This window comes from Orcinus orca, chromosome 14 (assembly GCF_937001465.1).
Source record: "Orcinus orca chromosome 14, mOrcOrc1.1, whole genome shotgun sequence".
In the NCBI taxonomy this organism is placed as follows: Eukaryota; Metazoa; Chordata; class Mammalia; order Artiodactyla; family Delphinidae; genus Orcinus; species Orcinus orca.
Window position 1 is genome coordinate 27720176 of NC_064572.1, and position 57531 is coordinate 27777706.

The 57531-nt window shown below is 44.2% G+C and overlaps 1 protein-coding gene and 1 long non-coding RNA gene across 8 annotated transcripts; one reads left to right on the forward strand and one right to left on the reverse strand.

The window, feature by feature from the left end:
* Positions 1 to 976: 976 nt before the first annotated feature.
* HKDC1 (hexokinase domain containing 1) lies at positions 977 to 54529 on the forward strand. 7 transcript variants are annotated; one of them, XR_007471419.1, is made up of 20 exons: positions 2072 to 12011; positions 16638 to 16800; positions 23177 to 23325; positions 23428 to 23547; positions 27187 to 27282; positions 28398 to 28500; positions 30701 to 30884; positions 33569 to 33724; positions 35048 to 35281; positions 36350 to 36654; positions 38262 to 38407; positions 38501 to 38620; positions 44885 to 44980; positions 45157 to 45256; positions 46647 to 46830; positions 48778 to 48933; positions 49442 to 49675; positions 52126 to 52879; positions 54024 to 54089; positions 54386 to 54529. XR_007471419.1 is itself a non-coding variant. In XM_049697281.1 (19 exons), exons 2-19 carry the CDS (start codon positions 11949 to 11951, stop codon positions 52271 to 52273), a joined length of 2757 nt encoding a protein of 918 aa, XP_049553238.1. In that variant the 5' UTR covers positions 977 to 2034; positions 10819 to 11948; the 3' UTR covers positions 52274 to 53058. The 7 variants fall into 7 exon arrangements, 6 of the variants coding, with proteins under 6 accessions (XP_049553238.1, XP_049553237.1, XP_033263479.1 ...); XM_049697281.1 differs by lacking the exons at positions 54024 to 54089; positions 54386 to 54529 and adding an exon at positions 977 to 2034 and having other exon boundaries at positions 10819 to 12011; positions 52126 to 53058; XM_049697280.1 differs by lacking the exons at positions 54024 to 54089; positions 54386 to 54529 and having other exon boundaries at positions 2072 to 10995; positions 11831 to 12011; positions 52126 to 53058.
* LOC125961114 (uncharacterized) lies at positions 45411 to 47952 on the reverse strand. Its single transcript, XR_007471437.1, has 3 exons — positions 47903 to 47952; positions 46022 to 46099; positions 45411 to 45694 (listed from the first exon to the last, which is right to left on the reverse strand). It is a non-coding gene; the product is annotated as an uncharacterized LOC125961114 (long non-coding RNA).
* Positions 54530 to 57531: the final 3002 nt, after the last annotated feature.

Here is a 57531-nt window from a genome sequence, read left to right on the forward strand (position 1 = left end):
TTAGATGCCGACCTCAGTTCCATCAGTACAGATCTGGGTAATTTAGTAAAATGTGGTTAGTACGTAAGTGGTTAACAATAATAACCAATGACTTGTAATGCTTTGTACATTGTTTATGGACGAGTGTGAGTATACAAAATGGAATTGGGTCTTTTGAAAAATGACTTATTGTGAATCACAAACAAAACTGTCATCACAAATCACCAAAAATTCTTACACCTCAGACCTGGGAGTCTGTAATTATGATGCAGTCATTCTTTGTGTGTCCTATTGAAAACAAAGCTCTGAGGATATAATGAAAAGTTGTGGTTTGATAAGAGAAGCAAATGGATAAATGAATTAGGCTGTTACCCTACTCTATTTTCAAAGGTTGTAAAATACATAAACTTGAACAGAGATAACAATGTTTTTAAACATGCTTCGGAGCACTATTATCTAAAAGTCTGTCACTCAACATAGTAGGACAATTCCAACAGAGACGATAAACAGTAGTTGTCTTAATAGGCAGAAAGATGCCGGAGAAGGGGAAAAAAGCTTTTGAAGTAGGATCGGGTCTTGAAGACTGAATTTAAGAAGGTACTTTTGGCAAATTTGGGTTGAGGAGGCGTTTTGAAGTCCTTTAAAGCTACGCTCTTAGAATCTGCCCAGAGATTCAATATCATGTGCTCCTTAACGAGTCCCGGCCTTTGAAAAGCCCTTGGTGCTTATAGAGGCTTGGGAAAGGCTTGTAACCTCAGTGACTACTTTGTTGTTGTTGTTGTTTTAACATCTTTATTGGCATATAATTGCTTTACAGTGGTGTGTTTCTGCTTTATAACAAAGTGAATCGTTATACATATATCCCCATATCTCTTCCCTCTTGCGTCTCCCTCCCTCCCACCCACCCTCCCTATCCCACCCCTCTAGGTGGTCACAAAGCACCGAGCTGATCTCCCTGTGCTATGCTATGCGGCTGCTTCCCTTTAGCTAGCTATTTTACATTTGGTAGTGTATATATGTATATATGTACATGCCACTCTCTCACTTCGTCCCAGCTTACCCTTCCCCCTCCCCGTGTCAAGTCCATTCTCTGGTAGGTCTGTGTCTCTATTCGCCTCAGTGACTACTTTGAACTGCTATTTGAGACACCTGTAAAGTGCAGTGAAATTGATAATTCCCTGCTGGGAGATCGTTTTTTTTTCAAGTGCTTGTAATTAGGTCGAGATCATATATATTTTTAAAAGTTCCTTAAGTAATTTGTAATGTTCACAAATTGACTTATTCTTTCCTCTTAACAGCTGCATTTTCATTTTCTTAGCATGTTTATCACTCATTGTTATTCTTTAAAAACTGATAAATAGATGTTGATCACATGTAATTAAAAGTAGTATATAATATAAATTCAAAACAAAGCTCACTTGGAAATAAGAACTTTCCCCTAAGCACATTAACTTACCTCTAACTCTATATACATAAGCCAAGTAAGCTTAAGCCGTGTTTTAAAAATTAATTTTTGTCAAAGGAATATATACATAGCTTTAAAAACCAGAAACAAGCGTTTTCAACTCTATTATCTATTTCTTCTAATATTTACCTCATTGACTCTGCATAATATACATCTCCTGCTGTCTCCTGAGTCATCATTTTAAAGCATTAGCTGCTGATTTCCTGTTATAGTAGGTGAGGGTTTAGCTTTTTTAAATCACTCCTTAAATCATTCCTTTTCTCCATTTCTCTTTTGATATAGCTATTATTCCTTTTTGTGGTTGTTAAATCAGTAGTTTAAAATTATACTCATGACTTTTCTGCTACTTTCTAGGCAATTTCTCCAACTTTATCTTCTAACCTACTGAAAATTTAATTTTCTCTATGTTAGTTTTCATTTCTTAGAGCTCATTATTTGATAGTTCCTTTTTTCATTTTGAAAATAAGAGGAGTAACAATAAACAGTGTAATGTCTACATCTGAGAAGAGATTCAGATACACATTTGAAAAGAAAGAGAGTTAGAGAATTCAGAAGAATAAAGGGGAGTGTGGCAATATGCGAGAAAGAAGGTAAGACTTGTTGCTTATTATGAGAATGTTGGCATTCTCTCATTTTTTTTTAATTGAAGTATAGTTGATTTACAATGTTTTGTTAGTTTCAGGTGTACAGCAGAGTGATTCAGTTATGTATATATATGTGTGTGTGCCTGTGTATATTCTTTTTCAGATTCATTTCCCTTATAGGTTATTATAAAATATCGAGTATATATAGTTCCTTATGCTATACAGTAGGTCCTTGTTGGTTATCTATTTTGTATATAGTAGTGTGTATATGTTAATCCCAAACTCCTAATTTATCCCTCCCCCCCTCCTTTCCCCTTTGGTAACCATAAGTTTGTTTTCTATGTCTATGGGTCTATTTCTGTTTCGTACTTAAGTGCATCTGTAACATTTTTTTTTTAGATTCTACATATAAGCGATATCATATGATTTGTCTTTCTCTGGCTTACTTCACTTAGTATGATAATCTCTAGGTCCATCCATGTTGCTGCAAATGGCATTCTTCTTTTTTATGGCTGAGTAATATTCCATTGTATGTATTTACCATATCTTCTTCATCCATTCATCTGTCAGTGGACACTTAGGTTGCTTCCATGTCTTGACTATTGTAAACAGTGCTGCAATGAACATTGGGGTGCATGTATCTTTTCAAATTATAGTTTTCTCCAGATATATGCCCCGGAGTGGGGTCCCTGGATCATATGGTAATTCTGTTTATAGTTTTTTAAGGAACCTCCATACTGTTCTCCATAGTGGCTGTACCAATTTACATTCCTACCAACAGTGTAGGAGGGTTCCTTTGAGAATATTGACATTCTAACAGCTGGCAGTCCTGAGTTCTAAGAAAGTAGATGCTTTCAGCTCTGGCCTTTTCTTGGGGGCTTTCAGCCACTAGAAGAGTCTATCTTGAGATGATAGAAGAAAAACCGCCCATGATTTAGTCTCCTAAGTTCTGCACAGTGATTTAATTTCGTCACCATCTGGTCCATATACTGTGACTTTTTGCTCAATTATATGTGCAAATTCACATAAATGATTTCCAGCTGAATTATCAATTCTGACTCCTGTTACTTAATTTTTAGTAATATTAGAACTCATATATTTTCACATATTCTTTTAACTATAAATCTTGCCTTGATCTTAAAACTTTTTAGCTTCTCTTATTTTCCTCAGCTAATGCTCTTCTTCCCTTACCAACTTAATACATCATATTGTATTGTTACAGCAAAGTTTGCAACGTATGCATGTGTGTATTATCCTTATTCATTTACAGACAATCCTAGTACAACTGTATGTATTTCTCAGAGGCCATTATCTTATTAGTGGAATTTAAACCACTCAAAGCTAATTAAGAGTGCTGTAAAATGTAACCAGAGAATATGAATGTTTAATACAATCAAAAAATATTGGAAAATGCCTTAGAGAATACACCTTTAAATTATTCCCAGAAGTTTTATTAGGACGTTCCCTATAGATTCATATAAGTTTTTTTATCAGTTATGGCTCAAAGTTAAATTTCTCTTTTTGAGCTTAAAACTCTTGCTAGGAAAAAAGTACTGAATTTTTTTTTTAAGTGTCATATAGTTCCTCTCCCTCCCCCCTGCTCCCACCCTTGTTTGTAGTTATCCTCTTGTTCTTGTTTCATGGATACAATCAATATCTTATTTCCCTAAAGATATTATAGTTTTTGTTTTAAGTTCTTTTCTGTTTCCTACTTTTTTTTTTTTCTTGCTTGGTTTTTGCTTTTACCATTGGAAACTTTTCTTTAGTGTCTAGTAGTCTTTGGCTATGTTCATATTTAAAAGTGAGGAATTATGGGACTTCCCTGGTGATCCAGTGGTTAAGACTCCATGCTTCCACTGCAGGGGGCACAGGTTCAATCCTTGGTTGGGGAACTAAGATCCCACATGCCTTGCAGTGTGGTCAAAAAAAAAAAAAAGGGAGGAATTAAGCTAATAGGAAGCTCTGTTTACAAGGGTAAGGCTTTTGGGTTTTGATGTAGGTTGATTGGATCGTAAGCTGGCTTTTTTTTTAATTGAGAAATAATTGACATATAACACTGTAATTTTAAGGTATGCAGTGTGTTTATATATTGTAATATGATTACTTCAGGAGCATTAGCTAATACCTTTATCATGTCACATATTTATCATTTCTTTTTATGTTAATAGTAGGTAAGATTTAGTCTCTTAGTAACTTTAAAGTTTATAGTACAGTATTATTGACTATAATCACTATATTGTACCTTAGTTCTCCAGAACTTATTTATTTACTAGTTACAAGTTTGTACCTTTAGTATCGCCCCAATTCCCCCATCCCCAGCCCTTGGTAACCGTGTTCCAAGTTTTTACAAGTTCAGTTTTCCAAGTTTTTACAAGTTCAGTTTTCTTAGATTCCACATATAAGTGAGATCATACAGTATTTGTCCTTCTCTGATTTACCTCACTTAGCATAATGCCTTTAAAGTCCATCTATGTTGTTCCAAATGGCAGGATTTCCTTCTTTCTCATGGCTAAATAATATTCCGTTGTATATATATATACACCACATCTTCTTTATCCATTCAGCTGTTGACAGACACTTAGGTTGTTTCCATATCTTGACTATTGTGAATAAAGATGCAATGAACATGGGTATGCAGATACTGCTTTGAGATACTGATTTCAGTTCCTTTGGATGTATACCCAGGAGTGGGATTGTTGGATCATATGGTACTTCAATTTTTAATTTTTTGAGGAACTGCCATACTGTTTTCCGTAAAGGTCAACTCAATTTACAATCCCACCAACTGTGCACAAGGGTCTCCTTTTCTCCATATCCTCACCAATGTTGTTATCTCTTGTCTTCTTGATAAAAGCCATCCTAACAGGTGTGAAGTGAAATCTCACTGTGGTTTTGATTTGCATATCCCTGATGATTAGTGATGTTGACCATCTTTTCATGTATTTTTTGGCCATTTGTATGTCTTCTTTGGAAAAATATCTATTCAGGTCCTTTGCCCATTTTTAATTGGATTATTTTCTTTTTTTTGCTGTTGAGTTGTATGAGTATATATTTTGGATATTAGACCTTTATCGGATATATGGTTTACGAATTCTCCCATTCTGTAGATTGTCTATTCAATTTATTGATGGTTTCCTTTGCTATGCAGAAGCTCTTTAGTTTAATGTAGTCCCAGTTATTTATTTTAGTTTTTGTTTCCTGTGTTTTGGTGACTTATCTAGGAAATCACTGCCTGGACCAATGTCAAGGATCTTTTCCCCTATGTTTTCTTCTGGGAGTTTTATGGCTCAGGTCTTACATTTGAATCTTTGATTGATTTTGAGTTAATTTTTGTGAATGCTGTAGGGTAAGTTTCATTCTTTTGCATGTGGATATCTAGTTTTCCTAGCACCATTTATTGAAGAAACTGTCCTTTCCCTATTGTGTATTCTTGGCACCCTTGTCAAAAATTAGCTGACTATATATATGGTACTATATATATGCCAGTACCATACTGTTGTTTTTTTTAAATAAATTTATTTTATTTATTTATTTTTGGCTGCAACAGGTCTTCGTTGCTGTGCGTGGGCTTTCTCTAGTTGTGGTGAGTGGGGGCTACTTTTCCTCGAGGTGCGCGGACTTCTCGTTGCGGTGGCTTCTCTTGTCGCGGAGCACGGGCTCTAGCACGCAGGCTCAGTAGTTGTGGCTTGAGGTCTGTAGAGCACAGGCTCAGTAGTTGTGGCGCACAGGCTTAGTTGCTCCTCAGCATGTGGGATCTTCCCAGACCGGTGCATGAACCCGTGTCCCCTGCATCAGCAGGCGGACTCTCAACCACTGCGCCACCAGGGAAGCCCCGCTTTCCTTGCTTTTGATGGCTTTGACAACTTTGAGGAGGACTAGTCACGTATTCTACAGAATGTCCCTCAGTTGGGATTTGTCTGATGTTTTTCTTAGGATTAGACTGGAGTTATGGGTTTTGAGAGGAAGACCACAGAGGTAAAGTGCTGTTCTTATCACACCGTGTCAAAGGTACATACTATCAACATGACCTCCCTGTTGATGTTAACCTTGATCATCTGGCTGACTAGTGTTTATCAGGTTTCTCCACTGTAAAGTACTCTCCCCGACCCCTCCCCACCGCCTTTCCATGTCGTATGCTTTGGAAAGCAGTCACTATGCACAGCCCACACTTCAGGAGTGAGGGGTGTATGCTCCACCTCCTTGGAGGTGGGGGGGTATCTACATAAATTATTTGGAGTTATTCTGCGTGGGAAATTTGTCTTTTCTCCCATATTTATTTATTCATTCAATTTATTTGTATTAGTATGGCTTGATGGGTATTTATTTATTTATTTATTGGGTATTTATTTTATACTTTGGGTTATAATAAAGTAATACTTCATCTTGTTGCTCAAATTGTTCTAGCTTTGGTTACTGCAAACTCTTTCAGTTGGCCTTGTGTCCCTTTGATATATCCTCATCATTTGTTTTTGTTGTTGTTACTGTGTTTCATTTTTTTAGCATTCTTACTTTTTTTGGCACTACAAGATGCTCAAGACTCATCTCGTATATACTCTGCCTAGTTCTAGAATCAGACATTTCTCCAAGGAGCCCTGGTTCTTTTTTTTTTTTTGCTGTGGGGGTGTGGAGAATGATACTAGAAACCAAGATCTGAGTGCTAGGTATTCTTGTTGCTGCTGGGTATCATTGCTTCCAGGGTCTCTCAGCTTGCAGAGCAAGGAAATATATATGAGTATACCAACTTATGTACATATACATATCTACAAGTATTTATGTATATATATATAGTGTGTGTGTGTGTATATATACAATATATCTAACCATCTGTATTTATATTAAGCTAATCGTGAGTTTATACTAATGGCCTCAACTCTAATCCAGAACCTGGATCATTCTAGCCTTCTCTACTCGCTTGTCTGTGGCCTCCCACTCTCGCAGAGAGAAAACAACCTCCTGCCATCCACTCTTCATTTACTTAATTGTCTAATTCCAGTATACATTCGGCCCTCTGTATCTGCAGACTTGAAAGCTGAAAGCTTTTCATATACACTTTTAGCCAATCTTTTTTTTTTTTCAGCCTCTTGCTTTTCTGAAGTATCAAGGCCTTCAATTCCTGAGCATTTCTAGAGTTATAGATGTCATTGCTCGTTTCTTGGTGCAGTCACTCTCTGCAGGCACTGAGGTGTCAGTGTTTCCTCTGCTAAGCTGTTACTTCTCTGTCAGCTTTCTGTCTTCCAAAATTATGTTAAGCTCTCTTGTCCTTGTGGGTTTATGCCACACTTATGTATTTTGCAAATACAGCTCTTAATGTACAGTTGTGATAAAAAATAATTGTGTGCAGTTGATGTCTTTCTTTTCCCCCCCTTTTTAAAAAATCAAATTTATTTAGGTATTATTTACATACAGAATAATATGCACCCATTTTTTAAATTATTAAAGATTAATTAATTGATTTTTATTGAACTGTAGTTAACATACATGCTCATTTCTTCATGAGCATTCCCTGACTGCTCTTGGGTCAGGAATAAACCTATAAAAAACTATCAGTAGTATTCTTTTGAAACTTGCTGAAGTTAACATTTCTGCTTCATTTGTGGTTGCTCCCATGGCAACACCATAGTAACTGTAACTGCTGGCAGGGTTTGAAAGTTTCTACTTTGACTTTCTTTTATGGCAGTTTGCTCTTTCACACACACTCTTTCTTATTCTTTTGCAGCATGTGGAATACCAGCAGGGCAGACTGTTTTATATTATGGACAACTAACTTTGGACATATCATTAAAAAAATAGGGGACAGAATTCAAATCTGTTTTCTTTAGTAACAGGAATAAAATATTTATAAAATTCCTAATTGTTTCTATAATTCCAATAAATGGAACTGGTACCTTCTAATGGTTTACAGTTATGGTTTTTTAAAAAGTTCATTCAAGTTTATTTATTTGCTTATTATTGAGGTATAGTTGATGCACAATATTATATAAATTTCAGGTGTACAACCTAGTGATTCACAATTTTTAAAGGTTATATTCCACTTGTAGTTTTTATAAAATATTGGCTACATTCCCTGTGTTGTACAGTATATCCTTGTAGCTCATTTATTTCATACATAGTAGTCTGTACCTTTTACTCCCCCACCCCTCTCTTGCCCCTCCTCCCTTCCCTCTCCCCACTGGTAACCACTAGTTTATTCTCTATATCTGCGAGTCTGTTTCTTTTTTGTTATATTCACTAATTTATTTTTCAGATTCCATATATAAGTAATATATATTTTATGTTTTACTGAATGTACTGAAAGGGCTGCATGCGTTTTTTTTATCCTAAGGGATTAAATGGGATGAGATAAAATAGCAATTTTAAGAAGGGGTACTGAACTAGGTGAAGGCTTAGATTAAAGAGATGCTTTTAGTGTGCCCACTATGGGATGCATGACTTCTCTTATGTGATCTCATTTACTTTTATTCTGCAAATGACCACAATGGAGCTATGAACCCTTTACAGATATGAACTTGGAGCCTTTGTCTTCAGTCAGGGCAGAGCCAAAGTGGGAAGTCAGGGCCTGTGCACTTTCCACTGGGCTTAGGTCCTGTATTTCTCTAGCTTAGCTTTCCCTAGCTTAGGTCCTGTATTTCCCCTGTGCTTTGCTTCCAGGTTAATGAGAGCCAGTGTAGCACAGTGGGTAAGCATGGACTCTGAAGCCACACTGCCTGCATTCAAATATCTATACTACCATGTACCACTTGGGATCTTTGCCTCAGTTTCTCTATCTGTAAAATGGAGAGAATGATAGTTGTGGTGGGAATTAATATTGTAAAACACCTAGTAAACATTATATCAATACAAGTGTTTACTAAATAATAGGTAAATTGTGTTGCACTTCTTGTCCTCCTACTGTGCTCAATACCAAAAGGAAAGCAGATATTGTCTTTAGGTCTTCCCATAAGGGCCAGCTCTGTGGAAACAGAAATGTGTATAGATGTGAGAGAGTTCCTTCTTACATGGACGGTTTGGGCCAGGCAGGTAATACGTTTTAACTAAAATGTCACTTAGCAGCGCTAACCCTCAAATGATGTTCTTAAGCAAAATCTAAGTGCTTATAAGACTTGTATATCGTTGAATAGCTACATAGAGCTTTAATAAGGGTGAAAAATTCCAGTGGTTGAACTGAAATAATCAGATGAGGAATGGTAAAATAATCTAATTATTTTGTCTTTCTAAAGTGAGGGGGCTGAGCTAGATGACTTCAAATACATGTGATTTTTATAATCATTAAGCTTCTTGGTTTAGTCAGCTAGCTCAGACCTGGAATGTAGATGCTAATGTGCTTAGATTAAAAAATGGAATGATGTAATAGCTGAAAATCCTCTGGTGTCATTTGCCTAATTAAAATCCCCAAAGCTGCCTATCTGGCACATAAAAGCAACCACTAGATTGCAGAGATCTTTGGTTATAACTTTGTGTCCTTTTGTCCATGAGCCATTGTAACCCCTTATCCCTATGTTGAATAAGTCAATGACCTTGGTGCTGTACTGCACCTGAGGTTACTTTTTAAATGAAGGAATTAAGACAATATTGTTATCACCTGTAGGCGGGTGACCTGCCCAGGATGTTATCCAGTGCAGACTCTGGGACGGCACGTCTGTTTCAGAATACCAGTTCCACATGGGGAATTGAATAGTGTCAACAACTAAAGATTAGCCTTTGCTTGTTTGTAGAAACGACAAAGTAAAGGAGCTAGAAGAGTTCATAGTCTGAGGGGTAAACACACTGAAAAGGATAGTGTTTCTCATTCTGGGAGACGGTTTTATATCAGTCTGAGAAAAGCATCTGAGTAGTTTTAATCAAACACCCTGGGCTTAGGCTAGACTTCCAGTGGCTCATCCACATGATGGATGGATAAAGAGCACTGATTGGAGAATCAGTGGCTCCTGAAGAGGCAGCTGTTGAAGGTTCTCGCCAGGCAATTGTCTGGCAATTGTCTTGATAAATGAGACTATGCAGTTGCAAAGCAAACAAAGCCGAGGCCGCTAAGTTGACCAGGAAAAGTCATTTTTTTTCCCGTTTGTATTGTAGCGCAGGTGCCTATAGGAGCAGAGAGACACTGGGGTGCCCAGCTGACCTTCATTAACATCAGATCAGTTGCTAATTTTAGTAAGCATTTGATTAGTATTTGGGATGTTATGGTCAGGAATTTCTTCATTTTCCCCCACTGGGAAGATCCTATTGAAGTGATATCTGTGTGTTTAGTTTTCCAAGTACTATTGACCCTTGAACAACTCAGAGGTTAGGGACGCTGGACCTTCCACACAGTCAAAAATTTACTTATAATTAATAGCCGGCCCTCTGTACAAGTGGTTCCCCCATATCTGTGATTCCACATCTACAGGCAGATTCAACCAACCCTGGATCATGTAGTACTGTATTATTTACTACTGAAAAGAATCCTTATTTAAGTGGACCCATGCAGTTCAAACCTGTGTCGTTCAAGGGTTAACTGTGGTTGGAATTCTTGACAATAACCCCACAGAATGCTGCTGCTAGTAGTAGCTATTAACTGAGTATCTATTGCATGGAAAAGGAAGAAAGGCAATACTATGTATTGTTTAAGAGCTGGGCACTGAAATGAAACTCCTGGGTTTCATTCCTCACTGTACTATTTACAGGCTTTGTGATTTTGAGCAAATTAACCTTTCTGGGCCTCAATTTTCTCATTTGTAAAATGGAAATAGTAAGTGCTCCATCCACGTTAGCAGCTGTTGTTAACAGCATCGTTGTTGTTGTTGATTTCTTCAGCTGACCAATGACTGCGGGAAGAGTGCAAAGTCTGTTGTACCCATACATTGACCCCTTTCTGGGTCCTTCTCACATCAAGTATGATGGAGGGAGATAAGTGAGTGAACCAAATATCCTGGTGGTCTGAGACATTTCCCGTCTGTGACTTCAGTTTTTCTCTCCAGCAGCAGCTTCCCAGTGAGTACGGGTGAATTCATTCTTTCTCATGGATAATTTTTTTCTGGTTCATTAGCTGGGATATCAAGGTTTTCTGGCTTACCACTGTGAATAGATAAACCTTTATTGATTTTTTTTCCATTACCAATGGCTGTAAGCTAAGACATTTGATTGGTCACAAATTAAGGAGTTTGCCCCAACATTCTTTTTTTGGGGGGGGCGGTATGCGGGCCTCTCACTGTTGTGGCCTCTCCCGTTGCGGAGCACAGGCTCCGGACGCGCAGGTTCAGCGGCCATGGCTCACGGGCCCAGCCGCTCCGCGGCATGTGGGATCTTCCCGGACCGGGGCACGAACCCATGTCCCCTGCATCGGCAGGCGGACTCTCAACCACTGCGCCACCAGGGAAGCCCTGCCCCAACATTCTTGAAACCTCTCTGACCAGGGCAATACTTAGTCTTAATTAAGATAGTGCCCTTGAGGAGCAGAGAGTTAGGAGTTATATTCCTGTGCTGAGAAGAAAAGGACTAAAGAGAAAAGCCTGAGACTAGACGTTTACAGAGCAGCTCAGCTGGTTGAGAGTTGGCTTTGTTTAACGCCCAACTTCTCAGAAGATTTTCCTCGGCTGAGTGGGCTTGGTGGGACATTAGCTTGAGAGTGTTGCTTAGCAACGAGATTTTGTGGGACCCAATTCTCAAAAGAGTCAAGCAACCCGTCCCCTGCCTACCCTCCACCAACCCTCAGCTACCATCCTGAGCCTCCTATTAGACAATCAAGTGTGTGCTGGAGGGAGGGACCAGAGACAGGGGGCAAAGTTTAATCTTTGAACTAAGCAGCCTGGAAGTATTTAATCTGTAGCACCTAGTTCCCCCGAGGGATCCAGCCTGGACTGGAAGTGGGCAGCGCTCCAGAGACGTGGGAGTGAACGCTGCACGGAAATACCTGCTCACCTTAGGAGAAACCAAACTTGGGGAGAATGTTTGCGGTACACTTGATGGCATTTTACTTCACCAAGCTGAAGGAGGACCAGATCAAGAAGGTAAGGACTCACAGAGCTGAGAGATATCTGGTCCAGTCTTCCCTGACAGAGTTAATTGATCCCGTGCCTACATGTGAAGAGATTTAAGAGAGCTTATTAGAAAAGGTACAGGGTGCAGAGAGGCAGTAAAAACTCACAGAAGGGGAAGAGGAAGTAAATCTCCCATGGGCTGCACATTGCATACTGTCCTGAGCCTTCAGTTTCACTCGGACTTCAGATACCAGACGGGAAGCGGATGAGGAGAAAGTCTTTAGAAAGCTTGAAGACAATTGTGTTTGATGTGAGGAATGTTTGGGGGAAAGGCTACAAAGAAGAGTCATTTTTAAAGAAAATTTGAGAACTCATTAAAGTAATTCACATGATTCTTCACATGCTTGGAAGGATATAAATACGGATACCAAGAGGGGTGTGAGTTTTTACGTACAATATTCAAAATATATATTGTTGGCACGTGCTGTTGGCCAGTGGTGTGCTCTTAATTATGTGCATTATTTTGCCGCTTTGCACAAGAAACCTGTCTACAAAATTGATTCCAAGGTCGGCTGGTTAAAAGTTGCCAAGGCTCAAATGGGGGCCAGCCACCAGCATTCTCTCCTGGCAGCCTAGAATGAGCCCAGCCTGCCCCTCTACCCACACCAGCTGCCAGTGGCAGGGCTCTGGGCACGAGCATCTCTCAATTTATAGATAACAGAAGTCCTCCCAGCAGGTGGATTTAGCCAAGATTACCCAGGTATTTAAAGTGGAGTGAGGATTAAACCCAAACCTCTGAATCCTCCTTCAGCATTCTTTCCATTGTGTCATGATGCCTCCTGGCTTTTCAAACTGAAAGAAAGAAAGCATGGCACCTGACAGCCCTCCTGTGCTGGGTGGGATAACCTCCCACTACATTCTGTTCATTAGGGAGTTGGGTTGCAGGTTATAGCAAATCTTAAAATATTGTAAATCAATCAGTTATCTTAATTTTCATTTATTGATTAGATTCAGAGAGCTCTCTACTAGCTTCTTAAGGAGGTGGAAAAGTCCTACAGTACTGCTTAAGAATTCATTTTCTGTTACAAGCTCTTAGTAAAGATGTAACCTGCATGGTGTCTCTCCAGCCCTGAAGGGGAGTCTTTGGACCTTTATACCTCTAGTTCTAACAAATTAGTTTCGTTTCCTTGGGCCCCTTTGTGGTGGTTAACCTTTAGTTACACCCAAGAATCAGGCTAGACATGTTTGTCCACCAGCCCAGGTGCAGGCCCAGGAGGTGGGATTGCAGCCTCCACTGATCTGTTCCAGGTCCTTCTGGGAGGAGGGTCAGCGTTTGTCAAGGCCTGGGGTTGACCCCTTTCTCTCTCCCAGGGGAAGGCAAGATAGCTAAGCGTGAGCTGAGCAGGGATAGTCAGGAGCACTTTCCAGCCACCTTGATGAGCGAGCCAGCAGGTGTCTGGGGTAGCAAGGGTGGCCAGTTTATGAGTTGCTGCGTTGAGTCATAGGTTCTGAGAACACCAACTCATTCACTTCTCCTCGTGGTGACAACACACCTGGTCAAAAGGCACGGGCTCTTTCTCTGTCCCGGTCAGGTAGCCAGTCCCCTCCGTAGTTTCTGTGCTTCCTGCTTCTAGAGTTGTCAAGATCCTGGGTGCTACTTGCCTCCGAGGCTTACTATTCAGACCCTGGAACAATTTTTTAAAATTTCCTTATACGAACATTAAAACTAAACCAAAACAAAACAGGAAGGAAGGGGAAGGAAGAAGGAAGGAAGGAAAGAAGGAAGAGAAAGAGAAAGGAAGGAAAGAAGGAAGACAGAGAAAGAAAAAGAAAGGAAGGGGGGAGGGGAAGGAAAGGGGGGAGGGGAGAGGAGAGGAGATCTTTTCCAATTCGATGTAGTGACATTATTTGACCTATTGATAACATTGGACTGGGTCTGGTCACTGACCTGCAGATTGTTCATTCATAAGAGAAGAACTGGTTAGGTTTTTCCCTGTGTACTTTTTACAGTTTAGTAAGTCAACATTACGAAAAGTGGAAATGTTACCTTTAATCCCACCCTTCTCACAGACACTGTCACGTTTGCCACGTGGAAGCCCTTGTTGTCTTTTTTCACAGTGGATGTTTTTACAGTTATATTGTGTTTACCACTGTGGATCTGTATAGTTCACTTACTGTTAAAACGTAGCCACTCAAGTACATTTCTCCATAATTATCTTCCTAAAATTCAGTCAAGTTGGATATGCCATAATTTAACCTTTTCCCTCTTGTTGGACATTCAGCCACTTTCATAAACATTTTTTTAACAAATAAAATATTGCTATGATAAACATTGGTGTGTATTTAATGTTCTCCATATTTGGGATTGTTTCCGAAGGATAGATTTCCAGAAGTGACATCACTGGGTTCAAGAGTTGAACCATTTTATGACTCTGGATTCATAATACAGGATCTTTGGACTAAGTGATCTGTAAAGTCCCTTTGGGCTCCCACATCCTGTAATTCAGCAGCTCTGAGCCTGCAGTTTTGAATTTGCTCTTCATATGTTAAATGTGATGCTTGTTGGCTCTTTTGTTTAGAAGATATCTGGTGTCACATGGTTTGTGAGTCACTCCAAGAGTGGGCTTGGCTTTCTGAACTCAAGTACCCTCCCTTGGTGCCTGCAACGTGTGGCCCTGCTTATACAGGCCTCAAATCACCTGTTTGGATTTAAAATACAGCCTTTTTGTCCCAGCATATGTTTCATTCTTCCCTTCTAACTACTGTACCAGGTGCTGTGGAAGATACAAAGAATAAACAAGAAACTGACGCTAAGTTGACATTTGTCTGTCGTAACTTTAACTTACTGAAAGAGCAGGAGTAGTAACCCAAAGTCCTGAATGACTGTTAAACTTCAGCTGGCAAACTACCCCAAAGGGCCTCAAAACCACTACTTACATACAAAGGATGATGCTATAGGGTTACCTGGAGGAGGTCTTTATACTCTGGGGCTGAGCAGAAATGAGCAGTCCGTTCAGGGGCACTGTCTGAAGGGCCTTGGGGTGATAAAGAAGCAAGTTTAGGTTCCGTGTAGTACATCTCACCCTTCCCCAAACCCCAATTACTTGGGTCATGTCCCTTCTGTCGGTTTTCTCCTTGTGTGTTGCTGTGCCAACCAATTAGTCATAAACAGACTCGGGGTGAACAGAAAGCCCTTAATGAAGCATGACCTGATTCCATCCTATCTTCTCACATATGCTGAAAGCCCAATTGTCCTCTTGTTAGTGGCTCTCTGATGGTTTTCTGGCCTCTCGCTGGGCCCCCAAGCCCCTGGAGTCATGGACCACTTCACTGGCTTAGGACTCCATACTGGCCCTGGACTGAACTGGGATGCCTGCCCTCTAGGGCTGGCTGATGACTGCATACCTGTCTTATGATAAAGGTCATGTGACCCCTGGACTTTGGTATAACTTGTCTGTGGGGCTTGTGGGTCCTGCACAAAGCTGTGAAGCAAAACCAGGCCATGGAGCTAGGAATATGGAGACTGCATTAGAGTCCCAGGGCTGCCACTTACCTGTGGCTCTCCTAATGCTGCTTAATGGCTCTGAGCCTTGGAGTCTCCCCATCTCTCAATTAGGAGCAATAATTTGGCCTTACCTGACTGCCTCCAATGGATGTCTTGGAGGTTAGATGAGGTGACATACATGAAAGCACTTTGTATACTGCAACAAATGTTCTTAGCCTTAGATAAAAGTGTGGGAGAGAAGTTCCTGCAGGAATGTGCCAAGATGAAGCCTCCTTGTGACCTGGATGAATAGAGAGGCTGTTCAGTAGATAAAGCAGGGTGGCAATACAGGGCACCTGTGCCGCTGTCCCTCCTCCTGGTACTCCATCCCAGCGAGCCCTGGGAATCTAGGCTGCCACCACCAAGTGATTAGCGTTAGCACGGGGAGGAAGGTAATATGATGTGACTTACTGCCCTCAGATGGACTGTGCACAGCAATAGTAATTTTTATATCTTCCCTCCACGGGGGTAGTGGTCCTTTGTCCCAGTTTTCTGGTTACTTGAGTGACATGCTCTCGTTTCCAATAGCAATCTGATCTGGCTTTAAAAATTAAACTTCATCTTAGTTAAAACAACCTCAGTTAAAAACAAAATGGAAGTTTAAAGCACTGGACTTTAGAGGTTGCACTTGGAAACTGAATTTAGCTCTGCTCTTCCTAGCGGCCCATAAACAAGGGGAAACGTGTGAATGTATATTGTTACCATTGCACAAAAGAAAGGTTCCATGTTTAGGAATTTGAGGTTCAAGCTATAGCTAGTCTTTTCCAGAAGAGAGGCAGTAGGACAACGGTGAGGGCCTTGAACCGGGAATTAGAAATTGAATCCTTCTTCATTTTTGCCCCTCCATTGTCCCATCAGAGAAATGGGGGAATCATTTTTTCCTCAGAGCTTGTTTTTCAGAGGAATAAGTCCCCACCTCCCTGGCTTTCCATTCCATTCTGTTCTAACTCCCCAGCTTGATGAGTGGTCAGGCAAGGGGCCTTAGGGAATCCACATCGAGAAGCTGTCCCGAGTCAGGAAGGCAGCTTCATGCCTGGAGTGGGAATTTACAGCCTGAATGGTGGACAGGTGTCCCCAGCAGCCAACCCTGATCACTATGCTCTCTGTTCCAGGTGGACAGGTTCCTGTATCACATGCGGCTCTCCGATGAGACCCTTTTGGACATCATGGCTCGGTTCCAGGCTGAAATGCAGAAGGGCCTGGGGAAGGACACCAACCCCACAGCGTCGGTGAAGATGCTGCCCACCTTTGTCAGGGCCATTCCAGATGGCTCAGGTGAGTGGAGCTGGGGGCTGCCAGGTACCCTGATCCCCCTGGTTCCCTCTTGGCTGATGGGTAACTGAAGTTTGCTTCTGTTCCCTGGCTTACCTGTCCCGCCCTCTCTCCACATCCCCCCACCCCACTGACTCTCTATGCTTCAGTCATGCTCAGTACCAAAAGTTTTTTTTTTTTTTTATAATAGTGTTTATTTATTTTTACTTGTGGACAGTTTGCTTTATTTATTTATTTATGGCTGTGTTGGGTCTTCATTTCCGTGCGAGGGCTTTTTCTAGTTGTGGCAAGCGGGGGCCACTCTTCATCGCGGTGCGCGGGCTTCTCACTATCGTGGCCTCTCTTGTTGCGGAGCATAGGCTCCAGACGCGCAGGCTCAGTAATTGTGGCTCACGGGCCCATTTGCTCCATGGCATGTGGGATCTTCCCAGACCAGGGCTCGAACCCGTGTCCCCTGCATTGGCAGGCAGATTCTCAACGACTGCGCCACCAGGGAAGCCCAGTACCAAAAGTTTTGAGCCAAAGTTCAAATGCACCTTGTTTCTTCCCTGCCTGCCTTAGCCCTACACACTCTGTTCCCTCTCCTGTTGGAGAATCCCAACACTCTTCCCCTTACGGACACCAGTTTGGCTTTTCCATCTCAGTGTAGAGGTTACTGCCTCCATCTGGGAAGCATCCCCATGCTGGATTAGGTTCTTGTCAGAGCGCCTGTCAGCCTGCTGTGTATGAGAGTCTCCCCACGGGACCATCACTCCCTGAGGGCAGGGTCTGTGTCTTTTTCACCACAGCGCTCTGAGCGCTGCGTAGTGCTTGATGCATACTAGGCCTGAAATATTTGTAGAATGCATAGTAAATGGCATTTCACTCCTAGGTATCTAGATTCTAGGCTATAGAGAGGAAGTGGTGGAAGATAGTATGACGTAGTGGCAAAAATATTAAATAATAATTGAAGAAACCTAGGTTCTAGGCCCAGCTCTGTCATATCTCAGTGACCTTTGGCAAAATGTTTAGCCTCAATTTTTCTATCTGTAACATGTGCTTTCTACTGCTGCTGTAATAAGTTAGCACAAACTTAGCAGCTTTAAACAACGCAAATTAACTTTCTTACAGCTCTGGAGGTCAGAAGTTTGCAGTGGGTCTCCCTGGGCTACAATCTAGGTGTTGGCAGAGCTGCATTCCTTCTGGAGGCTCTGGGGAAGAAGCTGTCTGCTTGCCTTTTCCAGCTTCTAGAGGCCACCTGCGTTCCTTGACTCGTGCCCCTTTCCATCTTCAAGCCCCACTATAGCATTTTCAAATCTCTGACTCTGACCCTTCGGCCTCCCTCTTCCACATTTAAAAACCCTGTGATTATATTAGGCCCAGTCAGATAATCCAGCATAATCTCCCAACCTCAAGGTCAACTCATGAGCAATTCTGATTCTATCTGCAACCTTAATTCCCCCTTGTTACATAACCTAACATAGCCATAGGATCTGGGGATTACAGTGTAAACATCTTGGGGGAGCCATTATTTTGCTTACCAGAGCCTAGAGACCTCTAGAGGGAATCTGTGAGGCCCCATCAAACTCCTTCACTCTCAGCCTCTGGGTAAAGCCATAGGAGGGAAAGGAACTGGTATCTACCAGGCACCTATTATGGTCATGCAGTGCTAGGGTCTCACTGTCTCGTACAATCCCTGTAAGAACCCCATGGTGTAACTCTTATCCTCAGGTCAGATGAGCGCAGTGAGGACCATGGGGCTTCCTCAGTGTCAGGGCCCCAGTTCTGCAACCAAGCTCCAGCAGGGGCTTTGGGGCTCTTGAAGGAGCAGGGACCGTTGATTGGATTAGCGGGCTTTGGGCCCCTCTGGGCGAATGCCTGGCCCCAAGTAGCTTGGCTCTGCCGTTTGAGAACTGGGAACTGTGATGGGAAAGACCCGTTCCCTTGCTGGTGGCGGTTGTATGGTGGGCAGTGTACCACCATGGAGGAACACAGGCTGTGGAGAGAGACAGTCCTGCTTTGAAATCTCTGCTGAGTTCTGACACTGCTCTTTGAGAATGCTGCGGGGACTCTGTCCTTGATAGATCATCTGGGGCATTCCGAGGAAGTACCTGAATCATGAGGTGTGTGAGGGAGGGAGCCCCAGGTCAGAGTCCTCCTGGCTTTTGGTGATTTGGTTCCTCTTGTAGAGGTGTGTCCCCAGAAGCAAGGGAAAGTGGCCTTTGATGGTGTGAGGCTACTGGCCAGGTGTGCCTTCCCGACCCTGGCTGCTTCAGGAAGGTTTGGAAGTGAAACTGACCAAGTTTTAGAAATTGCGTCCTCCTCAGGCCAGGAGACACCACCTCCTTTCTTCGCTGTCTCCTTAGAGCCTCTCATCACACAATAAATCTCACCAGTGATCCTGCTGCAGTGAGGTCCCTGGGCCCAGAGTCCCTGTGGAGCCAGGCGACCTTGTTAAGTCCCAGAACCACTGTACTCCTGTCCTCATTAGTAAAAGGGACGTGGCCAGTTTGTCCCACCAACTTGTACGGTCGTTAGGATCAGATGAGGTCATGTGGAAGGAATGCTCTCAACTATTCAAAATGTCCCAAGTCCTACAGAGCTCCTGGGAGCTGGTGGTATGATTTCATAATTACATCCTAATCTCTTGGGGCCTCCATTTCAGAAATGTATTCAATTTCCAGAGAAATCCTTTTGAGTTTGCCTACTCTCTAGTTTCCCCTCTTTCATCTGAACCTCCCTGAGAGGGGGTAACCTGATTGAGCCTTAGTTACCTCGCAGCCTGTCAGTCAGGGAGCAGTAGTTGACTGTTCTTACGAGTGCCTTAAAAGCATGGTTATTGTTTGTGCCTTCTCTTCTACCAGTCACAAGGGAAGGGGGACAGGAAGTGCCCATCTTGTGATTTGAAGGTGACAGTGGTTCTTCAGGCCCCACCCCAGCTGCCTCTCTTCTTGGCCTGTGTCTCCAGGCAGCCTCCTAGGCCTCCTGGAGGGTGAGCCTTGCAAGTTGAGCCCAGGAGCCCCAGTGTTGTCAGCTGATGGGCCCCGGGGTCTGCATTAGGACAGGGGTCCCGCACTTGCCTGAGCATAAGACTCACCTGGGACGATTCCTAAACATATGGCTTCTCGGGCTTCTCCCCCTGGAGATGGTGAATCTCCAGGAATATACACGTTCAGTCCTCCTGCGCCTTTGGGAGATGCTGCACTAGGGAGTGGGGAAGGAACACAAGCCCTGGCAATGGCATAGGAGAAGGAAACCCCTGGTGTCCACGGCTGCCTGGAGCCACTGAAAGATCACTGGAGGATCATCTACAGCTGGTGGATTCTCAAGGAAACCTCACCTTCTTGAAAGATCATTTCTTTTTTTTTAAATTAGTGTTCTTTTTATTTTTTAAAATTGCGACATAATTGACATATAACATTAGTTTCAGGTGTACAACATACTGATCAATATTTGTATATATTAGGAAAAGATCGCAACAGAAAGTCGAGTTACATCCATCAACACACACGGTTACAAATTTTTTTTTCCTGTGATGAGAACTTTTAAGATCTCTCTTAGCAACTTTCCAATATGCAATACAGTATTATTAACTATGGTCACCAAGCTGTGCATTACAGCCCCATGATGAGAAGTCATAATGATCTTAATACTCACCGTAAAGATCCTGATGGCCCCCGTGCTGCTGTTGCCCTCTTCTTCTAGGCAGGTCCTCCTTTCCCTGGGGTCCAATGAGTCCTTTCTCTGTGTCAGAGTTACAGAAGGGATCACACCATGTGGTTTTTATTAAAATCCTCCAATCTGGGCTTCCCTGGTGGCGCAGTGGTTGAGAATCTGCCTGCTAAGGCAGGGGACACGCGTTCGAGCCCTGGTCTGGGAGGATCCCACATGCCGCGGAGCAACTAGGCCCGTGAGCCACAACTACTGAGCCTGTGCGTCTGGAGCCTGGGCTCCGCAACAAGAGAGGCCGCGATAGTGAGGCGCCCGCGCACCGCGATGAAGAGCGGCCCCCGCTCACCGCAACTAGAGAAAGCCCTCGCACAGAAACGAAGACCCAACACAGCAAAAATAAAATAAATAAATTAATCAACTCCTACCCCCAACATCTTCAAAAAAAAAAAAATAATAATTATGTTTTTTTTTTTAAAAAAGCCTCCAATCTACCCTGGTTGGTGTCAGAGGCGTTTTCCCCAAATCTCAATCAGGTCTTGGTTAAAATCTTTCTTAAGGTCTTTCTGTGGCTCCCTCTCACCTGGTTAAATCCCAGATTTCTTGGAGGTGGGGTGGCTTTTCCAAATCCTTCCTAATTTAACCCGAGACTGCCCGCCAGTCTCATTTCTGTCACACGTCCCTCCTGCTCAGAAGCGCAGACCTTTCCCACCCCAGGCAATCTCATTCCTTTGCTCCTGGCCTCCTCTCCCTGGACCCCTGCTCTCCTCTGTCTGGCTGGCTGACTCGCTCTCTTTCTTCATCACTCAGCTCTGTATCACCTCCTCTGGGGTGGTGACTCCTGCTCTGATATAGTAGACACTGCTCCCTGTGCTTCCCACAATCAGAGCACGTGCCCTACTGTGTGGAAGTGGTTTATTTACTTGCCTGTATTTCTGATGGGCTTCCCAGGGGGCCCACAGTCTTTCGTCTTTGCATCCCTAGCACCTGGCATGTCACTTGTCACAAAGTCAGTGCTCAGTAAATGTTCATACGTACATGGATCATGTGATCGACCCTCTTTCCTGTGCAACACTTGTGATAACACCTGTGAAAGCAACTCTTGCTTGGTACATGATGAGTGCTAATAAAGTTGCACAGGATTAGGTCCTTGGAGTCCCTGCCTGAATAAATGGCTCCATCAGGTTCCTTTCAGGGCTGATCTAGGGAGATAAGAGTCTTGCTTTCCAGGAATCTCCACAAAAGCAAAATATCCAGCTGGCTGGGTCTATAAATGAGGCCCCTAAACCTTGTTCCACGGACCTGCAGCAGCAGCTTGTTCAGAAATGTAAAATCTCAGGCCTCACCTCCACTGAATCATAGTCTGCATGTTAACAAAATTCTTGGGCGACTTACATGCACATTAAAGTTTGAAGAACGGTGCTCCACGCCATTGGGAGGGCTTGCCGCTACTTCCTTGATTGCTAGGAACAGAGAAACCCAGTCAAGGCAGGTCAGGAAAGGAGGCTTGTAGTACAAGGACACATAAACCCAAAAGGGAGACACACAGGACCTTGTGGGAATCTGAGGGCAGGAACCGTGGTGCACTCAGGCTTTAAGGGAACTGGAACTTAGGCGTTTTCCTCCACGGTTTCAGCCTACATACATGTGGCCACCTTGGCTACCCAGCCTACCTCTGATGTTTGGGATGCTTCCACTTCAGTTTTTACCACCTACTAGCAATTTCCCTCTATGTTTTATTTCACATTTCACGAGGAGTGAATCTGAATGGCCAGCTGGTTCCTTAGATTCATGCAGCTGTGTTTAGGGTCACATGGTACCAAAGAAAGGCCACTTGGGTGACCAGATTTGTGGTCATGGAGTTTCACTTACACGTGCCTTGGCCATATGTCATGAAGCATGCCAGGTACATGCAGCCACTTTTCCAGCACAGATAATTCTATACAAAGACTTGTTGGTTCAAGGGTTTGCACACATGGGTTCCCATCCCGTATCTGTGGCTGATGCGGAAGATACTGGCAGGGTCCTAGGCAGGAACTCTGGCTGGAATCTGAGTTGAAGTCATCAGGGTGGGCTGCCTCACCCCAACACATGTGTCATTTCCACCTTTTTATTAATAGCATCTGTCTTATACTGGACTCAGTCAGGTTACATTTTCTCCTTTTGGAGTGGCTCTGGCCCAAAATATTAAGCATCCTTGCTCCTTAAGGACCAGCATTTGGTTCTTGTCTCCTTTCCCTCCTGGAGTGTCTCCTCTCTGCCCATAAGACTGAGGCTCGTGTGGGGCTACTTTCTCTTCCCTGCACTCCCCCTGCCTTTTCTGCCATATGCCCATTTACCGGAGTATCAGCTCTCTCCTCCCTGTTGCCGGGGTTGTGGCGGGCTAGAATAAGCTCCACCGTCAAGGCCCATTTCTAACACCACCTGCGTGAAGGGAGTTCACATTTGCCCTCTCCAGATGAATGCGTTTATTCCCTACTGGATGGCCCGGTGGACAGGGCTGAGGCTTCAGAGGCAGGCAGACTTGGGTCACACCCCAGCTTTGCCCCTTGGAGGGCACAAATCAGCGGCCACACTTCTGGAGTCTTGGCGCGTGGGCATAATGATACCTGGCTCGTGGGGTGGTTGTGAGACTTCGTGACATTTATTACAGTTCCAGCTTCGAACACAGAGCTTGCTATTTAGCAGACCCTCAATAAATGATAACTTTTTCGGCTTTGTTTCTTAATAGAAAACGGGGAGTTTCTTTCCCTGGATCTTGGAGGATCTAAGTTTCGAGTCTTGAAGGTGCAAGTCTCCGAAGAGGGGAAACGAAATGTCCAGATGGAGAGTCAGTTCTACCCAACACCCAATGAAATTATCCGAGGGAATGGCACAGAGGTAGCAGGGCAGGGGCTCTGTGAAGGTGGGGGAAGGCCTTGGCATCAAGTTCCTGGGTGACCGTGCCTTAGCCCCGTGTCCTGTGCTTTCTCTTCTCTGCAGCTGTTTGAATACGTAGCTGACTGTCTGGCAGATTTCATGAAAACCAAAGAGCTGATGCAGAAGAAATTACCTCTTGGCCTAACCTTTTCTTTTCCCTGCAAACAGACTAAATTAGAAGAGGTAAGGCTGGTGCAAGGGAGGGAAGGAGCTGGATAGGATTTGGGTTTGGGGCTGGAGAATGGCACGTGCAGGGATCAGGCTGGGAACAGGAGAGATCAGCAGGAGTTTTCTTGTTTGTTTTTTCTTTTTTCTTAAACAGTGAGGTGGAATTGTGAGGCAGGGAATATGCTAACATGGCCGCCTTGATTTTACACTTCCTAGGGGCGCAGCACAGGGACCAAGATGGTTTTCACCACCAAGCTCAGTGGTTCTCAGACCTTGGTTGCGTCGGAATCCCTGGAGGGTTTGTTAAACACACATCGCTGGGCCCCATGCAGGAGTTTCTTAATCAGTGGGGCCTTAGATTTGTATTTCTAATAGGTTACCGGGTGATACGAATGCTGCTGGTCTGGCGACCACTCTCAGAAGCATTGGCACAGCTAACTAGAATAAGAGGGGGAAGACTTGGGGAGTCTCCCTCTGTAGTGAGCGCTTAGGAGGAGGACTGAGGTGGGGTCACTGGAGTGACAGTGTTACTGGACAGACCCAGCACCTGGGATGTATAGTCTCAGCTGTGCCACTAGCCAGCTGGAGTCTCCGGTAATCCATCTCTGTGTGCCTCAGATTTTCAATTTGTAAACAGGGAGAAGGCAAAGCTGATCTTATGTGAATCTGTGACAATAAACAAGGGGCCATATAAAAGGACAATGAGCTTTCTGGGGCCAGAAGGTTATTGTCACAAGTCAGGTCTCCGCAGGCTACTCCTGCCTGGGGTGGTGGTCTGTGAGCTCCTGCTGCACAGACTGGTCATGACACCCAGCTCATAGTCAATTCATGGACCACCTTGACTTGGGATGTGTTTGATATTGTTGGCTTGAGCTGCTTATTGATAGTGGGATAGTGGAAAGGGAATGGGTTTTCACGTTCCACAGACCTGGCTTTGAATCCTGGCTCAGAACAAGTTGCGTCCCCTGGGCAAGTTACTTAACTTCTTGGGTCCCTTGTTTTCTTATCTGTAAAACAAGGATAATATCTACTTGCTGGGCTGAGGTGAAGCTTAGACAAAGCATCTGTAATGCGCTGAGCACTGTGCCTGGTGGATCAATGGTAGCTGCAAGGTTTTGACAATTGTCCCTATACAACTTGTCTCTTCATTCTTTTGTACCTTGTCCTCCAATTCCACAGATGTTTCTGGAGGGCAGGCACTATTTTATATTGTTCTTCCTCTCCATCCCCAGGGTCTCTAGCACAATGTCTTATATTTAATAGCTATTTGATAACTATCTGACAATTAAAAGGTGCAACCAATCATTTATTAGATTCCGTTGAATGGGAATTTGCCATCATCTGTCTATATGGGAGGTGGGCTGAGGTTTACTTTTTAATTATTTTCTTGAGAAAGAATTAGAAAAAAATAGTGTGAAGAAGGTTTCAGGGAATGTTAGAAGAGGCCAGGTGGAGCTTCGCTTGTGTTTGCAGACTGGAAGAGCAGAGTTCCCCCGAGTCAGTAGGGGAAGTGGGAGGAGTCAGGAATCAGGCCTCAATTCACCAAAGTTAAACACCTCTTATTTGAGCTTAGGAACAGAGACCTCAGGAAGGAGGAAGATGATGATGATGATGGTGATAATGATAGACTGTATCTTAGATTTTGACACTGTGTCTTGCACTCTGATGAACGCTTTATGTGTATAACCTCATTTAAATCCCAAAGCAATCGTATGAGGGAGATATAATTATTTCCACTTTATATTTGAGAAAATGCAGTTCAGAGAGATTAAGAGACTTACCCAAGGCCACACAGCCAAGAATGGCTCAGCCTAAGCTCACAAACTCCCTGACCACACTGACTTTCCAAAAAGACACAGGTCTAGAATGTTGTTTAAAATGCCAGCAGGTGCCTGAAAGCATTTTGACCCATTTTGTGTTGTATCCCAATGAGGGTTTTCAGAGGACATTTAAACGAGGCAAGGGTGGCTTGATTATATCAAGGAAGGGAAAAACTTTTTCTCTTCAAAGTCTAGTTGAATTACCTGCATTTTATAAAATTTCCTCCCAAGCTGCCTTTCAGTGAAGTCTAAAGTAGAAAAGCTTCAGCCACAAGGAAATGCGTTAGTAATAATAACCGAGAGCGGGCATAGCTGTTACCGTGATTCTGCTGCAGATGTAGATTTGTGACATGAAAATAAGGGCTTTGGAGAAGGTGGAGTCTGATCAGCCATGTAAGTGCAGAAGGAGGTGGGAAGGGGAAGACTTCTTATGAGGAGGTATGGCTAAGGGGGATTCTTTGTAAAACTAAAAAGTGGTTAAAGATCAGGGCATTGGAATTAAAGCAGGATGTGAGTTTGTTGTTGCTGTTGTTTTGTTTGTTTAAGTGAGGGAACGGAAAAGTCTTAGCCAAAGAGAAATTTCTTTGTGTGTGTGTGTGTGTGTGTTTCTGATGATAAAATGGTAATACGTTTTCAAGGTAGGAAAAAGAAGAGAGAGGAAAGAGGGTAGGAATTGAAAAGTTTAAAGAAGAAAATAGAAATCTCCTTTAATCTCAACCTTCAGAGATACGCCCTACTAGAATTGTTGGGTTTTCCTTCCAGTCATCTATATTAAATACTGGTGTTATACTGTATGTGTAATTTAAAAATATGTAGCTGTATGTATAGCTCTTTTTTCACTTAACAATATATAACATGCATTTATTCCCCACTCCCCCATATATACTCCCCCCAACAGGTCCCACATTGTCCCTAGCATCCTTTTTGGGGGGACACCACCCTACAATCTCTCACTCCTCTGTCTGGTGGGGCAGGGATGTTACCATAGCCCATGAGGGCAGAATTTAGAGCTACCACTAGGTAGCGCTGTGGTGCAGGGAAAAACCTGGTCACTGGGGGGGTGCGTCAGAGACCTATGTTCCAGTTGGTCTCTGTCCTTCACTCGCTGTGACACCTGGAACAGCTTCCTTCCTCTCTAAAGCTTGGCTGCTTTATCCATAAACTGAGGGGGTGGGGATGGTCAGGGAGTCAGTAAGTTTGGGCTCAGCTCCTCTTGACTATGTGACCTTGGGCAAGTCTCTTAATCTCCAAGTTCTCTTCCAGTCTGAAAAATTCTGTGATTATTTGCTATGTTAGACATGAAACTCTCGAGAAACACCAGTTGTAAGCAGAAAATTGATAATGCAAATTGAGAACTATTTTTCTAAGTTGAAATGAAGTCCCTGAGGGAGTCTTACAAGGTAACACGTCAGTTCTGCTTTGTGGACCTGGCAAACCAGGCATCCTGCACACATCATGCGTCTACCGTATGCCGGTACTTCTATTAGAGCAGTCGTGTGACAGAGGCAGGGAAGTGATGTTTCCATTTTACAGATGAGTAAACTGAGGCTCAGAGAGGTTAAATGACTTGGACAATGTCTTATGAATCTAAGTGTTCTGACTCTGCTGCCGTTGTTCTTTCTGCCCCTATGTATTATGTTTTAAACTGCTCAGATGAGAGTAATAAACATGTCAAAATTATTAGAAAAGGCCTCTGGAGAAATGTTGAAAGGATTGGTGTGATTCAGCTAAAAGAAGAGAAGGCCACAGGGGGATATACTTTAAGCATGAAATTTCTGCAGTTTCAGAACTGAGTGCCTTCCTTATTTTGTCTGGATCTGAAATCTTCCCCCAGGGTGTCCTGCTTTCATGGACAAAGAAGTTTAAGGCGCGGGGAGTTCAGGGCACAGACGTAGTGAGCTCTCTGACCAATGCTATGAGAAAACACAAGGTAAGGAATCCACCTCCGCGTGGGGAGGTCTCCCAGTTCTAGCCCCTTTCTCTTGCGGGGGTGAGGGGAAGATGTGGGGGAGGGTTATCTCCTACATGCCTGCCCTCGAAGGAGAATCAGAGACGGATTTGATCTTAGGGAAGGTCTCACTGTAGCACAGACGCTGCCGATTTGGATGAACCCACCTGTGAGCCTTGGCATGTGGAGAGTGTTCCGATCACTGTTGAAGGGTGACCCGCACTTCCCTGGGGCCTCCCCAGCTGCCACAGCCCCTCGGGGGTCTTGGTTAGACCTGATGCTGTGTGTTATGTTCCAACCGCCACCTTTCCTCTATGAGGCTTGAAAGGTCACTTTCTCTCCTGTCTGGCTCTTGATCCCACTTTCCACTCTCTACTCATTGCGTATTTCTGTTTGTTGAATACATTTGATGATAATTTAAAGAACTATAAAAGTATAAAAGCAAGACGTGCTCCTTGCAGAGCTGAGAAGTACACAAATAAACCCAAATGACTTGCTACCCTGACAGCATGAGGAATATATTGATGTATACCCTTCCAGTCTTTTTTCTCTTTAAAGTTGCTCTCATGTTCTTTTGTACCCTTTGTTTTTCTCTTATTGTTTCCATTTTACTTTAAAATGCTCCCCCAGACCTTGTGGAACCATGGTGTAATAACCCGCGGTGACTTGGTAGAACGGGAAACCCATGGTGGTGCCCACGGAGTGGACTTGCCTGAGGCTGGTTCAAATGTCCCCATGGGCAAGGACTTCGGTGTTTTCTCCTGGAAGCACTATTGCTCCTAGGATAAACACACTTTTCTCAGGGTCCCTCAAACATGGGCTGGAGTCCTGGTGATCGGTCCCTCGTATTTTCATTGCTCAGAGGCTTTCACCCGCAGAGCAGGAGCATGAGTTCCACTCTTCAGCTCCCAGCTGCTCTTTCTCTCCCCCGAACCTTGACAAAGGCCTTATTCCTTACAGGCAGACCCAGAAGGCAGGATCTAGAGATTGTCTCAACCAGGCACCTTCACTGCTTTTGCTTCCTCTGTGGGGAAACATAAACGGATAACACCTCCCTCCCTCCCACCCACTGATGCCCTCTGGGACTTGTGTTCCAGCAGGACTTAGATGTGGACATCCTGGCTTTGGTCAATGACACCGTGGGGACCATGATGACGTGCGCCTATGATGATCCCTACTGTGAAGTTGGTGTCATCATTGGTAACTCAATTTGACTTCCTTTGTGGAGGAGGGTGAAAGGGGTTGGTTTGGGGCTTATTTTCGGGGAACTCTGAGTAAATGCTGTGGGAAGGTTATTGGCACTTTCTACTCAGAAGAAGCAACATAGGGAGATGGAAAATTAATATACGCATTCATTCAGCTAGTGTTTACTGAGTGCCCGTTGTGTGCCGGGCTTCGTGCTCTGCATCAGATTCTCAGTGGTGAGAGTCCCAAAGGTTCCTGTGCTCATGAAGCTTTCAGCGCGGAGGTGGGTGAGAGACCGAAAAGGCCTAAACAAGTAACATAATTTCAGGTGGTGGTTAGTACGATAAGGAATATAAAGCAGGGTGATGTGACTGAGAGTGACTGTGGTGCGGTGGTCAGGCCGGGCCTTGCTGAGAGGTGACATTCGAGCAGGGACCTCAGTGATAAGGAAGAGGGAGCGAAGCAGAGCTGGTGAGGAAGAGAGTCCCTGTGGCCTCTGAGGTGGGAATGAGTCCGGGGTGCTCGAGAAACCCTAAAAGGCTGAATCAAAGCGAGTGAGGCTGAGGGTAGAAGGCCTTTCACGTGAGAGAGTGGACAGGATTGGGCAGGTGGCCTAGGACACGGAGCACAGTCACTGGAAGGTCTTTGGCTTTTACCCCAGGGGAGACAGGGCACGGGAGGACTTTGGGTGGCGGATGGATAAGTGGGGTGTGCATTTTTATTTATTTTTTAATTATAAATTTATTTATGTTTTGGCTGCGTTGGGCCTTCGTTGCTGCGTGTGGGCCTGGACCAGGGAGGCCGCAGTGCAGCGGGGGTGTCTGGTGGGTGGTCCCAACACCTGAGCTGGGAGGGGCTCTCCTGGAGGGGTCCATGAGAAGGCTGTGCAGGGGACAGTAAGGCCAAATGGACCGGGTTTATAGGCTGTTCTCAAACATCCCTGCAGCTTCCCTTTTCCTTTACCACTATTGGGGGAATTTTTCTGAATTGCTTTTCCTTAATTTCCAACTCACTCTCCTCAGCCTGACTTTCCCAAAGGGCAGGATCTCTACAGCGGAGGGGCTTGATCTGACTTCCTGTTTCTGGAGCCCCACACCTCTGAGTGGGCCTGGTGCTTGTCTGTCATGGCATCTGCTACTGCCCACTGTGTGCGTCTTAGCGACTGTGTCTGGTAACCTGCCAATTGGGTGCCATGCCTAAACAGTGTCTGTGCCTTTCTGAGAAAAGCGTTTTCCAAATATTCTATTACACTCTGATTCTCTACATCTCTTATTTCTCATGTTGGCTTTAAAATTCTGACACCAGGGTATCAGCCAGGGGAAGATACTTTAAAAAAAAATATTTTTTTAAAACAACTTTATTGGGGAATTCCCTGGCAGTCAGTGGTTAAGACTCCGTGTTCCCACTGCTGGGGACCTGGGTTTGATCCCTGGTCGGGGAACTAAGATCCCGTAAGCCACGCGATGTGGCCAAAAACAAAAACAAAAGCTTTACTGAGGCATAAAATCCTCTCATTTAGTTGTATAATTCAGTGATTTTTAGTGAACTTATAGAGTTTTGTAACCATCACCACAATCCGATTAGCACATTTCTATTATCCCAATAGGTCCCAAACCTACTGGCTGCAGATTGTGTCCATCTGCAGCCACTCACCACTACTCAAGTGTCTGAGGTATTTCCTTGCAGTGAGTTTGTGTTTGAATAATGGCATGTTGCTTTCTTATGTGATAGCTCATCACTGTCAAAGATAAGGATGTAGCTTATGCTAGGAACAATTTGTGGCAGGCTATGAGTAAGGAATATTTTTAGTATCAAATAGAGAAGAAGCTAAGTAGCATAGGGAAAGGATTAAAAATATGACTGTGGGTTGGTGATTTTTTTTTTTAATATATTTACGAAGTTTGGTTAACTCATCCTCCTCTTAGTAAATATACTGTCAGCTTTCATACATATTCATCAGGGACTTCTTCACAATTGACTCCATTGATAACAGCAAACCATTAACACCCTGACAAGTGTAGTCTTGGCATGTCAGCTTTATTCCTCATGAACTCCCCAGCTGGCCAAAAGCTGCTTCCCTCAGCGAGAACCAGCCCCCGGAGTGGATCAAAAGCACTTTGTGATGCGTTCAGAGGACTCGGGCAGTTGAGAGTCCCCTCTGTCTTTGTCCAGCTGGGAGCCCTCACGTCTGTTTTCTCCCTGATCCCTCGTCCAGGCACCGGCACCAACGCGTGCTACATGGAGGACATGCGCAACATCGAGCTGGTGGAAGGCGACGAAGGGAGGATGTGCATCAACACCGAGTGGGGGGCCTTCGGGGACGACGGGGCCCTGGAGGACATCCGCACCGAGTTCGACCAGGAGCTGGACCTCGGCTCTCTGAACCCCGGGAAGCAGCTGTGAGTACCCTGCGCTGTAATCTGGGCATCGGCACCAGTAAATGTCCACTTACTCAGGTCTGCTGTATCCCTGGGAGGCTTCTTAGCTGGGACTCGTTATCCATCACAGGGAGTTTATGAATCAAGGCTTGTATTTCAGTTTCACTGGACAGATGAGGACAGTGAAAGCCAAGGAAATTGAGTGATTCGAATTCAGTCCAGAGGGAGGGGAGATACGGCTGTGAACTAGGTGTCCTGCCTTCTTGGCGCATTTGGGTGAGTGGCCACAGAACAAACCAGTGCAGCCTGAGGAAGCACACACTCCTCATCTGTGTTCCCCTTCCGCCCCGCCCCCTCCTTCTCCGAGGCCTAATCATGCAGCACCTGGTGTGAGTCCCTCTCAGTCTCAGGTCTTGCCGAGCCTTTCTCTGCTCTCATCCCACACTCACCTGTGGTATAAGTGTTCAGGGTCTGCCTCAGCTCTGCCTGTGTGCTGAGCTCCCTGAAGGCGGCTACACCTGTGATTTTCCTTTCGTTTCTACACATAGGGTCTTACACATTATTGCAGTTCATTAAGTGTTTGTTTAAAAAGAAAGTGTTGAATGAAAAAACGCTTAAAATTTTAAAAAATAATTTCAGACTTACAAAAAAGTAGTGAAAATAGTATAAAATTCCCTTTCACTCAAATTCCCTAATAGTAACATTCTCTCTCTATGTATATGTATATACACAGACACATAAAATACACATATACATAAAATACACATATGTCTATATAAAATTATTTTTCTGAACATTTGAGACTAAAATCGCAAACATCCCTTCACCCCTAAATACTTCAGAGTGTATTATCTGAAAAGAATTACATTCTCTTATATAATTAAAGTATAATTGTCAAAATTAGGAAATTAACACTTAATCAGTTCTAATCTCTCATTTACAGATCTTACTCAAAACTCACCTGCTGCCCCACTAATGTCCTTTATAAAAAAAAAAATTGTCCTGGTCCAGGTCCAGGATCACACATTACATGTTGCTGCCGTGTCTCTTTAGCCTCCTTTAATCTTCTGTAATATCTGTTTGGTTTTCATGATCTTCAAGCATGCAAGCCATTTATTTCACAGAATGTCCCTCAACTTGGATTTGTCTGACGTTTCCTCATGATTAGATTCAGGGGATGTATTTTTGGCAGGACTATCACACAAGTGGTGTGTGTCCTCCCCTGGGCATCGGATCTGGAAGCACGTGTTGTTTGTTCCGTTACTGGGGATGCTAACTCAGATCACTTGGTTAAGGGGATATGAAAGAGGTTTCTGCACCATAAGGTTATTATTATTCCCTCTATAATGAATAAGTATCTGGTGAAGAGATACCTTGAGACTATGTAAATATCCTGTTTCTCATTAAACTTTCACTCTCTAGTTTTAGCATCTATTGATGAATTTCTAGATCCATCATTCCCTGTAGGTTATTAGTTGTGATTCTGCTATAAGTAAGAGCTTTCCTATCTCCTCCATTTATCTACTTATACTAATATGGATTCTTTTTTAATTTAATGGGTTATAATTCCTTCCTATTATATTTCTTTTGATATTCAAATTCTTTTCAGATTTAGCCAGTGGAAGCTCCTTCAAGCTAGTCCCTGTGTCCTTTTGACATGATTCCATCACTCTTTAAGTACTTCCTTATTTTCTGGCACAGTAAGATGCTCTAGGCTCACCATGTACTTTCCCAGCCCCAGCCCTGAAATCAACCATTTTCCCAAGAAGCCCTGGTGAATAAATATTTTAAGTACCTCCTAGAAACCACTCAACACTAGAAGTGCATACCTGGGGGGCAAATTTCTGCTTTGGATGCACCTGGTCCCCAGCACACACCCATTTCACTGGTGACATAGAGCAGCCACAGCCCAAGGAAGTGGTGCCCTTTTGGGGACTTTATCATCCTCATCCTATCCACTTCACTTAAAATAAATTCCACTCCCCCAAACCCAACCTGGATTTCTTTTGATTGTCTTGTTTCTGCAATGTTCTAAGACTTTATATGAAATAGATAAAGTTGATTAGGAAACAGGTTGCCCTTGATTTTGTATCTTATGTTTGCAGAATAAAAATTATATTTAATAGTTTACTTGGGAAACAGTAAGTAATTGCTTGTTGTATGCAGACTGAGAGTCCAGGTGTAGGTAGCCTGGTGGGATATTTCATCCATATTATTGTAGAACCTCTCTGGAACTATCCAAGCCCATCTCACAGACACAGCATGTTTCTCTCTTGGGCAGAAACATGTAGGAGTTGGAAGCATTTGAAATTTGGATTTGTCATGCTCTGGTTGGTGATCCTGGGAAAGTACCTGAAGTCTCTGAAGTTGAGATTCCTTATGCCTAATATGAGAATGGCACCCCCGTGGCCAAGGGTGATTTGAGATAAAGATTTTTGGAATCAAGCACTTTGTGATCAGGAAAGAATCTTCGGTTTCCTCTAGTTTAGTCCTCGCCTTTTACAGGTGAGAAGAATGTAGCTCAGAGAGGATGAGTGGGCTCCCAAGGGTACCCCAAGCTGGGACAGGGACTGAGGCCTCCTGACCTGTAAAGAGGTCCTTCCACTACTTGTGCTCCAAACCATGGGCTGTGGCTCATGGGCTTTGGGAAAGGATGCTGCATAACCAAAGGCATTGCTGCCACTGATCTGTTCACCAAATTGTAGGTTTGAGAAGATGATCAGCGGCCTGTACTTAGGTGAACTCGTCAGGCTCATCTTGCTGAAGATGGCCAAGGCAGGCCTCCTGTTTGGCGGCGAGAAATCCTCCGCTCTCCACATTAAGGGCAAGATTGAAACACGGCACGTGGCTGCCATGGAGAAGTAAGCTGCTGGCAGGGTCCCTTCCACCTTGACTCTGTGGAGGGTTAGGGTGGGCAACCAAGGAGTGGTGTGCTCGTGGTGGTGGTGCACAGAAGGAACCAGATCTTCCTTCTTCACAGGACGATTTCATACCTGGACACAGCTTCAGGTGGATTAGCAATGCCTGCCATGCCTCACATGTGGCTTCTTGTTGGTTTCAGCAGCCAGGGATTCTGCTGTCGGAGGTCTGCACCCTCCTCATGTTTTGTTACCTTTTTCCTCACTGAAGTGGTGACGTAACTTTTTTTTTTTTTTTGGCGGTGTGCTGGCCTCTCACTGTTGTGGCCTCTCCCGTTGCGGAGCACAGGCTCCGGACGCGCAGGCCCAGCAGCCACGGCTCACGGGCCCAGCCGCTCCGCGGCATGTGGGATCTTCCCGGACCGGGGCACAAACCCGTGTCCCCTGCATCGGCAGGCAGACTCTTAACCACTGCGCCAGCAGGGAAGCCCGGTGACATAACTCTTTTAGGGTCACAGACCCCTTTGAGAATCTGATTTAAGTTCTGGACCCTTTACCCCCAAAATGCACATTTGCACACCATTTTGCTTATAATATCAGGGCATCCTTGGACCCGTTAAAACCCAAGCATGGAATCCAAGTTAAGAATTCCTGCTGTAGCAATAACCTTCTCTACCTGGTGCTGTCAGGGACTGGCTTTGGCTTTGGCTTTGGTGATTAGGGGGCTCACACAAAGGTGTGCAGTGGGGAGCTGACTGGTGGTGGTGGCTGGCCCCAGTCGACCCAGGATCCTGTTCCTCAGGCTTAGAAACCCTGGCATTACCCTGATTTGCAATCAGCTTGGATTCTGAGTTCAACAAGGTGACATCTGACTTCCAGAGTCTGTGTTTATGCAGAGCTTGGCAGAGACTGAGTTTCCGTCAAAGGCAGTATAGCACAGGATGCTTAAAAGGGTGGGCTCTGTAATCGAACTGCCTGAGTTCAAATCCTGCCCCTTGCACTTACCAGCTTTGTGCCTGTGGACAGGTTACCTACCCTGTCTGTGCCTCAGATCCCTCTTCTGTGCAATAGGATAATGACAGTACTCCCCCCAGGATTGTTGTGAGGGCAGAGTTAACACATGTCAAGTCCTTAGACAAGCACCTGGCACATAGTGTGCCATAAATAGTGGCTGCCGTGATCACTGGTGAAATCGTCATTATTATCACACGACTATGTGCCAGCCTGTTTATTTTCACAGTCCTGAGAGGTGGGAATGCTGGCTCTCTGAGGGGGACTCCCACGGGATGGAGAAGTGTGGTCCTCTCATTCCTATACCCTGGCTAGGTATAAAGAAGGCCTGGCTAATACAAGAGAGATCCTGACGGATCTGGGCCTGGAGCCTTCAGAGGCCGACTGCGTCGCGGTCCAGCACGTCTGCACCATCGTTTCCTTCCGCTCAGCCAATCTCTGTGCAGCGGCCCTGGCAGCCATCCTAACACGCCTGCGGGAGAACAAGAAGCTGGTGCGGCTCCGGACCACGGTGGGCATGGATGGCACACTCTACAAGATCCACCCCCAGTGAGTGCTGGCCGCCGGCCCACACCCCCTGCAAATGAGTCCAGTCTGTCTGCTTGGAACCGAGTCCAGTTTTGTCTCTAAACTACGCTGCTTCTCTGGGTTGCTGGACCCAACTGCCTTCTGTGGTTCTGAGATTACAGGGGAAGGGGTGAATTCAGAGATTACATTCATCTAGCTGGCTGGGTTGCTTTAGGGGATCATTCTTAAAGGAATATTCTGCTAAAACCAATTGCCCGACTAGCAAAGCCGTGTATTTATCCATCTGTCTATCCATCTATTCATCTATCTATCCATTATTATTATTATTAAATACTTGCTATGTGGTAAGATTGGAAAGTAAGATACACCCAGTTAAAAATGGGGAAAAATCAGGATGGCAGGGGTTGCCAAGTCCACATGAAAGATACCAGTAGGAAGACAGTATCGTTTGAGTCTACTTGGGGGGAAAACAATAACAGCAGTAAAAGACACTATTCAACTATTCATTCTTTCATCGCTTTTATCCTTTTGCCTTTATTCCTCAAAGTTTCATTAAGCACCTGCTACTTGTCAGGCTCTGTTGTAAGCTCGGTAACAGAGCAGTGAAGAAAACCCAGTCCCTACCCTTATGGAGCCTAAGTTCTGTTGGGTTGGCAGACAGTAAACAAACAGGGAAATGAGAATTTCCCAGAAGGAGGGAGCACAAAAGTCCCTCTGACTAACAGAGGTGTTATTGGAAGTCAGGTGGGTACACCTGGGAAGAGCTAGGGAAAGAACCCTTCCCCCTTGGGCAGAGATGATGTTCAGCCAATACATTACGTGTGGACATGCCCTACTGCTTACAATATTAGTGATAAAATAACCACTTCTTTGAGCCTTCCAAGTGTCCCTTCCACTGTCCCAGCTGCCCTGGTCCCTACCCCTAGTCACTCCCATCTTCCCCCTCCATCCAGCAACTGAAGGGGTGAGCCTTGGCCCAGCAGGGCTCCCCGGGAGCCCGTTCCTCTGCTACACCTGTGTCTGTTCCTATTGGCTGGGCCCGGGCCTTTATGATTTTTACATATTTTGCCATCCCCCCTCCACCTCCAGATACCCAAAACGCCTGCACAAGGTGGTGAGGAAACTGGTCCCGAACTGTGACGTCCGCTTCCTCCTGTCGGAGAGTGGCAGCACCAAGGGGGCCGCCATGGTGACCGCAGTGGCCTCCCGCGTGCAGGCCCAGCGGAAGCAGATTGACAAGGTGCTGGCTTTGTTCCGGCTGACCCGAGAGCAACTTGTGGGCATTCGGGACAAGATGCGGGTTGAGCTCGAGTACGGGCTGAAGAGGGACACCCACCCGCTGGCCACGGTCAAGATGCTGCCCACCTACGTCTGCGGGATGCCAGATGGCACAGGTGGGCCGTGCACAGCTCCCTTCTCTGATGGGCCACCCAGAGCTCGTATCAAAACTCCATAAATCCAGTTAGGTCTTTTTTTTCAAGAGCCTTGGGTTCATGTCTGTAATGGAGGGAGGAGGGTTGGGGTAGAAGGTTAGTACTCTGCTCAATCTGTTTGCTTTGGCTGATCCACGGCACTGGCAGTGAAGATTACCTAAGTTAGGTTCCATGTGTGTGAAGACCCACATGCTGTTCCCAGGGGCTGCCATCTGGACACTTGGAGTGTCTGGCTTGTCTTCCACCCTCTTCTCTGGCTCTCTTCTCTCCTGGGGCTTGGCTCTCTTCCTCTCCCCTCTCTTCACTTTCTGCCCCTGACTTTTCCGATACTTGATCCTTCTCCTGGTCCTCTGTGCTCGTTTGACGGTAGCCACAAAACAGTGAGGTCAGTTCTTTAGACAGGTTACTCCACCTCTTTGAATCTCATGAGTCTCACCCAGATATAATGACCTTTGTAAAATGCTTCATGGCTTTAATTTGCTTTTGAACGTTTAATTTCATTTTGTGCTCACACCTACTCTGTATGTTATATAAAGAGAATGATTCCCATTTTATGGATGCCAAAACTGAGACTCAGAGAGGTTAGGTGACATACTCAAGGTCACACAGTTGTACTTGGAATCTCTCAACAACAAAGATCTTTTCTAGAGCCAGTATCGTTTGAGTCTACTTGGGGGGAAAACAATAAGAGCAGTAAAAGATGCTATTCAACGATTCATTCTTTCATAGCTTTTATCCTTTTGCCTTTATTCCTCAAAGTTTCATTAAGCACCTGCTACTTGTCAGGCTCTGTTGTAAGCACGGTAACAGAGCAGTGAAGAAAACACAGTCCCTACCCTTATGGAGCCTAAGTTCTGTTGGGCTGGCAGACAGTAGACAAATAAACGCCAGGTGATGCCATGTAATGACAGGGCTATGAAGAAAAATAGACCACCGTCAGGGGTAAGAGAACTGTCTGAGAGTGAGGTCGTTGGCAAATTCAAGGAACAGCAAAATGACCAGTGTGGCTAGAACAGAGTGAATGAGGCAGGGAGAGAGGTGAGGAATCACACAGAACAGACTGACATGCTCTGCAATGTCAGAGAACCGAGAGGCACTGCACTGGGGGGCCCTGGACGGTGATGGACGTCAGACTCAATACAGTTTCTTATTAGTCAGGTGGGGGTGTGAGAATCCAGGGAAGGGGCGAGCAGGACAGAAGAATCATTTCATGCTCAGGATGAACAGCTCCTCTAGGCCATATGACAGGATGGAAGCACCTTCCCGAGTCCATTGTAGTCAGGTAGCCTGGCCTGGATTCACCCTCAGAGCCTCCCTGAGCATAAGTATCATGTGTGGCCTTTACCAGACAGCAAGAAAAGCAGGCTGGCCTCAGATGGGCTCAGGGTGCCTGCCCAGTGCCCTGACACTGTGCTTGGTGACCGCCACACCCCTTTGGCCCATGAGCCCCAGGCAGGCAGGCTCTGGATCTGCTCACTTTCAGCATCACCTCTTCCTCCCAATGCCTGCACACAAGGCCCTGCTTGGTGCGTGCTGGTGGAATGCAGCCCCCACTTTCTCCACCACAGAGAAAGGAAAGTTCCTTGCCCTGGATCTCGGGGGAACCAACTTCCGGGTCCTCCTGGTGAAGATCAGAAGCGGACGGAGGTCAGTGCGAATGTACAACAAGATCTTCACCATCCCCCTGGAGATCATGCAGGGCACTGGCGAAGAGGTAAGTGCCGGGCAGGGGGATCCGCACTCCGAGGTGCCAGCCTGCCACCCTGTACAGTGCAGGCCTGGCATGACTCCCGCTCTCTGCCTGCAGCTGTTTGACCACATTGTGCAGTGCATCGCTGACTTCCTGGACTACATGGGCCTCAAGGGAGCCCAGCTGCCTTTGGGCTTCACATTCTCATTTCCCTGCAGGCAGGCGAGCATTGACAAGGTAAGACGGCCCAGCCTGGTGGGTCCATTTCCTCCTACACCTGGGGAATCTCGAGACAGCTCTGAGTCACTGTTCATTTTATTTCGGGGTCTCAGGTTCAGGGCAGCTGGGGAGACATGATCGAGAATTTGGACCATTTAAGTTTTTTCTATTTACTGTGTCCCCTTTTCATTATTATTGTTTCTTTGATTGAAGTTTACAAAATAATTTAGTGTACTATACAATAAAGGGACACTTGGATAAGGCTACTGTTAAAAGAGAGGTCAAATCATATTATCGAGAGATAAGAAGAGGTAAGGACCAGTTAAGGCCAGTTATAACTCTTAGTCTACAATATTACCTGGGTCTTCCTGTGTAAACAGGGAAATGCAGTAGGTCGTAGGGTTTTTCTTGTCTGATGAACAAAAGCATACCAGTGCCTCAGAAGAAATGCATTTCTTTCCTGATATTAGAATTTCAGGAGTTTATCACATAGGCACTTACCTAGTTGACATTGAAGAACATCACAGATAATGATTTTAATACATTATTCATAATAATTTAGAAATGTACATCACAAGATTTTTCTTGGAATTCTTGGATAAAAGCACCATTCACCAGCTTATGGAGAACAGAGTACTCTCTCTTGCTCTCTGATAGGCTTATGTCAACCAAACTTACAGGACTGGCATAAAAGCAGAACACCACTCCTCAATTTATAGAGAGAACTCTGGTCAGCACAGCAAGTCAGCCAGAGAGCTCATGACAATAATAAGAATGACACCAAAGATTTGTTAAGATTTTGTCTAATCCAGTCAATGTCCCCATGATGTACACACTAGTTTTGCTTTGTTTATTTTACCATTTCTTATTGTGGTAAAATAGATATAACATTTACCACTTTGTGTTTAAGTGTACACTGGTACACTTAAAAAGTACAAGTGTACTGTGGCATTAAGTACACTCACATTGTTATGAAACTGTCACCACTATCCATCTTTCGAACTCTTTCATCTTCTCAAACTGAAACTCTATACCCATTAAACAATAACTCCTCACTTGCCTCTCTCCCAGCCCCTGGTAACCTTTATTTTACTCTCTGTCTCTATAAATTTGACTGTTCTAGGTACCTCATATAAGTAGAATCATAACAGTATTTGTTATTTTGTGACTGGCTTATTTCACTTAGCATAATGTTCTCAAGGCTCATCCACGTAGAATTTCCTTCCTTTTTAAAGCTGAGTGATATTTTATTGTATGTCTACACACTATTTTTTTTTTTTTTTTGCGGTACGCGGGCCTCTCACTGTTGTGGCCTCTCCCGTTGCGGAGCACAGGCTCCGGACGTGCAGGCTCAGTGGCCATGGCTTATGGGCCCAGCCGCTCCACGGCATGTGGGATCTTCCCGGACCGGGGCACGAACCCATGTCCCCTGCATCAGCAGGCGGACTCTCAACCACTGCACCACCAGGGAAGCCCAGAAAAAACTTTTGACAAAATTCAACACCCATTTATGATAAAAACTCTCCAGAAAGTAGGCATAGAGGGATCTTACCTCAACATAATAAAGGCCACATATGACAAACCCACAGCAAACATTGTTCTCAGTGGTGAAAAATTGAAACCATTTCCACTAAGATTAGGAACAAGCCAAGGTTGCCCACTGTCACCACTGTTATTCAACATAGTTTTGGAAGTTTTAGCCACAGCAATCAGAGAAGAAAAAGAAATAAAAGGAATCCAAATCAGAAAAGAAGTAAAGCTGTCACTGTCTGCAGATGACATGATACTATACATAGAGAATCCTAAAGATGCTACCAGAAAACTACTAGAGCTAATCAATGAATTTGGTAAAGTAGCAGGATACAAAATAATGCACAGAAATCTCTTGCATTCCTATACACTAATGATGAAAAATCTGAAAGAGAAATTAAGGAAACACTTCCATTTACCACTGCAACAAAAAGAATCAAATACCTAGGAATAAACCTACCTAAGGAGACAAAAGACCTGTATGCAGAAAACTATAAGACACTGATGAAAGAAATTAAAGATGATACAAACAGGGGCTTCCCTGGTGGCACAGTGGTTGGGAGTCCGCCTGCCGATGCAGGGGACACGGGTTCGTGCCCCGGTCCTGGAAGATCCCACATGCCGTGGAGCGGCTAGGCCCATGGGCTGTGGCTGCTGAGCCCGCGCGTCCGGAGCCTGTGCTCTGCAGCGGGAGATGCCACAACAGTGAGAGGCCCATGTACCGCAAAAAAAAAAAAAAAAAGATGATACAAACAGATGGAGAGATATACCATGTTCTTGGATTGGAAGAATCAACATTGTGAAAATGACTATACTGCCCAAAGCAATCTGCAGATTCAATGCATTCCCTATCAAACTACCAATGGCATTTTTCACAGAACTAGAACAAAAACGTTCACAATTTGTAAGGAAACACAAAAGACCCCGAATAGCCAAAGCAATCTTGAGAAAGAAAAACAGAGCTGGAGGAATCAGGCTCCCTGACTTCAGACTATACTACAAAGCTAAAGTGATCAAGACAGTGTGATACTGGCACAAAAACAGAAATATAGATCAATGGAATGGATAGAAAGCCCAGAGATAAACCCACACACATATGGTCACCTTATCTTTGATAAAGGAGGCAAGAATATACAATGGAGAAAAGACAGCCTCTTCAATAAGTGGTGCTGGGAAAACTGGGCAGCTACATGTAAAAGAATGAAATTAGAACACTTCCTAACACCATACACAAAAATAAACTCAAAATGGATTAAAGACCTAAATGTAAGGCCAGATGCTGTCAAACTCTTAGAGGAAAACATAGGCGGAACACTCTGTGACATAAATCACAGCAAGATCCTTTTTGACCCACCTCCTAGAGAAAGGGAAATGAAAACAAAAATAAACAAATGGGACCTAATGAAACTTAAAAGCTTTTAGACAGCAAAGGAAACCATAAACAAGATGAAAAGACAACCCTCAGAATGAGAGAAAATATTTGCCCATGAAGCAACTGACAAAGGATTAATCTCCCAAATTTATAAGCAGCTCAGGCAGCTCAATATTAAAAACACAACCCAATCCAAAAATGGGCAGAAGACCTAAATAGACATTTCTCCAAAGAAGATATACAGATTGCCAACAAACACATGAAAGGATGCTCAACATCATTAATTATTAGAGAAATGCAAATCAAAACTACAATGAGGTATCACCTCACACCAGTCAGAATGGCCATCATCAAAACATCTACAAACAATAAATGCTGGAGAGGGTGTGGAGAAAAGGGAACCCTCTTGCACTGTTGGTGGGAATGTAAATTGATACAGCCACTATGGAGAACAGTATGGAGGTTCCTTAAAAAAGTAGAAACAGAACTACCATACGACCAAGCAATCCCACTACTGGGCGTATACCCTGAGAAAACCGTAATTCAGAAAGAGTCATGTACCACGATGTTCATTGCAGCACCATTTACAATAGCCAGGACATGGAAGCAACCTACGTGACCATCGACAGATGAATGGATAAAGAAGGTGTGGCACATATATACAATGGAATATTACCCAGCCATAAGAAGTGAAGTCATACAGAGTGAAGTAAGACAGAGAAAAACAAACACCGTATGCTAACTCATATATATGGAATCTAAAAAAAAAAAAAAAAGTGGTTTTGAAGAACCTAGGGGCAGGACAGGAATAAAGACGCAGACGTAGAGTATGGACTTGAGGACATGGGGAGGGGGAAGGGTAAGCTGGGATGAAGTGAGAGTGGCATGGGCATATATACACTACCAAATGTAAAATAGATAGCTAGTGGGAAGCAGCTGCATAGCACAGGGTGATCAGCTGGGTGCTTTGTGACCACCTAGAGGGGTGGGATAGGGAGGATGGGAGGGAGACGCAAGAGGGAGGAAATATGGGGATATATATATATACATATAGCTGATTCACTTTGTTATAAAGCAGAAACTAACACACCATTGTGAAGCAATTATGCCCGAATAAAAATTAAGAAAAACAACAACAACTAGAAATAGAACTACCATGTGACCCAGCAATCCCACTACTGGGCATATACCCTGAGAAAACTATAATTCAGAAAGAGTCATGTACCACAGTGTTCATTGCAGCACTATTTACAGTAGCCAGGACATGGAAGCAACCTAAGTGTCCATCTACAGATGAATGTATAAAGAAGATGTGGCACATATATACAATGGAGTATTACTCAGCCATAAAAAGAAACAAAGTTGAGTTATTTGTAGTGAGGTGGATGGACCTAGAGTCTGTCATACAGAGTGAAGTCAGTCGGACAGAGAAAAACAAATACTGTATGCTAACACATATATATGGAGTCTTAAAAAAAAAAATTTCTGAAGAACCTAAGGGCAAGACAGTAATAAAGATGTGGATGTGGAGAGTGGACTTGAGGACACGGGGAGGGGGAGGGATGGGCTGGGACGAGGTGAGAAAGTGGCATGGACATATGTATACTACTAGATGTAGAACGGATGGCTGGTGGGAAGAAGCTGCATAGCACAGGGAGATCAGCTTGGTGCTTTGTGACCACCTAGAGGGGTGGGATAGGTAGGGTAGGAGGGAGATGCAAGAGAGAGGGGGTATGGGGATATATGTATATATATATAGCTGATTCACTTTGTTATATAGCAGAAGCTAATGTACCATTGTAGAGCAATTATACTCCAATAAAGATATTGAAAAAAAAATTAATACACATGGGAAGGAGGAAGCTGTGTGCAGCTGTCCATGGTCCTGAATGATCCAGGGCACAGGTGCACCTCCTGACTCAGGACACTGGGCCTTCAGGCCTCTCTCCCAGCAGTTCTGACAGGTTCATGAAGACACAGCTAAGAAGGAGGGGAGACCAGTGGACAGCTGGGAGCAAAGCCATTGATGGCTGGGGAGAAAAAAGAGAGACTTAAAAATTGAAGTAGAGTTGATTTACAATATTATATTAGTTTCAGGTATACAACATAGTAATTTAATATTTTTATAGCTTATACTCCATACAAGGTTATTACAAAATATTGACTATATTCTCTGTGCTGTACATTACATCCTTGTAACTTATTTATTTTATACCTAGTAGTTTATACCTCTTAATCCCTTTCACCTATTTTGCCCCTCTCCTCACTCCTCACCCTTCTGGTAACCACTAGTTCCCAAAAGAGAGACTTAGGTGTGGTACATATATACAATGGAATATTATTCAGCCATAAAAAAGAATTAAATTGGGTCATTTGCAGAGATGTGGATAGACCTGGAGACTGTCATACAGAGTGAAGTAAGTAGAAAGAGAAAAGCAAGTATCGTACATTAACGCATATATATGGAATCTAGAATGAACTGGTTTGCAAGGCAGAAATAGAGACACAGATGTAGATAACAAATGTATGGACACCAAGGAGGGGAAGTGGTGGAGGGGGATGAACTGGGACATTGGGATTGATATATACACTAATATGTATAAAATAGCTAACTAATAAGAACCTGCTGTATTAAAAAAATAAAATTCAAAAAAAAATTAGAAATACTTTTTCTCGGTATTATAAAAATTATACAGGCTAATTTTAGGAAAATTAGAAAATATAGGCAAACAAAAAGGAGAGACTAAAAGGTACCAGTAATCTTGTACACAGAGGGAACCACTGTCAACCCCCTGGTGTGTGCATTGTTCCAGGCCTTTTTCCAGATTTGAGTGTGTGTGAGTTTTAAAATAATAATAGAATAATTCACCATCTATATTTGTTTAATGTGAGTTCACTTAACAGTGTATGGTGAGCATCTTTCTCTAACATCTAACGTCTCTTAAAGCATTATGTTTTTATGGTTGTAGAGCATTTCCTATATTGATGTACAAGATGATAGATCCATATTGTTGGAATGACAGGATGCCTCTAGTTTTTCCTGTGAAACAATGCTTTGATTAACATTTTGCAGCTTTATCACAAAGATGTGATTGATTGGGTAAATTAGAACTGGCCTTTGTTCTGTGCAGTCATGGCCAGGGAACATGCGTTGACCCTTGATAAATATGAATTGCTGCAATTATTCCTCAGCAGTAGACCTTGTCTGAGCATCACGCTCTGTGGCACCTCTGGGCCCAGTGTTAGGGCTACAGATGGAAGCACAGTCAAAAGCATTTGACTACCCGTCAGCTATAGTGCCTTGCATCTATTTGATGCTGAGATTGTGTAGTGATCCCAGCAAACTATTGCGCAAATGAATTTGCCCTCCTTTCTTACAGGGAACACTCATTGAGTGGACCAAAGGCTTCAAGGCTACTGACTGTGAAGGGGAAGATGTGGTGGACATGCTCAGGGAAGCCATCAAGAGGAGAAATGTACGTTATGGTGTTAAGGCTCATGCCTGACCTTGCCCCTTCCCCGAGGCCCCTCTGCTCTGCCATCCTATACCCAGCCCTGTGACTCTGGCCTCTGCCCACATCAGGCTGATGTGCCCCTCCTGAGCCTGTTTGGCTTGCACATCCTACTTATAGTAGAGCTGCTTCCTTTGCAGGAGTTTGACCTGGACATAGTCGCAGTTGTGAATGACACAGTGGGGACCATGATGACCTGTGGCTATGAAGATCGTAATTGTGAGGTTGGCCTGATTGCAGGTAAGTGATCAGGCATGTCCTATTGGCCTACTCCCATCTGATCTTTTAGAGGTTCCCTTTTAACATAGTGAAGGGCAGGGGGCCATTGTTCCATTACATAGAGGTTCTGAAGCCAGCTTTCTCCAAAGTAGAGACAGAGTTAAGGTTGGGATTCCAGGTCTCCTAATTCTCAAGTCTTTACTTAACATCTTTTTCCCTAAGGGTCCTAAGCCAAGGTTTTCTTTTCTGTTGAGGAAGGAGAATAACGTAGAAAGAGGGGACTTTCAAATTAGCGCCTTGGGGCAGATTATTCTGGGAGGAAGGAGACCCCAGTTGGATCAGGTTGGCACGGGGCTGAGGGAGCTAGATTTTCATGTTGGCTCCAACGTGCACCTCCTCTGTTCTCTGACCTCTTCTGGCTGTCAGGATGCACAGGATGGAGAAGAGTTGGAAAGAAACCTAGGAGAGAAGAAGGGAGTGGCCTGAGGTATGATATAGGCCTTTTAAGGGTCTTTTGGAAAAGTCTGGCAGTGTTTAAGTGCAAGGGTCGATTCCAGGGGGATACTCTAACAGGTGAGGGGACAGGTGGTATTTGAACAGGTGGAGACAGGGGTGATGGGCATTCTCAGTGACAGGCACGGGTTAAGTAATCACAGAATCTGGGAAAGTTGTTCCAGCTGGTTGTCTGGGCTTCCTGCGTTTAAGTAGTACATAGAACAGGAGATGGGGATATATTGAGATGTCTTCAATGCCAACTAAGAGGTTTCATCTCACTCCAACACTTACCTACTTTGTGACCTTGGGCAGGTTGCTTATTCTGTCTGGACTTGAGTTTCCTCATCTGTGGGAAGGGATGGGCTAGATCTAGGAGGACAAAGAGGTAAGATTTGTTTGATTGATGATAATAGTTGCCTGGACTGTTGTGTTGAGAATAGTTCTGAGACCAGGTCATGGACAAAGGAGAAGAGGGTGGCTTTCAGATGCCAGGTGTCTACTTATCCAAGACCAGGTATTCCTCATGGTCCCTTCCAGCTCTGACTGCTAATTCTGTGACTGCTTGGAGCTTACTTGGTGTGCCTGTGGCTTATCAATAATCATGAGGAGAAGGAGGAGGAGGATAATGATATCACAGGTACCAATTCTATGTGGAGGAAACTTACGAACATCGTCTCATTTTTTTTTCTTTATAACAAATCTATAAAGCAGGTATTATTTCCTTTTTACAGATGAAGTAATTGGCTCTCTGAAAGATGAGATGCTTGTCTAGGGTCACCCAGCTATGAGTGTAAAGCTAGAGTCCACACCCAGTTGTATCTGACTCCAAACCTAAATTCCTATCTACTGTACCCTGCTGGCTCTTTAAGACGTAGTGGTGTCTTTTGAAGACTAAAGTCCTATCTTGACCTTTTAGGAACAGGCAGCAACATGTGCTACATGGAGGAGATGAGGAACATTGAACTGGTGGAAGGGGATGAAGGGAAGATGTGCATAAACACAGAGTGGGGAGGATTTGGAGATAATGGCTGCCTAGATGACATCCGGACCCAGTACGACAAGGAGGTGGACGAGGGGTCCTTGAATCCTGGCAAACAGAGGTGAGGAGGGCAGATGTGTGCATTTATGCAGGTTGTGCAGTGTACGACTTCAGCAGATCTAAGGGGGCGCCATTTTCATGTTACAGACACCATAGTTTGTATATTTATGACAACTCTCCATCAGATGTTAGTGAAATGTCTTATTTGAACGAAAGCATAAAGTTATGACAAGTTTCCAACAAAGAGAAAGAAGGTGAGCCTCTTTCTAATTACCACAATGTACCATAAGGTCTAGTGGTGGCTTTGGAAGTGAGGCAGAGGTTGTCAAAAAGTCCATTCACTGTGGACTGGGTGTCCCAGAGGTGGGACATGGTGACTTACTGGGCCCTCTCAAGATGGGCTTCTAGTAGGTCCAGTTTAGAGGTCAACATCCTTAGTCTTTCAAGAGCAGGCTGCCAGGTTGGTGATCTCTGTTATTCTGGGGGTGGGGAAGTGGCTACAGGTGATGGGTGGGAGTCCTGGTTCTCAGCCATGACGTTGTGTCCCAGCATGGGTCACAGTCACTTTGTGAGGTGTATTGCAATTGATAACCATACTAAAAATACTGAAAATAATGATGGTTTAAAAAAAACACAAAACAGAGTACATGTTCACTTGCATTCTCACATACCTTCTTGAATAGGAGAGAAAGGGGTAGACAGGGATAGAGCTAGCGTGTGGTGGATTGATCATTAGCCTGAGCCCATCCATTACGACAGGGATCGGCAAACTTTTTCTGTAAAGGACCAGATAGTAAATGTTTTACTGTCAGGCCATATGGTCTTTGTCACAACTAAACCCAGTGTCTTACTATATAATATAAGATGAAAATATACATTTATCCTGATGGATGATATCCAAGTGGAAAGTTTGAGCAGATAGGAAATGTAATGGGATGTCTGGGCCACAGGTGCCTCACTGACTGTTGAACTGAGAAAACTCAATAGGAAGAGGCTCGACAAGACCAAGACCAGCCCTGGTGGTCCCTCACCTTCCTTTGGCACTAGTCTTTGTAGGTGGGAGGCAGGTGAATTGTGGTCAGCCCAGCTGAACCAGGGACCAAAACACAAGGGACCTTAACAAAGGGCCTTACCTCTAAATCCCAAGTTGGGGCATCCAAGTTTTATGTCTGAATCCACTGGAAGCTCACGGTTTTGGAGTGAGAGTTTAAGGGGGTAATATACTTGAATTCACCTGCTGTCACCATTATTTGTCTAAGTGTCAGTTCTTTAGACGGATGAGGTCCTGAGCAGTTAAGAGAACACAAGTCCAGCACGTAAGTCTCAGGCACACTCAGATTTCCATGTGACCCTGCAGGCAGTGGCAGTCCAGCTCTGCATCATTGTTACTAATACTGTCACACATACCTGGGCAGCGTGCCTGATCAGTGCCTGTCGATTGCAAAGCTCCTTTTTCTCTTGCACCTTCCGCCTTGGAGCTCACAGCCTGATAGAAAGGGGGAAGGGAGCTAACATTTTGGACCACCCTTGGTGTGTGCATACAGTTTAAATGTGTTATCTCATGGAGCAAAAGCTCTAGTGGAACAGATTTCTTCAAATACAAAGCCAAGGAGAACTAGCTTTGGGGCCAGGAAAGGGACTCACTTTGGCTTAGTGTCTACTGTGCACCAGGCGGTTGCCTCCCAACAGTCTTGTGGGGTCAGGGTTTTGCTCCCTGTTTTATAGATGATGGTTTAAAGTGCTTGCTCAGGTCATGCAACTAATGTGTGGCAGAGCTGGGACCTAGTTCTTGCTCAATATGGCTCCAAAGCCTGGTCTTCCCACATCATACTGTCTCCTGCATGCACTTCTCTGGGCCTGCTGCCCACTCTGACCCACTGCAACCCAGGCAGCTGGTGGATGCCAATGGCATGCGTTCCACACTCTGACTTGTGATCCTTTCGGATCACACCACTCACCAGCACTGATTTTCCTGCTCTCGCCAACCTTATCCCTCTTCTCTAAACAGATACGAGAAAATGACCAGTGGGATGTACCTGGGGGAGATTGTGCGGCAGATCCTGATTGACTTGACCAAGCAGGGTCTTCTCTTCAGAGGGCAGATTTCAGAGCGTCTCCGGACCAGGGGCATCTTTGAAACCAAGTTCTTGTCTCAGATTGAAAGGTGACTCGTGATCAATTTCACCTGCTTGGCTTGATGTGACAGGCCCTATGTTGGATGTGCCGCTGTCACACCAGGTTCCGGCAGATTTGAAATTTAAAAATAAAAAGAATAAGGGCCTGGCTGGGCATAGGGTTGCCTCCTGGGGTTGCTCTCTCTCTCCAGCTGTATGAGGACCACAGCACCCAGCTGAGGGTCCAGCAGCCTGTCTGGGCCCCGAGGTTCCTAAATGGTTACACAGGAGTTAACTTAGGCTAAAAAATGATCCTCTTTTGATCCTGAAAAGAGGATGTGCTCACACTTTATTCTTTAAAGATGATGGGACTTCCTGGGGGTGGCAGACCTTCTTGAGTCTCAGCTTCTAAGGCATCCTGCTCCAATCTTACCATTGCTTGGATCATTTTCTTCTCCCTCCCGCTTGAGCATCTAGGGATGGGGGCCTGTGAGCCCCGCGGAGCGGGTTCTAGGACCCCAGGAATAGGTCCTGACGTCCTGCTCTGCTTGCCTGCAGCGATCGGCTGGCCCTCCTCCAGGTCAGGAAGATCCTGCAGCAGCTTGGCCTGGACAGCACGTGTGAGGACAGCATCGTGGTGAAGGAGGTGTGCGGAGCTGTGTCCCGGCGGGCGGCCGAGCTCTACGGTGCCGGCCTGGCCGCCGTCGTGGAGAAGAGGAGGGAAGACCAGGGGTTTGAGCACCTGAAGATCACCGTGGGTGTGGATGGCACCCTGTACAAGCTGCACCCGCAGTGAGTGCTCCAGAGAGGCAGGGGTGGGGCTGCTGAGGCTGAGTGTGGACCCTGGGGAATCTGACAGACAAAGTGCAGGCCCTGGGGGCTCTGCTTCCTAGTGCTGTGATGTGGGGTGTTCACCACCCTCTCTGAACCCCAGGCTCCTCATCTGTAACAGGCAGGCAGTAATAATCTCTGCCTCCTAGGCCTGCATCAGGGTTGAGTGAGTTCCTACATGAAAAGTGCTCTACACAGTGCTCAGTAAATACAAGTGATTATTATTAACACAGTCTCACCTGACCTCACAGGGAGCAATGAGAACTGACTATTTTGCACAGTACAGAGCATGTGACAAGTATGAGCTCAGAGTCAGGAGGCAGAAGTATTAAGAGTGAGTTTGAATCCTGGCTTCACCACTTAGAAGCTGGGGGGCCCAGGGCCAGTTTCTTACCCCCTTTGACCCTAATTCTTTATCTCTCAAATGGTGACAAAAATCATACCTACCCCATAGGCTGTCAGGAGAATTAAGTCAAATAGTGTCTGTAGACTACGTGGCACATCGAAAAGATGGCAGTGAAAGCTTTTATTTTTATTTAATGTTTTATATTTTGTTTTGGGGATGAAGCTTATAAAAGCTTATAGAAATTTCCAATCCTGCTGAAATGTATACATGAGCATATTATTACTGTAATCCTTGATTCTTAGCCCTTCCTATGATGCTGACTAATTATCCAGAATAACTGACTAATATCTTTTCTTCATTTTCCCCTTGGGGGTCATATTTTTGGTGTGGTTCCTACAAGCCTCTTCCTTTGAACCAAGACCTGACCAAGGGACAGAAACCACATGACCATTTCAATAGGTGCAGACAAAGCAGTTGATAAAATCTAGCACCTTTCATGATAAGAGCACTCAACGAACTAGGAATAAGGGAGCTTCTTTAATCTGGTAAAAGGATCTATGAAAAACCCACAGCTGACATCATACTTAGGGGCGAGACACTGGATGCTTTTCCCTTAAAATTAGGATGAAGACAAGGATGTCCACTCTTGCCACTGCTGTTCAACATTGTACTGCTTCTAGCACTGCCTCCAGATGGTTGTGTGGTTTTGCCTCTCAGTCAAGTTTTGATTCAAGGGAGAGGCTTATAGGAACCAGACCAAAAATGTGTGACCTCAAGCAGAAAATCAAGGGTGAGTCTACACAAGGCAGTTAGGCAAGAAAAAGAAATAAAAGACATCTATATTGGAAAGGCAAAACTAAAACTGTCTTTGCAGATGACATGATTTTGTATATAGAAATCCTAAGGAATCCACAAAAAGCTATTGGAAGGAGCTGAGAAACAAATTCAGCAAGGTTTCAGGATGCAAGATCAGTGTACAAAAATCATTTGCATTTCTATGCATTAACAATGAATAATCTGAAAATGAAATTAAGAAAATAGCATCAAAAAGAATAAAATACTTAGTAGTAAATTTAATAAAAGAAGTGTAAGGCTTGTACATTGAAAACTACAAAACATTGTTCAAATAAAGAAAACCTAAATAAATGGAAAAACATCCCATGCTAGTGGATTGTGAAACTTAAGATTGTAAAGAGAGCAACTTCCCAAATCTTTTGTTTCTAATTGAAGTATAGTTGACATGCAATATTATATTAGTTTGAGGTATACAACATAGTTATTTGACATTTATGTGATCACCACAACGTCTAGTAACCATCTGTCACTGTATAAAGTTATAGCAATATTATTGACTATGTTCTCTATGCAATATATTATCCCCCGACTTACTTATTTTATAACTGGAGGTTGGTGCCTCTTAATACCCTTCATCTATTTTGCCCAACCCTCTAGTCCCCTCCCTTGTGACAATCACCAGTAGTTTGTTCTCTGTATCTGTAACACTGTTTCTCTTTTGTTTGTTCCTTTGTTTTGTTTTTTAGATTACACATATAAATGAAATCATGTGGTATTTGCCTTTCTCTGTCTGACTTATTTCACTTAGCATAATACCCTCTAGGTCCATCCATCTTTTTTGCAAATGGCAAGATTTCATTCTTTTTATGGCTGAGTAATATTCCGTTGTGTATATATGTACCATATCTTCTTTATCCATTCACGTATTGATGGGCACTTGGGTTGCTTCCATATCTTGGCTATTGTAAATAATGCTGCCGTGAACATAGGAATGCATATATCTTTGCTAATTAGTGTTTTTGTTTCCTTTGGATGAATACCCAGGAGTGGAATTAGTGGATCATATGGTAGTTCTATTTTTAATTTTTTGAGAAGCCTCCATACTGTTTTCCATAATGGCTGCACCAATTTACATTCTCACCATCAACTGATGAATGGATAAGCAATCTATTTTCCATCTATGCAATGGAATATTATTCATAAAAAGGAAGAAGTACTGATACACGCTACAACTAAGTGCTGATGATGCTTCTCTTTTTCTTTCTTATAGCTTTTCTCGGATATTGCAGGAAACTGTGAAAGAACTAGCTCCTCGATGTGATGTGACATTCATGTTGTCAGAAGATGGGAGTGGAAAGGGAGCAGCTCTGATCACTGCTGTGGCCAAGAGGTTACAGCAGGCACGGAGGGAGAACTAGGAACCCCTTGGGGTTGGGCCGCATGTGCCTTGGATACTGACCAGCCTTTCCTCTGGCAGATGAGTTGGTCAGAGACCAGCAGGCAAGCTTCTGGCTGACTTCACCTTCTGGATAGCCAAAAGAGAACCCCAGGTTCTTGGGTACTCTTAGCATTTTGTTACTGGTTTTCAAGGGCATTAAATGACATCTCTGTTTGGCGTGTTTGGACCAAAGATGGGCCAACTTATAAAATCAAAGCATTGGGCCCAAGAGATCCCCTTTCAGCAAGTCTTTCAGTTGAGACCTGAGCTGTTAGTTCTCTATGGCTTTGGGTCCTGTGGCTGCTGGGCTCAGAAACAAATACACGATCTGCCCATGTGGCCTGGCTGGCTGAATTCCCCACTGGGATGCTTCAGCCATTGCTTGTAATAGATTGAGCCATCTACTTGTGGATGCACATTTGAGAGGGATTGGGGCTTAATCAACTGGAGATCGAATCTAACTTGTCATTAACTTGTCATGTTGACTTCAAGCGTGAAGAGAGAACAAAAACTTTGGAGTATTCAGCCCCAGGATGAAGAAGCGTTGATTGCCAGGGAGCCCTGTAGGAAACTTGTCATGCTTAAAGTGAGTTATATCAGCACCCTGTAGGATTTTGTTTCTCAGTAAACGTGTGTGATGGGGAGGGTGCTGTTTGGGGCACCTGTTATCATTTTACATGTGGTTTTTGTCACTGCTGATAATTGTTTTAAGGACTGTTAGGTATATGAAATCCAGTAGATGAATAAAAATACTTGATTTCCCAAGAATCTTTGCATGAGGTTTTAATATTTCATCTGGGAGGCTTGCTTGGTCACTTCACGCTCTGTTGGTGGAATGAGGGACCCATAGAGTCAGAAGTTGCTGACAGCATCTCTCTAGTTCAAACTTCTTACCAACAGGGGAAAAATATATGGAATATCTTCTATAATAACTTTGACAGATTATCCGAATTTCATTTAAATGAATACTGGTTGGGCATTTACCACATGATTCTACAGCTATTGCTTTTTTTTTTTTTTTTTTTTTTGCGGTACGCGGGCCTCTCACTGTTGTGGTCTCTCCCGCTGCGGAGCACAGGCTCCGGACGCGCAGGCTCAGCGGCCACAGCTCACGGGCCCAGCTGCTCCGCGGCATGTGGGATCTTCCCGGACCAGGGCATGAACCCATGTCCCCTGCATCAGCAGGTGGACTCTCAACCACTGCACCACCAGGGAAGCCCAGCTGTCGCTTTTGAACAGCTGGAGTTGACCAGAGTCCTTTCACCCTCCAAACTAACCTATGCCTCTCTGGAACTCGGCCTCTCCCACATGCCCCATCAGTCTCCATTCTACCCTCCAGAACTAAGAGGAATTGGCCTGTTCCTGACCATTTTCCCAGTGGACATCCTCTCTCTCTTTCTCTTCATTTCATCACCTACCCCACACCTCTCTGCCCTTTATCTGAACCACCCATAACTTTCTACCTTGTCACAGAGTTATCTGTACGCATTTCTTATTTGGCCTGGTAGATTGTAAGATCTTTGTTAGATACATTTTTGTTTTGCCCCAGTGAACTCAGTGCTGTGCCATTCTTATTAAATACTTACTGGATGGAGGCATGATTGAAATAAAGTGTTCCAAGAAATTTTTCTCAGAAAAAGTAGAGACCATTATCATGGGAAACAAACTGAAAAGAATAATATTCCAGATCATCCAGGTTGATTTACTCTGATTTATGTACTTATTCCTAGTGCTAATTGTCACCATGTGCTGAAGCAGGATGTTCAGACAGACAGAATGGAGGAGGCTGGAGGAGGGTAAGAGAGAGGCCAGCTGAGGCTGGGGACAGATGAGGGGGCTGAGGTTCCCTGGGAAATATTTTTTCATACATTTATGAAACAGGGATGGAGATACTGTTGTGGACAGGTTCTAGATTTACCGAAATGAACTTTTTTGTATTTTAAAGTTATACCTCTCTGCAGAGATGTTGTGTAGATTTGTTAAAATTATGTTTTTGTATTTTGAGGTTATACTTCCTTGGGGAAATGTTTCACCTTAACAGATTTTGTCTTAGTCAACCCCAAACCTTGTTGTCCTTGTTATCTTTCCCCAGTTCTCCTCTTCCTCGGTAAGACACCCCCAGCTCCGAGTCCCGCTCTCTCCTGGTTCTGCTGCGGGGTCTCTCCCTTTGCCATCCTACCTGGATGGATGATCTGGCCCAGAGATTCAGGGAGTTGCACCACCACATTCTCCTACAACCTGGTCTTTCAGCACATGTTTGGTAGGTTCAAAGTCACCTGGCCTACTTGTTTTTCAGTTTTGGTCTCTTACAAGAAAGAGAAGCCCCAAGGTATCTATCCCAAGGTATGTAGGCAATCTTGTACATTCTGACTAATTGATAGCATCATAGAATCCTAGAACCAGAACGGAACTGCAGAGAGGGCAGACATCCATTTTGCTGTGTTTGGACAGGCCAGCCCCTGAAACACCCGGGGCAATGGAGGGCTAACTTCTCCTCAAAGTTTACTAGGCAAGACCAGCAACCATGCAACTAGGTAAACTGTCCTCGTGCAAATCCCACGGACATCCTCTTAGGAAGGGCTTCGTGATTATCTACATTTTCTACCCCTGTGGTGACTCTCTGCCAGTAACCTTTTGGCTGGAAAGAGCTGATGAATATAGATTTAAGAACTAGACTTTCCCCATGATTCTGACTCTCCAGAACAAATGACCTCATTCCCACTTGTCTGTCTTCAGACCTCTTGTTTCCTCTTCCTTCCATTAGCTGGAATGGGCACTCCATGAGAATAAGGACTTGGGTCTCAGTTTTCGTGTTCTCCCCAGAGCCTACCACAGTGGCTGGCATTGAGTAGCCATTGGACAATTCTCTAAATGAATGAATGAATAAATGCTAAAACAAGCACGTGAATGAATTATTGCTCTCCTTTGAATCACTCCATTCTTCTATCTCAGCCAGTGGCACTTGAGCCTTATACACAGTAGACAGTCTATAAATGATAGTTCAACAAATGCTAAGCCCTGTTCTAGGCACTGAGGACCCAATGAAATGTAAGGTACCATTCCTGCTTTGTGAGAACTCGCAGGCTAACAGGGAAGGAAAGACATAAATATATGCTTTACAATATGGTAAACAGGAACAAGATGAACACACAATTCGTGACCATGTCCTGCATCCTTTAGATCGGGAACTCTCAGTCTTTGTGTGTGTGCGTGCATGTATGTGTGCACACACGTGTGTGCATGTGCACCATAAACCCCTTTGGCAATCTTATGAAACCTATGGATCCTTTCTCAGAATGTTTTTAAATGCATTAAATACCTAGGATTACAAAGGAAGTCAGTGGTAGTGAATTACAGTTATTAGAATATTAAAGTGGTGTTATGGTAATAGATGTGCTTATTTGTTAATGCCTTCTATGACAAGTTCCAGCAGGAACCTAATAACAATCATAATTTTCCTGAGGAGTGTAAACAATATTTTGAGACATTTGTAACAACAGCACATATATGAAAACTTCCATGGTTCCCACTGGAGACAAAGTTACAGGTGCTGCTAAAACTACTGTGGTTTGCTGCCCACATTCATAATGGATGGAGAGGCTAAATTTCAATTAGAGGTGATTGAAATAAAGTTGAAACTCTTTTCCAGAGAAGTTTATGAACTCCTTGCTTTGAGAGTCCCCCCTCCCCCCACTCACCATGGGGCCCAGGTTAATCATCTCTGATCAAAATGTTCTAATAGAACTGGCACATTTAGGGATAGCATCTTAGATGGTAGAGAAGCAGTATGCTTGGATTCAGAAGAACTAGGTGTGCTATTTAACCTTCCTGAGCTTCAATTTCCTCATGTGCAAGAGGAGACTTCATAATAGCCTAACGTGGTTATGTGAACAATACAAGCTAAACTGTGGACATGTAGATAAGCTATGAGCCGTTTGTACACGTGTGAGGTGGTGTGTTAAGGTCGGTAGCTGTTGTTGGGGGCCCGTCTTATCATGGGTATGATCAACATTAAGGTCCCTGCAAGCCTATTGTCCGAACATATGGCTGGCTAATGACTGGCAACTGGGGGAAATGCATTTCTCACAACCCCTTCCTTCCACCTCTGACATCTTGATATTCCCTCTCTTGCCATTTCACAGTTGAAATTCCTGGTGAACCATATTTTATTAGAGAAAGGAGGAGACTTGGGAGAGGTTGGGTAATAACAGGGGAATCTGGTAGCTCATATCTGGGGTGAAATAGGACAGGCGATTAGAGCAGAAGAGTTGGATTCTTTTCTGGTCCAGCCAGGGAAAGAATGAAGCTGGGGAGAAAGTGAAGATACTAAAAAATCTTCCAGGTTTTGTTTTTGTTTTTCCTAATGAGAAGGAAAGAGATAGGGAGAAAGGTAGGTTATTGGCAACTTGGAATCAGCATGGCTTGAGGGATTGACCTAAAGAACAGGGATGGACTAAGCACAAAGGACAGTTCCAGCGTCTACGAGTCACATCGTGGTCTATTTGTGGCCCAGTTCCTAACAAGTCACCTCTGTGGTAGCTAGCATGGTCTAAAGTGGCCTTTCACAAAATACGTTCACAGTTTAACTGGATGTTCCCAAGTTCACCAGTTCCTGGAGTCAGTCACCCTTTCCTTTAATACTTAAATAAGATGGCTTATTTCTCCATCCCACTTACTACAGAGAGGTCTCTCTCCCACCCTAGTATTTCAGCAATTCCTGGAGGGAATGCTTATATCTTCCCTTTACTCCTCTAATTCCTGTCTCCAGTTTGCTTCCCCCCATGTCAATTGATCCCACACTTCCTGCAGCTACTTCCTCTCTGTTTTGCCGGCTGTGTGGAACTGTCTCTTTTTGATTCCCCAAAACACCGTTAACTCAAGGGCAGTGGCAGGAACAGACTTAGCTAAAGGTTTGGGGATTGTGGAGGGGGACTACATCACACAATAGGAAACTATTTTAGTTTTTAATTTTTTTTTGGCCATGCCACGCGGCTTACGGGGATGTTAGTTCTCCAATCGGGGATTGAACCCGGGCCCTGGCAGTGAGAGCGCCAAGTCCTATCCACTGGACCACCAGGGAATTCCCAGGAAAAAACTTAAATATGAAATACTAGATATCAAAGTTCTATGACCATCCCTGCCCCAGAGAACTTCTCACTGGCCATCTTTCTCCATAGTCTCTGCTGGCTACATGTTTTATGGATTCTTCCCACTTTCTCTGGAGACTTCTTTCTCCTC

Excerpts from the sequence above, each read along its gene's own strand:
- HKDC1 (XM_049697281.1), top strand. The coding sequence starts at position 11,949 with ATGTTTGCGGTACACTTGATGGCATTTTACTTCACCAAGCTGAAGGAG. Across the intron at positions 38,621-44,884 it reads GGCAGGCGAGCATTGACAAG|GGAACACTCATTGAGTGGAC; the intron begins GTAAGACGGCCC and ends CCTTTCTTACAG. Across the intron at positions 49,676-52,125 it reads CTGTACAAGCTGCACCCGCA|CTTTTCTCGGATATTGCAGG; the intron begins GTGAGTGCTCCA and ends TCTTTCTTATAG.